Below are 67,391 nucleotides of genomic sequence, written 5' to 3'. Positions count from 1 at the left end.
GTTTGTTTGTTTGTTTTGTTTATACATGCACTGGGTACAGTCAGAAGCGCAGGAGTGAGAGAATTCACCAGAGCCAGAGTTGGGAGCAGAGCAGGCAGAAGGACCGAAGTACAATTCTGGGGGGAGCAGCGGGCGGCAGGAGAGGTCTGCGCGCCATGTGGGACCCTCCTCCGGTTGCCGGGGAGCAGCCGGGGATCGAACCGGCGCCGCAGAGGCCGCGTGCAGCTTCGCAACCCAGCGCTCAATCGCTGCGCCACCGGGGAGGCCCTATAGTCTAAACATTTAAATATCACTGTATGCTCCATGTTGAAAATAAAAATGCAGGCATTTAAGAAGCATTCTTATTCTTCTGAAACCAGGATCCCTAAGTTGGTGGTCAACAGAGTCATTACTTAGTTGCTGTGCATGCACAAATTCTATACCCAGTACAGGGCAGTCACGTGTTCTATCATCATGTTTCTGTGAAGATTTCTTTTGGCAATGATATCAAATAATATTCATCTCTCTATTACTACCATAAAGAAACATTACGATTTTAATAAACTCTGCATTTCCTCAAGGAGTCCTTCGTGATATGATTTGACATGTTTCTCTGTCTGACTTCAATGGCAACATTAAGGCCCAGAACTCTTCTTGGTGATTTATTTTTTTTATTTTATTTTATTTTTTTAAAGTGAAAGGTCAGACCTGATGTGGTTTATTTTATTTATTTGTTAGTTTGTTTTGTTTATACATGCACTGGGTACAGTCAGAAGCGCAGGAGGGTGAGAGAATTCACCAGAGCCAGAGCGGGGAGCAGAGCAGGCAGAAGGACCGAAGTACACTGCTGAGGGGAGCAGCGGGCAGCAGGAGAGGTCTGCGCGCCATGTGGGACCCTCCTCTGGTGGCCGGGGAGCAGCCGGGGATCGAACCGGCGCCACAGAGGCCGCGGGCAGCTTCACAACCCAGTGCTCAACCTCTGCACCACTGGGGAGGCCCACTTCATGGTGATTTAGATCAATGTTTTGAGTCAACCAGAAGCAGCATGTCCATTCATATTTTCCTGAGACATGGCGCATTACTGTTCTAAACTTACCCTGCAAGTTAGATATAAACAAATCCATCGACTAGGACGGTCTCTCAGACGTTTGAGGCAGCAAAAAAAAAATCAAACGTCTGACTGCACATACACAAGGGGACAAAGCCAGAGAATGAACTGATTTAGAGCTGAATTATATTCATCACCTGTTCACAATATCTCAAGTATGACTGACAAAAAGTACATGGAATTTAATTATACTGGTCCCCAATCCATCGTCTTGGACATTTAAATGATACTAATACATACTTAGTGCTTTAATGCTGGTTTATGCTCCATGAAAATATCTGATTTAAATATCAGTGAAGTTTTTGAATTATTAGTGTACTGCAATTTTGAAATGTATAGTTAGAGTTGATTATTATATGACAACTTACTTTTCCCTATCTTTACTTCTTCAAAGTATCGTGCTAGCATGAAAATGGGGGTTGCAAAATATCTACTCGTACAAACCACTCATCACTTTACATTGGCAGGTTTCTCCGCAGTGTGCATTCTCTGATGTGCAAAGTGATTTGACTTCCGGTGAAACAGATGGCCACATTCTTCACATTTTGAACATTTCACTCTTACATGAATTCTCTGATGTTGAGCCAGTTTTGATTTCTGCTTAAAGGCTTTGCTGAATTCTTCATATTTATAAGCTTTTTCTTTCACATTTGTATGAATTCAGTGACGATGAGTAAGACTTGACTGCTGGTTAAGGGCTTTCCCAAATTCTTCACATCTGTACGTTTTCTCAGCATTATGAACTCTCTGGTGTTCAGAAAGGTGACACAGGTAGAGAAAGGCTTCACCACAGTGTGGACAAGTGTAAGCCTTTTCTCCAGTGTGAATCCTTACATGTTTAGTGAGCTGTGGATGCCAACAAAAGGCTTCACCACACTCTTCACATTTGTGCCATTTCTCTCTCTGATGTTCAGTGAGTCTTGAGCACCATTTGTTAGCGTTGCCATATCCTTTACAGTTGCAGGGATTCTCCTGAAATGTGTGATGTTGGAGTAGTTTTGAGGACTCCTCAGTATGATCCCATGGAGATTTTTTTATCTTCCCATTCGAATCTCTGATGTTGAGTACTATTTTTTTTTTTTAATAGAGGCATGTTTATTTATTTATTTATTTGTTTGTTTGTTTTGTTTATACATGCACTGGGTACAGTCAGAAGCACGGGAGGGTGAGAGAATTCACCAGAGCCAGAGTGGGGAGCAGAGCAGGCAGAAGGACCGAAGTACACTGCTGAGGGGAGCAGCGGGCGGCAGGAGAGGTCTGCAAGCCATGTGGGACCCTCTCCGGTGGCCGGGGAGCAGCCAGGGATCGAACCGGTGCCGCAGAGGCCGCGGCCAGCTTCACAACCCAGCGCTTAACCGCTGCGCCACCGGGGAGGCCCTGAGTACTATTTGACTCAGAGTATACAACTGTCCCATATTCACAATGCACTGAATGATTATTACATGATGGACTATGGGACTGCCTATATGTTCTAACTTTGAAGTGCCCAGAGCCTTTGTAATGCAGGTTCCATCCCTGGCAGCAGACAATGGTCCTGCATGGTGCTCAGACCTCTCCTGCCTTGCCCCCTGTTCCCCTCAGCAGTGTATTTTGTCAGTCTGCCTGTTCTGTTCCCTGATCTGGCTCTGGTGAATTCTCTCAGCCTCCCGCGCTTCTGACTGTACCCAGTACTTGTATAAACATTAAAAAAAATACCTCAGTAAACATAAAAAATATGATGACATATTAGACGAAAATCACCAGACAAAAAAGGAGAAAGGAATAAAAGCATGTTACACAAAGCCGAAGAAACACAGAGATAAAATCGAGAGAAAATGAGGTATGAAAAGGCTGATCATAAAGGAAACTTTTTTTTTTTTAATAGAGGCATGTTTTTATTTATTTGTTTGTTTGTTCGTTCGTTTTTTTGTTTATACATGCATTGGGTCAGAATCGCAGGAGGGTGAGAGAATTCACCAGAGCCAGAGCGGGGAGCAGAGCAGGCAGAAGGACCGAAGTACACTGCTGAGAGGAGCAGCGGGCGGCAGGAGAGGTCTGCGCGCCATGTGGGACCCTCCTCTGGTGGCCCGGGAGCAGCCGGGGATCGAACCGGCGCCGCAGAGGTCGCTGGCAGCTTTGCAACCCAGTGCTCAACCACTGCACCACTGGGGAGGCCATAAAATTTTTTTTTTTTTTGTGGGACACTCACAGGTGGCCTGGGAATGAACAGGTGCTGCAGAGGCTGCAGGCAGCCTTGCAGCCCAGCAGCACAGCACTCAACCACTGTGCCACCAGGGGAGGCCCAAAGGAAACATTTTTAAATAACAATAGCTGGGCCTCCATTTCTGTCATTACATTGTTTACAAATGAAAAAAAAATCAACACCCCCCTACCCCCGCCAAAAAAAAAAAATCCCAGTGGAAGGGATCATGCTCAGGGAAATAAGCCAGAAAGAAAAAGAAAAATACCGGATGGTCTCACTCCTAGCAGGAATTTAGAAAACCTAAATAAGAGACCAGGAAAAAAACTAATCAATACAAAGTAAAAATCAAAATCAACAAGCAACTATAAACCAGAGACACACTACGGAGGAGGGAGGGACAGGGAAAGGAAGGACTAGAGTCAAAATAAGGGGAGTGGGGGTGCAATTGTATGTGGAATATAATCAAAATTAAAATGCATACATTGTGCAAAGATGAAAAAAGATGTAACAATTCTATAAAATAAAACATTAAAATAAAAAAAAAAGAAATGACAATGTGTCTGAATGAATAAAAAAACGACACCAATACAATCTTATCCACATCACACCCACCAACGATTTAAGTGCACCATGAGGAATGGAAGATGGAACTGTAAGCTGGGAAAAGTGATAATTAAATATGGAGCTGTGTGATCACACTGATATCAAAAGAATATAAATTGAGTCAAAACCATCACAGAATGCAAAGAAGATCACAACAATAGAAAAGGACATGTTTCGGGAAGTCATTAAAAATATTCCATATGCACTAACGTGAGGTCGCTGAATGTGTGCAGACCACACAGGCAGGACTGATTGCAGAAGAAGAAGACAATACAATTCTAGGAGAGGTTCCAGCCCCACTGCGATGAGAAGGAAAATAATAATGTAAGTTCAAGAAGTTGAGTTGACCAATAGGGCCAAATTTAAATCTGAAAGCAAGATGCAGTTCACATACATGATGGAGACAGCTAAGCTATACAAAAGGATGAACTCAGGCCATGTGCAACAACAGGATGGAACATAGCAGGAGGATTAAGCTAATGTAGTAAATCAGAAGGAGAAAGACATTTCCTGGATGTCCATTTCCTTCACTCCAATTTCAAATCTGGAGAAACAAAAGGAAGGAACCGACAAACCAGAACAAACTCTAGAAATACGACTGCAGAATTGTATTACAGAGGGATGGAGAGTGAGTTTGGGTACAGAGGTGGGAGGGCGTTCAAAGATCTATGGAGAAGGCCCACGAGTGCACTGGTGCTGAGTGTGGTGGTGACAGACCTCTGAGGAGATGAAACTCTGTTCCCTAAATCACATGTTACCTTGATTTAAAAAATTAAACAATATACTGAAAATATGGAGATGAAACAAATTTCCCAAAAACTGTGGACTCTGAAAACGATAAGATGTAAATTTCAAGCACTGACACACTAACAATTACACGGATCTCAGCTGCTTAAATTAACTCCACAACTCAAGAAACTAGAAAAGGAACAATCTAAGCGCTAAATGTCCATCAAGAAGGACATTTCAAAGTAAAGAAGAAATACATAAACACTACATCATGGCAAAAATGTTTGGGCTTCTCTATGAACACAAATCTGGAACTGGAAAAAAGCAATAAATTTAACAAAATGATAGTTCAGTTCACTAGAAAGGAAAGGCAGAAGACCAACAAAATCAGAAGTCAAACCCATAAAGTTTTTATGTCTCCTCGGCACTGGCTACAGGCATCTGTAGACATTTTCAAAGGCATGTACTTCCCTTCATGGCAGGAAGACACCTTTCTGTCAATTCTTATTTAAATGCTATATCACGGGCTGCTCAGAATGACAGCATATGCAGCAAACTCTGCCTCATCTTTTGTCCAACTTTCTCCTGCTCATCAAAGGCAAGAGAGTTCTGCATCCAGCCTGTGGCCGTCACTGTGAAAGGCTTTCTGCACATCCTTCTGACATCAACACTCCTTGGCTGCTACTGGAGTCGCTGCAATCCTTGGTCCCTATTTCTACGTAATTCATAGCAGCTCTAGTTTTCATCTAGTATGTTAGTTGTACTATATCATCCTTTCACTGATGCTTTTGCTTTCTTCCAGATGATTCCCACGAGAAGGTGGAATTGCACAGATCAAACTCCTCCCAAGGTATGAGCCCCAACCTGAAACTCTTGGTTCCACGGCTTTAGAAACCACAACCTTAGCTTTCCCCTCCCATGTCAGACCATCCCGCCCCTCGCTGAATGATTTCTGGGTTCTCGATAGCCTCACAATGAGTCATGTGGGTGGTCACAAGGCTTGCCTCTGAAACACGACTCATGTTCTAAATAACTCTCCAGTCAACCCCCTCTATCAGTTTTGAGTCAGTCACCTGGTAAATGACATCCCCAGTAGCTACACACAACCTCTAGCCCAGACTGCACAGAGAACTACACACACGACATGTCCGTGCAAACCATGCATCTCACCCGAGCGCTACAAAGACTTCACCTCCCTAATGATGCCTTTGGAGCACACACTCTAAAATAACATTCTCCACTTTTTCTCTCTCATCATGGTTAAACATTTTCTGTGGCTTGATCTACTTAATATATGTAATTGTTACATTTTCCTTTTTTTGAAGAAATTTATTTGTTTTATGCATACAAGAATTAGGGTACAGGCCAGTGGTGCAGGGGGTGAAAGGATTAGCCAGAGACAGAACGGGGAGTAGAACAGGCAGGCTGACTGAAATACACTGCTGAGGGGAGCAGCGGGCAAGACAGGAGAGGTCTGCCGCGCCATGTGGATAGCTCCCTGGAGGTGGGGGATGGAACTCGCTCTGCACAGGCCTCAGATAGCTTCACAGCACTGTGCTTAAACCCTTGCACCACCAGAGAGGCCCACATTTTCCTTTCTCGCAGCATATCACTTCAACAAAGCAAAGACCACTTCCATGATTACTATTCTTATCCCCACTCCTAGATAATTTATCACTGTCAAAAACTTCCCATGAACATACTAAGTGAAAAAACAAATGCCTGAGGCCTCCCTTGTGATGCAGCGGTTCAGCACTGGGCTGCAAAGCTGCCCGCAGCCTCTGCAGCACCAGTTCGATCCCCGGCTGCTCCCCAGACATTGGAGGAGGGTCCCACCCACATGGCGCACAAACCTCTCCTGCCGCCCGCTGCTCCCCTCAGCAGTATGCTTCGGTCTTTCTACCTGGTCTGCTCCCCGCTCTGGCTCTGGTGAATTCTCTCACCTTCCCGTGCTTCTGACTGTACCCAGTGCATGTATAAATAAATAAATTAATTTTAAAAAATTAATTAATTAAAAAAAATGCCTGAATAAGTACCTTAAAGAAAACAGTCGGTGAGAATAAACTAATAGAGAACACAGAAAATGTGACTACTGAAGAATAATTTCCTGCACTATCAGGGACTGCATACTGGTGAAGTCCAACATTGACAACCATTAAAAAAATAGTAGGAGGACATCTAGGAGAGAGCTTATGTGGAAACTGAATAAAGAATCACTTCAATAGGGCCTACCCGGTGGCGCAGAGGTTGAGCGCTGGGTTGCGATGCTGACCACAGCCTCTGCGGCACCGGTTCGATCCCCGGCTGCCCCCCGGCCACCAGAGGAGGGTCCCACATGGCGCGCAGACCTCTCCTGCCGCCCGCTGCTCCCCTCAGCAGTGTACTTCGGTCCTTCTGCCTGCTCTGCTCCCCGCTCTGGCTCTGGTGAATTCTCTCACCCTCCTGGCCTTCTGACTGTACCCAGTGCATGTATAAACAGAACAAACAAACAAATAAATAAAAAAATAAATGCCTCCATTTAAAAAAAAAAAAAAAGAATCACTTTGATAAATGCAGACAAACTGTCCAAGGTTTGGACACTGGAAAAGTAGCGCATGTGGCCAATATCACTGGCCACTCTCCAGCCTCCTACTAGCCTCCTGCCAGGCAAGCTCTGACTGACCTGAGAGGTCCTGGCTTGGGGCTTCCTCCGCAGCCCACGACTGTACTCCCTGCTCCGACCTGATGCTCTCCTCAGGATCGGTAACACCAAGCCCTGTGATGAGGAATAGTGTTTGTTCGGTCAACTTAAACTTCAGTTTTGAAGACTAACGAAAGCAGTGTTGAGAGCTGTGCAACGAAGGTCAACTGGAACTTTTCAGAAAAAGGGCGAACACCCACAATCTAGTCTGTTGGCCATGTTCAACCTCACCACCACCCAATTTCACAAGAAAAGGCACACTTAATCAGTGTAGAAAACAGCACTTGCACTCGTGTTACACGGCAGCTTCCTCACAGAGGGACAGCAGGTGACTGCAGGTCTCCAGCATCACATCCCGGTACAGGGTCCTCTGAGCATCATTCAGGTCCTCCCACTCCTGCCAGGGGAAGTTCACAGCCACGTCCTCCAATGACACCATCCCCTGTGAGGGAACATTTCTCCTCATTTCAGGGCCGTCAGTCTGGGTCACACAGCAACAGTGTACACGCTCCTCCTTGTGCGCTTGTACAGGAGGAACCATCTTCCTACTCTACACTGTGTTGTGAACGGTTCTCAGGAGAAATAGTCTTGCCTCTGGATTAACCCATTCGCTCCTAAAAGAACCACCATAGTTTACCATACAAATCTGGAAATGTCTTTGAGTCTATGAATACAAGGATGAATAAAATCTCCTTGAAGAGCTTATCACCTGGTTGGCAGGTAGAATAGACACATACGTGGAATAACGTGCTACGTAGCGGTGTGAAAACCCTCTGAATGCTGACACGGTACAAGAGAAGAAAAACCAGCACTTTGTAGGGTTGGGTTACACGTCACTGAGGACCCAAACGCTGAGCTCTTCCTTGTCAATCACACTGTCATGAGGATGAGACAACAGCAGATGTCGTAGAGTGAGAAAATGAAAAGCACTGGCCATGATAACTGACCTGCAGAGAGCAGGCTGCCAGGCAGAGTCCCCGGCAGTAAGGCAGGAGAGACAGTGAAAGTATTCTGGAACTGAAGTCAGTCAGCTTCTATGAACTGTGGGATATGTGAGCTGAATTCACCAGGGTAGAAGGATATGTGGGGTCTCCCTGGTGGCGCAAGGAGTGAAGCACCTCAGGACGAAGCAATCCGCAGCCTCTGCAGCAGGAGTTCGATCTCTGGCAGGCCAGGGCGCACCCACATGGTGCAGCAGACCTTTGTGACACGAGGATTACACTTACTGGGCGCTCCTGGGAGTCAGACGGAGGGGCTCCGACAGGCGAGGGGAGGATGCCCTTTTGTGAGACTCATTTCCACAAATAAGGGAACATCCCCGAGAGGAGGCGGCCAGGTTCTCACATTGGAAGGACTTGTCCAAATGTCTCCGTCCCTTATCAGAGGGGGTGGCGGCCCCTTAGGACCGCACCACCCGCACCCTTGTCGCTGGGCTCCCCACTGCCCCCCAGGGCTGACCCCCATCCTCTGTCCTTTCTCTGGGTTGAAGATGTCCTTGCAGAGGGGCAGAGGCCATGTTGGTGGGTCACTCAGTGTTCCTGGGTCTCCCCAGGTGAGCGAGGAGGCGTCCGTGTTTCCTCAAGTGCATTTTCTCCCAGGGATGCCCTGGAATCCGGGAAGGTCTCCATGGAGAGCCTGCAGGGTGGATGAGGTGACGTGTCCTCCTCCCAGGATCCCGGAGCAGACCCAGAGGAGTTTACAGACCGGGAGACAGGAGGTGCCTGAGGACCTACCTGAAGGGAAGGGTTGACTCAGGTGGGGGGTCCTCAGTGTGTGCTGGGGAATCCAGGGCGAGGCCCTCCAATGAGCAGAGAGAAAAGTGACCTTAAAGGATCACCCCAGGGCGAGAGGAGGGAAAGCCCAGAGAGAGGAGGAAAGGGAAGTCGCGCGGCAGCAGCAGGCAGCAGTGCCGGGGCAGTCCCAGAGTCACCCTGAGACCCTAGACCCTGTGCACCCTCCACCGGCGCTGCCATCTGCCGCGTGCGGGGCAAACACCCCCTCACGTAACAGCCCTGCCGTGGAAAACAACAGGGTTGGGGTGCAAGCTACAGAAGGACAGGGTTAGACAGTTTGCAAGGAACCAAAGCCTCCCGGGCCTGTGGGGTCAGTCCCGTTACCCACAGTGATGACCCGGCTTTGGGCAGCACCTGCCGCGTCCTCTCTGCAAGTGCCCCCTCTGTGGGCTGTGGGGGGAGAGGACACCCCTGACCTGCCCTCAGGCTCCTGAGTTTTAGGGGACTTGCTGTCGGGGTCTCCGCTGCCTCAGTTATCTGTTCTGAACAGACCTGCCCCAACAAGGGGCCTGAGCCACAAGGGGTCTCTGTCCTCCCCCCAACCCCCGCCTCTTTTGGTCCTGCCCAGGCTGCAGAGTGATGCCCAGACCCCTGCGGGGATATCCCCGGGGGCAAAAACCTGCCCAAGAGGGCGGCTTCTGCACAGGAGAATCCAGCTCGCCAGGGAGGTCCACGGGAATGTGGAAGGGGAGACCCCAGCAGGCGGCACCTCCGGGCAGCCACCTGCAAGGGAGCAGAATAGCCCCCCCACATGCCGCTGTGGCCCAAGATTCAGTGCAGGACAGGCCCTTGAGAAAAAGCTGGGTCAAGAAGACCGGCCCCCACCCCCCTGAAAGCAGGAGCTGAATCTCCCCTGCCCGGGGCTGCCCCAGGGAGAGGGGGGCTCACAGGGGTCTGCGGGTCCATCTCCCCTGCCTGGAGCCCCGACCTTCCCTGGCTGCTGTCCCCGCAGAGCCTGCCCTGCCCCAAGGGCGGTGCCCCCTGGGGTGCGAGGACCTGCCTGGAGTCTGCTCCTCTCCCTGGAGCAGAGATGTGTGTGGGGACGGAACACCTGACGCCCCCACTATTAGAAATGCCTTCCCGGTTCGTGGGCATCACAGGGCTGGGTGGAGGCTCCTCTGCACTTACCCAGCAATTTCTCTCCCACAAGGTTTTCCAAAAATGCCACAAAGAGCAGCACGTGGAGCCCCCGCGCATCTTCTGGCCAAGACAGAGAGAAGCTGTTTAAACAACGAGGGGAAGGATGGACATTTTCCCAGGTAACAGAAGTCACCGAACAGATCTGAAGACCCGCTGCTCCTCCCCACTGAACGAAGGTTGCCCCGGAGGCCTGGCTGCTGCCTGCGCGGTGGGTGAACTGCAGCGCGCCCTGGGCGAAGCGTCACCGGGCGGGTGGGGCTCAAAGGGCAGACTGAACTTTCAGGGCGCCCCGTCCTGCCCCCAGGGCTCTGATGGAAACTGTTTTTGGGCCACAGATCTTGGAAACAGCGAGAAGGATGGGACCAAGGCCAAACTCGGAAAATGTCTTTCAAAATATTTTAATGGGGCCTCCCTGGTGGCGCAGGCGGTTGAGGGCCGCACCGAGAAGCAATCCGCAGCCGCTGCAGCACGGGTTCAATCCCTGCAGGTCAGGGAGCAACCCACACGGAGAGGCAGACCTCTCCTGTCTCCCCTCAGCAGCGTATTTCAGCCAGTCTGCTGTTCTGTTCCCCACTCTCCGGTGGATCCTCTCACCCCCTGCATCTCTGGCCTGTATCCCAGCTCTTGCATGCATAAAAAAATATTAAAAAAAATCATTTTATGGGGCCTCCCTGGTGGGGCAAGGGGTTGGGATGCAGGCCATGGGGCTGTCCTCGGCCACTGCAGCGCAGGTTGGATCCCGGCCTGGGAGATATACAGGTGTACAGCAGACCTCTCCTGTCTCCCCGCTGCTACCCTCAGCAGTGGATTTCAGGCAGTCTGCCTGTTCTTCTCTCCGCTGTCTCCGGTGAATCCTCTCACCCTCCCACGCATCTGGCCTGTACCCCGGTTCTTATATTACAATAAATAAATCTTTAATAAATGAATGAATGAATGAATGAATGAATGAATAAATAAAAAGGTGGACTGCGGTCCTCACTCTAACTTGACTTCAAAGCTCACCCAACTTTCCTGAGTCTGACGAGCCTCCCAGTGATAAGGCGCACAACACTGTCCCTAACTAAACTAAGAAACCAGTAGTTTTCACTGGCCTTGGGACTCTGCACACAGCAAGCCAACCCTCCTGCTGAGTCCCTGGCTTTGTGCCTTACTCCAGCATTTCAGGGCTCCCCGGGTGGGTGTTGCTCTAACTAGGGACACAGGGGATTTAGAACAGCTCCTCTGCAAGGAACAAATATCCCACCGACATTCTTTCAGTCTAAGGGCACTCGAAAAATGGGCTGCGTCCCTGGTGCAATGTGCTCTCATGTCCCAACCCCAACACTTGCTATTCTACTACTGCTCGGCTTGTGACTAAGCCTACACTCAGTGCTGGCCCCAATGACTTTGCTCCAGGGCAGGGAGGGGGCAGCCCAGACCTGCAACCCTGCCTGCTCTAAACAGGTTCTGCCATCCTGCTTCCTTCCTTCTCAGTCTCCTCTGCAGCTTCTCCTCTCCCTGCTCAGCTCCACCCTCCCTTGGGTGGGGCAGGGAACCTGGAACCTCCCCTTTCCTGGGGACCCCCTGTTACAACTTCACCTGTGACCGAGGGCCCTTAGCCGCTGCTGTACTTCTCATTCTCCTCTTCAAATCTTAACATACACAATCTCCTACTCAAATTTGTTTCTTCTAAGCGAGGGGGAGCGCCTCAAGGTTAAACTCCTCCTCCCAACAAACAGCTCACCCCTCCAAGGGGAACGGCCTGTCCAGATGCCCCCCTCACCTCCTTCCAGAACCACCAACAGGCAGCTCAGGGACGAGTGTCAGGGAGACCCTCTCCCGGGCCCTTGGAGGCAGGGCCAGCTCTACATGCCACTCCAGCAGGGAGCAGCTCCTGAAAATGGACCTCCTCCCTTCAACTCCCCAAGAGATTTTGGGCTGGATAAGGTTGGGGGGGGGGGGATGACGGAGGACAAGAATGGAAAGACTGGAAAGGACGAGCCCCAAGGCCAAATCCTGACTCACACTAGGAGGTGGGGGTCGAGCACATGCACAGGACCCTTACCCAGCTGTGCAGGTCGGGGACCCTCAGGCGCCAGCGCCTTGTCAGGAGGCAGGAAGGGAGCAGGGTCCCTGCTCTAGGGAGTGGGGCACAGGCCTGAGGGGAAGGATGTGGAGACGGGCCCACCCCGGAATCTCTGGTCCCTTTCTAGCGCTGCCTGTTGCCCAACATCCGCAGCAAGCAGCCGCTCCCGGAGGAGCGCGCCTCCCAAGGAGAAAGGGGCTGTGGCAGGGCAGGCTCCGCACAGGCCCGGGGCAGCCGCCCCCCTGCCCGCCCGGGACCACGCAGGAGCCTCTTCTCACCAGCTCTCGCCTCTGCGGGCCGCAGTCTCCTGGCGGTGGCCGGTACCTGCCAGGACGTCTCCAGGGACCTCCCTCAGCGGAGGCCGCTCTCCTCAAGGCCGCCACCTGCACCCGCGCAGGCCTCGCTCAGCAAACCTGCCCCTGCCCTTCCCCTGAGAAACCTGCCCGGTAAACACAAGTAACGACTCCGTCTCGTGGAGGAGCGACCTGGGGAACTCCCGGGGGCTGCTGAAACAGGGTCTGGGGAAACATTTCCCAGAGTGAATCCCAGGATCTCAGGCTCCAAAAACCCCATCACCCCCACTCTATTCCCCGAGACCTACAGGGAAAAAAAGGCAGTTCTGGTAGGATACACGGAGATCTCTCTGGCGCCACCTTGTGCCCAGAACAAAATCACCACCTTTCTGATGGTGGGAAGCCAGGGATCCCCAAACCACCCTCAGATGGTGAGAGGGGCTGGGCCGCGCCTATGGGGTAAGAAGGGAAACCAGGCGTGCAGCAAGACCCCATCACGGAGCGGAGAGCCAGACACAGGACCCAGGGCGTGGACGCGCCATAGCAGCGGGCACTGCACAGGGCGACAGCCAGCGTTTTGGACCTGACAGCCCTGGAACTGAGACCTAGAGCGCAGCATTCAGGGGCGGGATCCACACAGCTGCGGGCACAGCGCCGGGTGAATGCGCTGCAGACACAACACCCAGCTTGAATGACAGCCCCTGTGTTGAGGTGCCCCCCCCCCCACCTTTTCTCAGAGAACCACTGGTGAAAAGGAAGGTCAGCAGTGCAGGTCTCTGGCGCCACCCGGTGACCAGAACAAAGCCACCGACGAGCTGATTCCCTGCTGGAACTGAGTAAAGCCAGAGGGCAGGAACCACCAGGGGCAGAGCCCAGCAACAGGACATCAGCCCCCTGGTGGTGTTTTGGCTCCTGATGCAGGACTCAGTCTGGTGAACAGATGTCAGCAGGTTGACTCTGTGCTGAGGACTCTCCAGGCCAACTATATGGACCTTCAGCATCTGTGCACTTCTGTGATCTGCTGGGGGTGTGGGGGTGTCATTCTAAATCCAATTCCCCCAGATACCAAGGAATGACTATAAAGTTTCTGGGGGCTTAAAAGTCATACATGGATTTTCCACCGCTCGGGATCAGCGCCCCAACCCCATGTTGTTTAAGGGTCAGTCAACTGTAAAAGCAAAACCAATCATGAGAGCTGAAAATACATGTGGTTCTGCTGGCAGGACAATCACAGACACTGCTGCTACAACTGTAATGTGATGCCACCATTAAATAAAAAGCTAAATTTTAGTTAGAATTAGGGAAAATCAAGATGCATTTTACCTCTTCCTGATTCCATACTCCTGTCTGATGGAAGGATCAAGGGCGGAGTTCAGTGAACAGGGAGTATTCAAGGTGGGGAATCCGAGCAGGTTGGAGACCAGCTCCAGCTAGATGTCCTGTCAGGGATCTCAGCAGGAGAGGACGGCCTTGGTGAAGTTTTTCTGAGGGCTGAGGGCAAGTGGAGCCAGGTAGGAGTGAGGAAGACACAGACACCTTCTCTCCAGCAAGTATCTCCTCCTGAGGGTCTCAGCAGGTCTTTCTTTATACCTTAAGGCCGGCGGTGAGATGACATCAGCATAAGCATCAAAGCAGAACAGAGACCATCATTACATATTTCCTCATGAACATACAAAGACCCTCTTGATCTCATACTACAAAAGGACACTCCCTTAATCTGATTAAGAAAATCTACAGGGACAATGACTCCCTTAGGTACAACTCTTTTTCTAACATAATCCATTGTCTAAGACAGTACAATGTTCAGTAACAATCAATCACCCTGTCAAGCCTTCCTAATTTCCGAGTGGACATGAAAGTCCATTGTTATGCTCTATGACTAAAATCAACCCATTCCCTAGTACTCAATTCCTCTAGCCCATTACCAATTACTTCAAAGTGATCAAAAGTAACTCATCAATACTGTTTAGTTCTACAGAAATCTAACCTTCAACTAGAAATACCGAACCGCACACAAGCTGCACACTGTTAACATTTCGCATACACCAGATGTACTGTTGCCAAAAACAGGTACCCCCAGGTTAGGCACAGCTGGTTCAGGGCAGCTTGTTCTCCATAGTTCTCAGGGCCAAAACATTTCTTTCCTAACTATATCTTTAACAATTTTTACTTCTTTTCTGACAGTTTGAGACACAGGGCAAGTTAAGGTTATTAGACAGTTTCGGGGACAGTGCAGGAGGGGACCTCTGAAGAATTCAGGAAGGCTTCAGAAATAAGGACAACTAAGAAAATGTAAATCAATTCCACTGGGAAAAACAAACATCCTAGCACCATTGTTAACACTAGGGGAAAAACAAACATCCTAGCACCACAGATAATCTTGTTAAGGATGGTCCTGGTTTTCTTCAGATGATAAGATGAAGTGTAAAGATGCTCACTGGGAGGGCTAGACCATAAAGTAAAAGCCATAAGCTTAACAGATGGGGAAAGAAAATACTGTTAGATGAGGAATGTAAAATTCCTTGCTTAGTACCCTCTGGGAGTTAACCAATCAGGGAGAGAAAGAGTAAAATTTAAACATAGTGAGGGAAAGTATATATTGCCAACATAATATCCCATACCGGCTCATCTTGGCCCCTCCCAGGACTTTATACCTGGGAGTCTTTCTTCTTTGTCTCTTTTCTTCCTAAATAAACTTTTCTTTGAAAGACAAGATTTGTCTCTCTCTGCTTACTTACTTCAAAAAGTCTGTGAATTCCTTTCTATGGTTTCCCAAGACAAGAACTCCTGGTAAAGTGGCAGCAGTTGTTACACAGGCCAGCATCAAGTTCATGCTTAAGAACAATAAGCCAATTGTCACCTGGGTCCCAATTAGGTTTTCACAGGCCAATGAAAACTAACTTACTTCAGCATTAACCAGGAACAAAGAGGAGACCTTTAGCAGGCTTAGCCATGGAGACTCCCTAGTTGAGATCTTCTTTGGCAAGTGCAAGAACTCCGGTCTCCAGGAAGTACAACTTTCCCTCTTCAGGGGAGCACAGGGACTCCCCACTTCTCGGGGTCTCCCCTAATGTCTGAGAGGCGCAGCCTGCCACAGAGCAGGCTGGGAAGGATGAGACCAAGCGATAGAATAAAGCAGGCTGCCCTCACTTCCTCATGCAAAGAGGAGGATACCAAGGTACAGAAATGCCCGGAAAAACAGGTCCGGAGGGCCATGTCCGAGGCCTCAGTTCCAATGAACTGAGGCAAGAAGTCATTGTAAACAGGTGGGGGACACACTTGGAGGTCACAGGCCAGCTGGTGAGAAGAAGACCTAGGAGAGGTCTGAGGACAGAGCAGGGAGGCTCAGGACAGCTGAGACCAAAGACTGACACAGCTGAGGCAGGTCCACTCCTGCTGGGCTCTTCCCAGGGCTGCTCTTCATAAATGCTCCGGTGCAGTGGCACATGATGAAATGTTACTCAGGCATCAAGAAAGACAAGCTCTTGCCATCTGCGGTAACAAGGGTGGAGCTGGAAGGGTACAGTAGCCCATGGAGTCACAAGGAAGAAGATAAATACCGGATGGTCTCACTGATATGTGGAATATAGAGAAAGCAAAAACAAAAAAAATCAAGAATAAGACAAAACTAGCAAACTGACCACAGAGCCGAGGTCCACAGCAAAGGAAGGAGAGTGAGGGGGGCGAGACAGGAGAGGAAAACACAGTCATGGTCCACGGGTGATGTGGCGGTGGGAGAGCTATGGGGCCTACAAAAAAAAAAAAAAAAAGAAACGCTCTGGTGCCGAGTGAGACCTGGAGGCAGGGCACCTGAGAGCTGAGAGGAGACAAGAGGCTGCCCACACAGAAGAGCCTTCATGACTGATGCCTGAGGGGAAAGTGTGTGCAGGGGCCTGGGTTAGGGGACTGACAGAAAGGATGATGTGGCAGGCGACGAATATTTGAAGACTTCAGTTTGGGAAAATCACAACAGGAAAGCACCATAAAGGGAGGATGTGATCCCAGGTCCACCGGGGGGTGTGGCACTCCATGTATGGTTGGTGTTAAAATTCTAACAAACGCCAACAGCTTGATAGCTGTGATCAGCTCTAGAAGTGAATCAGCCAGACTTTTGAAAGTTCCCGGAAGAATTCCTCCCTCATTCCTTCTCATGTGCCATCCCCCTCATACAAGCTGTTCTCAGAACACAGATAAAGGCCCGTCAGCCAGAGAGGAACCATATTCCAGACATCTCATGTAATGCTTACTTATATCCAGAACCTTCCATGGCTTAGATGTGCCTTTCATCTGTCTCCCCCTGATCCATTTACCCTTGGCATGGACTCCAGGTCAGCTCCTTCCCTCTAGCGCCCATGCTGCCTCCCATCACCTCCAGCGATCCTCTTTTCTCATCCCTTCCCTGCCACTTGCTTCCTCTCTAATGTATATAGTTCTAGCACTTTAGAGCCAGACTGATTCCCAGCTGGTCTTCCCAGATACTCTTTGGTGCCTGAGGAAACCTAAATGTCAAGTTCAGATTCCTTAGCCCAGCACACTGAAGACTGACTGACTTCTCCAGGCTCCCCTGTGAACTCCCATATTCCAGGTGAGCAGTCTCAGAAGACCTAGAAAGAGTGGGTCACAGGTCTTGTTCCCACCAATAATCTCATTAGCTACTGTTCCTGCTGGTCCTTGATGTTGGGGTCACGAGTGATTCACCAGGACCAAGGCAGTCTCAGATAGCCCTTGTCTGATTTCCACCCCTCAGTGTGCTCTGAAAGCATATGAGAACTTGGAGGAATTCTAGACTGAGGACTGCTAAGCGCTCACAGGCTTTGTGGACATAGTCCCTATCAGCTGCTGTTACTAAGGACCCCTTGGCGTTCTTGAAAATTGTCCAGTATGTCCTTCTTCCAAAGCATTGATTGCCAGTGTACACAGGTCAGAGACAATGGGACTTACATACATAGATGTTCTAGGATATAATTCTGGAGTTGAACCCCATCAAATTTGAGCACAAATATGGTTCAAGAAATGAATTAATCTGTAATTCCTTAAGAAGCACTTCTAACATTTTTTAGTGTTTCATTTACAATCATGGCCGAAACGAGAGTTTGGTTGGATCAAAAGAAGACAGAAGTTGAGTAAAATCAGGAAAGAAATGTGTTTCCAGAATTAGGACAATATTTAGAGGAAGTCCAAACACCCACTTCGATATGGTGATCTCAATTTGCACAGCCTTGGTGGGTCACATCCCTGTCGCAGAAGCAGTCACAGGTCAAGTCACCTCACAGGAATTCACCCAGCAGATGTAGACTCAGAGAGTGTTCAAGAGGAAGCCTGAACTTGAATGAATATGACAAAGGACTCTGAATGTTGCGCATCAGTATTTTTGTAGAATGTAGAAGTTTTGGTCACACACGCAGTACAACATCTACCTGGTTGTGACTTAGCCCAAACTCTGTGAAATGACATCTTTGTCATCTGTTGTCTGGAATTCTCGGACAGTCTTCTGGCAGGGGCCCTGGAGCTGCCAAATGTAGAGACGGCCCAGGTATATCTAGGCAGAGGGATCTTCTCTGCTTAGGTGAGATTAAGGTAAACATGGGTTAATAAAGTGGGAGCCTACTACTTGGAATGAGGTGAGTGATTTTTTCTTCATTTCCGTACAAAATTCGACATACTTCGTATATGTGTAATTCATTCTCATGCCAACTACTGCAGTCATGTCATTTTTCATATGGAACCACCCAGACATATCACAACAGGTGCTAAAAAGGCATAGGAGAAAAGCAGCAGGAAGTAAAACTGGAAATTGGTTGTGCCTGTCTCAGTGTGCAGCAGGAGAGGGTGGGGGATATATGGACATGGCAGGACACAGACTTCTCTTTGACCAGTAAACAAAAAAACCTGAATCACTTGTGGTATAATGATGTGTTCTTTTTTTTTTTTTTTTACAGAGGCATTTTTTTGTTTGTTTGTTTGTTTTGTTTTATACATGCACTGCGTATAGTCAGAAGCCAGGGAGGGTGAGAGAATTCACCAGAGCCAGAGCGGAGAGCAGAGCAGGCAGAAGGACCGAAGTACACTGCTGAGGGGAGCAGCAGGCAGCAGGAGAGGTCTGCGCGCCATGTGGGACCCTCCTCCGGTGGCTGGGGAGCAGCTGGGGATCGAACCGGCGCCGCAGAGGCTGCGGGCAGATTCGCAACCCGGCGCTCAACTGCTGCGCCACTGGGGAGGCCCTGCATGCGTTCTTATTAAGCAAGTGTCCCCAAACTATGGTAGCAACACTGATCTACTAGTGCTAGGGGCAAAAGGATGTCCTAAAGCTAATTCCATACAGGCTTTGTGGACCCCACCCCCACCCCAGGCCAAAGCCAAAGACACTGGGAACTCCAAATCCCATCCCCACCAAAGGGAAGGTGGCTGGGACCTGAGAGTGGGGTTAAGCAGCCAGGTTTTGTATAAAGCCAGACACGAAGGCTTTGGGGGGGTTTCCCCATTTTGACTCTCTGCCAGTTCGCAGTGTCCAGCCATTTCTGAGAGTGCCTTTGGGTTTCCAGGTCGGCGGATCGGGTAGGACGTATTAAAGACTTTATCTCCCTATTTTCTCCGAGTTGTACATTCTCCTTATTTCCTTTTACTTCTAAATAGACCTTTTATTAACCTTTTGTGTGTGCCTGTAGTGGAATATTCATAAGTCCCTTGTAAGCGTGTGGGTGAGGAACCACAGCCAGGCAACACATTCAGTATAGGGCCTGCCCTATAACACTAGGAGAAAAAATAATCCCTGGTCTACAAAACAAGAAATGGGCCTAATATGAGAAAAACCAAGATCACAAAGAAATTCCAGATTAGGGAAGGAACGACGAGCTCCTGCATTGGAACTAAAACTTGGGACAGTGGAGTCTTCTATCAAGGGCTGCCTGCCAGGCCACCCCGATGGAAAAAATACATCATCACATTTTACATTTGGGCAGATGGTACTTTGAGCTTTGACTAAGTGCTCACCCTTCCTCACTGCTCAGAACTGCTCTTAGGTGTGGCTACACGATTATAAGATGTGAGAATGTTATGTGTGTGCTGTGATGTTCCCCCTGGCAGCAAAGATTGGTTGCAACTTGATTGTCTAACTGGGTGGGCCAAATGCTGAATGCATGAACATCAGACCAGCTCAGAAAGGCCTGAATACAAAGATCATGGGGAACATGCTACTCATGTCGTCTGACAAGAGTCCCGGCATGGGGCAGATTTCTGAAAAATCAGGAATCTCATTAGCTGACTCCTGCCAGAGTCTCCTCATTTGTTTAGGGCTAGTTTCGACCATTGCTAAAATACGCATTTAAAAGCAAAACTGCAAATACTGATCAATCACTGAATAACCAGTTTGATGGCAAATGGCAGTGCGTGATACAAATATTACATTTTTCATAAGTAGTTTTCTGCCAATGGCAGCAAAATTCAACATTTGGCCTTACTTGAACAAGTGACAAAACTTCTGGGAACAAAAGGCTGTAAACATCCCTGGGCCAAGTCTGAGACAGGGCAAGCTAGGGTTATTAGGCAGTTTTAGGGACAGTGCAGGAGGGGACCTCTGAAGAATTTAGGGAGGCTTCAGAGATAAGGACAAGCAAGGAAATGAAACCAATTCCACTGGGAAAAACAAACATCCTAGCACCACAGATAATCTTGTTAAGGATGGTCCTGGTTTTCTTCAGATGATAAGATAAAGTGTAAAGATGCTCACCTGGAGGGCTACACCATAAAGATAGATGTAACAAATGGGGAAAGACAGACCTGTTAGATAAGGAATGTGAAGATCTCCCACTCAGTAGTAAATTAAGTGAGACAGCTGAGACCTGACAATCACAAAGAGACTGGTAGAGCTTTAGAATAATCAGGGAAAGAAAGTATATATTTCCTGAGACACACTTTGGCTTCCTTGCCCCTCCCAGGCCTGGTTCCCTGGCCTGGGAGTTCCACTTTATTTCTGCTCCTTTTCTCCTCAATAAACTTTTTCTTCTTCTAAACAAACCTGCCTTTACTAGCTTGCTTGCCTGAGCGTCTGCGAAGTTCCTGCTGCAGCTTTGTGAGACACCAACCCGTGGGGGGTCTAGCAGCTGGGGCTCAGCGCTGCCCTGCAGCCTGAAATCTGTTCCTGGCTGGGAGACTAGGCCTGACAATTCTGGTATCAAGTCTTTTCGTGTGGCTATGTGGCCATTTAAGGCAAGGTCTAACTGGAGGAAAGTCTTTTACTTTACAGTTAAAGATAACAATTGAATGTCAGAGGTGAGCCAAGCTCCAGGTAGAAGAAAACTCTTGGTAAGCCAGAAGGCACCATAGTCAACTCCTGCTAATTCATTCCTGTTTATTTGGAGCTAATTGGCATGGAAGCTGTCAGAGTACACATTCGAGAATAAATCGACAGCAGTTTTGTGACTGGCTGAGCTAGCTATAACCATCTTTGGCCATGACTCTGATAAAATGTTGGTAACTCCTTCCAACTGCAACCAACCATCAGTAATCTTACAGAGAAAGGAATTTTCCCTTAGTCTTAAAGTTTGACAGGGAAACTAGGCTGCCTAGATAAGTAGAAGAGTAATAGGCAGAAAACTCATTTACTGCAGGTTGCAGTGAGCCCTTATCACAGCTGCTCCACAGGGTAGGAGGGCAGCCCCCTACAGAGTCCGCAGTTAGTGCTTTTCTGCCCAGGAGAAGGACAGAGGCCCAAATCCTTCTAGGGAGGCAAACGGGTTTCATAGAGAGCAAAGGCTTTGGAGTCCATTTTGCTGAATATCTATGGACTTTCGGCAAGCTGCTCTTCCTTCAAGTCTCAATTTTCTCACGTATAAAATGGGACCAGCAATACCCACTGCTGAGCGTGGTTTACAGATGAATGAAATCACAGATCTACAACACTGCGCACAGTAGAAAAATCAAGAAATGTTGGCGCACAGGGGGTTCCTCAATGGCTCTCTGCAGATAAAGTGTTTGGGAGGAGCTGTCTTGAGTTAGAGAGGGCCAAGGCTGCCCCTGAAGTGTCCAGATACACCTGACACAGGTAATGAAGGCCAGGCAACTAAGGAATGTGGCTGGACTCTGCAATACCTCTCCCATCGTGGAGAGACTGACAGTGATTGCAGACTCTCCAGAAGAAAGCTCAGAGAATCCAAACTTCCCAAGTAAGCCCAGCGCATTTCCAAACACTGGACACCAGTGGATACCAGAACATCAGACTTACACCCTCTTTCAGGATTGGGAATTTGGGATCCCTGTGAAAGCAACCAGTGGCATCAGCCACATGTTCAGTACTAGAAGCAGCCCCACGTGGCAGAAAGTAAACCAGGGAACGGCAGAACTAGATGTGAAAACATGTAAGTGCTGCCTCTATCCCACAGGTTCCTTGCTACATCTTAAACAAAGCCGAAAGGCGCTGGATTATCACCAGGAGTTCTTCCCTGGTCAGTCAGTGCATGTGCCCAGACACCTAAGGGCGCTATTGACCATCTGGGCTGAAACAAAGCCTTCCGCAGAGTGCCGTCGAGGGCTTAAGATGACCGTTTCCTATTGTGTCTCCCAGTCGAGGCTTTGCAAGTGGTAAGACTGGGACCAACGGAGCACTAACGTGTATCCCAAGTGCACTTGCAGCGAGTTTTGTATTAAAAAGTCAACTATCTGGGGCTTTATTCCTCCCATTTCTTCATCTACCTACGACACGCGCTGCAGCAGATAAAACTGGAATAAACTCACTAAAATATTTTTCATGCTTCTCTAAAAGTCGATTTTCTTTCTATATACCCCAGCCTCAAATGAGAATTTTTGTTTCAGACATGGAGCTCAGAGGCCTCGTGGGAGAAACCTCCCAAGTATCATGGCTAAATGGAGAAACCTAAAATGAAAATCCCAGGAATATCCCAACTTACATTACCAACAATTTAGAAAAATGAAAAGCATAGAGTCACTGGTTTGCCTCCCTATTCAATCACAGCCTCGTAGGCCAGCTAGAAAAAAACTTGTTTCCACTCAGAAGGCAATTTAGGACAACCTGAACCAATACAGACCCTGGCATGGCCTCTGCTCAAATTACGGGGAGACTTTCATTCTATCAGATGTGGTTTTGAACTGACAGTTGCCAAAGCAACTAGCCAACGGGGAGCCAAGAGGGGAGCCAAGAGGGGAGCGCAGGTCATTGTGATCCCGCAGTCTGATTTCGGGGCCTCTCCTGGTGGCGCAGACTGTTGAGCATCGCGCTTGAGGCTGTCCGCAGCCTCTACAACGCCAGTTCGATCCCGGCCGGACTGCGAGGGTCTCACAAGGTGCGGCAGAACCCTCCTGTTGTGCCCGCTGCTCCCCTCAGCAATGTATTTCGTCAGTCTGCCAGTTTGATTCCCCGTCTGGCTCTGGGGGATCCTCTCACCCTCCCGCACATCTGGCCTGTACCCTGGTTCTTGAATAAATAAATCTTTGAAAAAAAAAATAAAGTGAAGATTTGCACCCAGGAAGCCGCCTGATCCACTTTCTTCCAAAAAACGTTTGAATTTACCCGAGTGGAAAAGAAGCGTGAACAGAGGGACTTTGCCTCCTGCCCTTCGTGACCTAATCATGTGGAGGGTTTATCTCCTCATTTTTTGTTTATACATACCAGAACTGGGGTACAGGCCAGAGGTGTGGGGGGTGAGAGGATTCACCAGAGAGAGTGGGGAGCAGCACAGGAGGATCTACTGAAACACTGCTGAGGGGAGCAGCGGGGAGACAGGAGGGGTCTGCTGCCCCCAGTGGCAGCTCCCTGGCTCGGACCGAACTCGCACTGCAGAGACTGCAGACAGCCTCACAGAGCAGCGTCTGACCCTTGCTCCCCAGGGAGGCCCTGTGGCCTCCTTCCTAAAGATCCTCTCTGGAGGTTAGTGGCTGGGGGCCCCGGGTTAGATCCTCATCACCTGCCCCCAGAGCATACGGTGGGGTAGAGAGACCGGCTCCCCTTCCTTTGGGGCCACCATTCAGGCCCGGTTGGGGGCAGGGTGCTCTCCTGCCAGCCAGACAGGGGCGGGGAGGGGGCGATGGCCGTGGACTATGTCACCCCGCGGTCCCCGGCGCATGAGACCCTGGGCAACCCCCGTGTCCAGTGGCGCGAGGGAACAACGCCCCGGGGTAGAAAAGGGAGGACCGCGAACCTGGGAGGAGGTGCCGCCAGCTTGGACAGGCGCGCGGGAAATAATCTTCTAAAAAAATTCCCTCATTTTATAAAACTGGGGTGTAGACCAGAGGTTCGGGGTGAGAGGATTTACCAGATACTGAGTGTGGCGACAAACAGGCAGAACCACTGAAATGCCTGGCTAACGGGAGCAGCGGGTGACACAGGAGAGGCCTGCTGCGGCCATATGTGGGGCGGCTCCCTAGCTGGGGTGAAACCCTCCCCAGAGCAGGCAATAGCGCTGAGACTTAACCCCGAGGACAACAGGGAGGCCCCGAAAAACCTTCATCATGAAAAGTAGGTAAAGACACCTGCAGACCTCAACCTACAGCCGATAGCACACAGTTCAACTTTTCCTTTTAGAGGACATTTTGGAGGTGAGCAATTCCAGCATCGGGCGGCACCACAAGGCTTAGGGTACTGGACAAAACCTGACGACTAAGTTAGATAACCCAGAGAGATCACTTACCCACGCAACATGCGGTATGCCCTGCAGAGAGACAGCTACCGTGGACATGAATGGCATTGCCAGGAACTGAAGAGGATACTAGAAGCAACAGGAACAGGAACAGCGACATCATCACTGCATGAACTTGGGAGAAGAGTGCACCAGGTAACGCCACGCAATTAGGAGTGAAAATGTATGTCAGTTCCCATTGCTCTCAGCTGAATGATGTGGTTGAGCTCACAAGTTTGAATATTTTTTAAAAGATTTTTATTTATTCAAGCATACAAGAACCGGGGTACAGGCCAGATGTGTGGGAGGGTGAGAGGATGCACCAGAGACAGACGGGGAACAGAACAGGCAGACTGACCGAAATACACTGTTGAAATACATGCAGCGGATGAGACAGGAGAGGTCTGCCGCACCATGGGGCTGCTCCTGGCCGGCCAGGGAATCAAACTCGCACCGCAAAGGCCACGGACAGCTTCACAGCGCTGCGCTCAACCACCTGCGCCACCAGAGGAGGGCTGCCTGTCCACTCTTGACATTCATAGCATTTCCATCCAGTGTGGATTCTGTCATGCCTAGTGAGGGCTGCCTTCCTGAAAAGTTTTCCCACATTCTTAACAATCACAGGGACTTTCTCCAGTGACTTCTCTGATGTCCAGTGAGAGAGTGCTTACTGGAAAAAGTTTTCCCACACTCTTGACACTCAAAAGGCTTCTCTCTCCAGTGTGACTTCTCTAATGTTTACTGAGGGATGATTGCTGGCGGAAAGTTTTCCCACACTCGACACTCAGGATTTCTCTCGAGTATAAATTCTCTGATGTGTAATGAGGTGTGGTTTACTAGAAAAAGCTTTCCCACACTCTTCACAATCACAGGGTTTCTCTCCAGTGTGACTTCTCTTATGACTAATGAGGTGTGACTTAACGGGAAAAAGCTTTCCCACGCCCTTCGCAATCAAAGCGTTTCTCACTAGTGTGACGTCTCTGATGTTCAGTGAGGGATGATTTCCGGTGGAAAGTCTTCCTGCACTCTTGACATTCATAAGGCTTCCCGCCAGTGTGACTTCTCTTATGTTTCCTGAGGGATGATTTCCACTGGAAAGTCTTCCTACACTCTTGACATTCATAAGGATTGTTCTCTCCAGTGTGAATTTTCTGATGCTCACTGAGGTAAGACTTACTGGAAAAAGCTTTCCCACACCCTTGACATACATAGGGTTTCTCTCCAGTGTGACTTCTCTGATGGTGACTGAGGGATGACTTTAGAGTAAAAGCTTTCCCACACTCTTCACAATCATAGGGTTTCTCTCCAGTGTGACTTCTCTGATGTCTAATGAGGTGTGCCTTAGTAGAAAAAGCTTTCCCACACTCTTCACAATCATAGCATTTCTCACCAGTGTGAAGTCTCCGATGTTCAGTGAGGAATGATTTCAAGTGGAAAGTCTTCCTGCACACTTGACACTCATAAGGCTTCTCTCCAGTGTGAATTCTCTGATGGTTACTGAGGGATGATTTCCACTGGAAAGTCATCCTACACTCTTGACATTCATAAGGCTTCTCTCCAGTGTGACTTCTCTGATGGATACTGAGGGATAATTTCCAGTGGAAAGTCTTCCTACACTCTTGACATTCATAAGGCTTCTCTCCACTGTGAATTTTCTGATGTTCACTGAGGTAAGACTTACTGGAAAAAGCTTTCCCACACCCTTCACATTTATAGGGTTTCTCTTGAGTGTGACTTTTCTGATGGTGAATGAGGGATGATTTCCAGGAGAAAGTCTTCCCGCACTCTTGACATTCAAAAGGCTTCTTTCCACTGTGAATTCTCTGATGCTCACTGAGGTAAGATTTACTGGAAAAAACTTTCCCACACACATCACATTCATAGCGTTTCTCTCCAATGTGAGTCCTCTCATGTAGAAGAAGAACCGACTCACTGGAGAACACTTTCCTGCACGCCGGACATTCATACAGTTTTTCCCTTGTATGAGTTTTCTGATGGACACTAAAAACAGATTTGTGCCTGAAAGTTTTCTTACATACCGGACACGGGTAGCGCTTCACTCCCGTTTGAGATTGTGGATGTACAGTGAGGGCAGTCTTCCATGAGAAAGTTTTCACATGATCGTTAGAGCCAAACAACTTCACTGCAGTGAGATTTCTCTGGTGTCCTCTCTGTGAGGAATTCTCAGAGGTGCCCCCACACTCATCAGGTTGATCGTCTCCTTGTGATTTCTGATGTTCAGTCAGAACAGAGGTTTTAGAGGTCGCTTCACCATATCTCTTATATCCAAAATTATTCTGTCCTAACTGGGTACTCTCATGCGGATAGGTGTGAAATGTGCTGCTGAGACTGGCCCCACTTTCATAACATTCCTGCTGCTCGTGTTCAACATACCTAGGAGGATTCAAATGCTCTGGACTCATCTCCGCAGCTCTCCCCTTTTCATTACAACTGCAGGGAGTATGTCCTCCTTGGGTTCTGTCTCGGACATCGAAAGGTGCCTCATCACGGGTGTCCCTGCACTCATTGCATTTACGGGCAGCCCCTTCCGGAAGGGCTCCTCTAGGTGAAAATATTGTTTCTTCGCTCAAGACTTTTCCTTGTTCACGAAATTCAAAAGGCTGTTCAAAGTTCTGAATCACCTGGTGACTAAGGTGCTCAGGATACTTAATGGGTTCCCTCATTCTACTAAAGACCTCCTCGTTCTCTCCAGCATGCTCTTCATGAGGCTCACCAGGGATCATCATGGTCCCATGTATAGTAAACTTCTCAGGCATCATTGCTGAATTGTTTCCATTTTTGATACTATGGTTCAAACAATGAATTGAGTCCAAATTGCTTTTTTCCATTAAGTCAGTTCTCTCGTTGGATGGTATTTTGCTGCTGGCGGTAAGAACTTGCCACACATGTCTGCCCTGATTTGCAGGGCTATCTTGAGTCAGGTGATCCCCAGTATGGACATCTAAAGTGAGAAAAAATTGACCATGTCTCTAAAAAGGAAGCATTTTGAGTGAATACTACTAACGGCACTAAAGCTCCTATATTACAACACAATTTACATGTATTGATTCTCCGATTCATGCTTTTTGCCCATAGCAACTTATGGGGAGAATAGATTTCTTGGTATTTTGTATTTTAGCATAGAAGTTCTGGGGTGTAGGCCAGAGGTGCACGATTGGCGGTGTTGTAGGGGAGCATGGAGACAGTGTGTGGAACAGAACAGGCGGACTGGCTGAAATAGATGGATGAAGGGAGCAGCGAGTGAGACAGGAGAGGTCTGCTGTGCCAAAGTGGGTGAGCTCCTTCACTGTGGATCAAACTTAGACCATAATAGTGAGAGACAAGAGACTTAATCCCTACGCCTCCAGGGAGGCCCCAATTAACAGATTTTCTAATGCCAAACCAGGATAACAAAGCAGTAAAACTAATTTCACCATGGTTTTATAAAATCATAAATATTTGGTAAAAACAGTCCTTTATCTAGAGTTGTCTGTTTCAACCAGAAGAATTTAACCCAACATAGATCCTACATACTTTCTTTCTTAGACTGACCCTGTGCAGCTTTTGCAGGAACTTTCTGAATAACCAAGCCCTGCAGAGGCCATGGCTTTTCCGGAAACCTGTGGACTGAGTGACCCAGTCATTGCCCAGGCACTTTAAGCAAGAGGCCTCCTGAGACACAAGGAATCTGCTTCTCCATTTCCGTAGTTTTTCTTTCCACCCCGGCCCTGGCCACGACACCTGCAGAGGTTCTCAGAGGCATGCGCTTCCCTCCACGGCAGAGACCTGTCAGTTCTTATTTAAATATCATATCACATAAGGCTCAGAATCCTAACACATGCAGCAAACTCTGCTCATCATTGAGTCCCACGTTCCCTGCTGAGTGACAGGAAAAAAGTTCTGTAACCAGCCTGTGGCTATCAGTGTTAAAGGCTTTTCCCACATGCTTCTGAGAGCAACAACCTGGTATTCTCACCGCACTGCTTGGAACCTACGTTCCTACTTTGTTCATAGTAACTCCAGTTTTTATGTCGTGTGTGACTCTCAGCTACATCACACTGTCGTTGATTCCTTTACTTTCCTCCCAACAATGCCACGAGAAGGTGGAATTGCACAGGTCACACTGCTCCCCAAGTTATGAGCTCCGAACCTCAAACTCTTGGTGCCATGGCTTTAGAAACCACCACCTCAGGTTCCCCTTCCCATGTCACAGAACATCCCTTCCAATGATGAACAATTTCTGGGTCCTCCTCAACCTCACAATGCCTATGTGGGCGGTCACAAGGCTTGCCCCTGAAACACTACTCATGTTCTAAATAACTCTCCAGTCAACACCCCGCTATCCCTTTTGAGTTGGTCACGTGCAAAGTGACATCTCCAATAGCAATACACAGCCTCTAGCCCAGACTGCAGAGGGAACTATAGATATGACATGTCAGTGCAAGCCATTCACCTCACCTGAGCTCTGAAAGAAAAGAATTAATCTCTATAATGATGCGTGTGGAGCACAAACACAAACACATCCTCCTCCACTTTGTTTCACTCATGCTGGTCAAACACCCTCTGTGGCATTACCTCTCTATCAATAAATGTATTTATTATATATTCTTTCCTCACACAGTGTATAACTTCAGAAAGCAAAGATCATTTCTGTGAGCACTGTTGCTCTCCCCTCTCATAGAAAATTTCCCACTGGCTAAACTTCCCATGAACACACAGAAATAAAAAAATTCCTGAACAGGTACCTAAAGAAAACAGTCTGTGAGAATACACTAAAAGAGAGAATACAGAAACGTGATTAATGCAGAATAATCCCCACAGTATCAGGGACTGCATAATGGTTTAAGAGCATAGACAACCACCATTAAAACAGCAGGAGAAAATCGATGAGAGCAATATTTAGGAACTGAATAAAGAATCAGTTTGAGGGCCTCCCCGGTGGCGCAGAGGTTGAGCACTGGGTTGCGAAGCTGCCCGCAGCCTCTGCAGCGCCGGTTCGATCCCCGGCTGCTCCCCGGCCACCGGAGGAGGGTCCCACGTGGCGCGCAGACCTCTCCTGCCGCCCGCTGCTCCCCTGAGCAGTGTACTTCGGTCCTTCTGCCTGCTCTGCTCCCCACTGCGGCTCTGGTGAGTTCTCTCGCCCTCCCGCGCTTTTGACTGACTGTACCCCATGCTTGTATAAATAAATAAATAAATCTTTAAAAAAAAAAAAGAAAGAAAGAAAAAAGAATCAGTTTGATATATGCAGACACACTGACCAAGGTTCGACAATGGAAAAGCACCTCAGTGTGGCCAATATCACTGGCCACACTGCCAGCCTCCTCAAAGCCTCCCGGCCTGGCAAGCACTAACTAACCTGAGAGGGCCTGGTTTGGGGGATCGTCCACAGTCCACGGCTGTACTCCCTGCCCCGACCTGATGCTCTCCTCAGGATCGGTAACACAATGCCCTGTGACGAGAAACAGTGTGGTCTTCGATCAACTTGAGTCTTTGAAAACTAACAAATGCAGTGTGAAGAGCTGTGCAAAAGAGGCCAATCTGAATCTTTCCTAATAAAAACAAAAAACAAAAACCGAAACACCCACAATGTACACTGCCTGCATGTTCAACCTCACCAGCACTCATTTTCATAAGGAAGTGCACACTTATCGGTGCAGAAGACAGCATTGCACTAGGGTGTTACACTGGCGCTTCCTCACCTAGGGACACCAGGTGACTGCAGGTCTCCAGCATCACATCCCAGTACAGGGTCCTCTGAGCTTCACTCAGGTAGCGCCACTCCTCCCATGTGAAGTTCACAGCCACGTCTTCAAATGACACCGTCCCTTCTGGGGAAATATTTCTCATCTCAGGGCCGGCAGCCTGGTTCAGACAGAGCAAGTGTAAACATCTTATTTTGTGGGTCTTTGGTCCTGTATAGGATGTACAGAATTCGCAGTTGAAAGAGCCTCGCATCTACATTCACCTGTTCGGTCCTTAAAGCAGAACTATAGCTTACCTTATCAATTTGAAAGTCTGTATGATTCTAAGAAAAAAAGGATCAATAAAATTTGCTTGTTGAGGAACTGATAAACTGGTTGGCAGGTGTAACAGACACACATCCGGAATCATGTGCTAAAGGAGCTTCAAAACAAATGAAAAGCATGTACAAGTTTGTGCCAATGTTTTACTCCTGTAACCTCAAAGCCTGGGATCTCCTACTCACAGTTAACAAAAACTGAACCCGAAACCAGAATGTTCAAACAATGAAGGGGGAAAAAGCACAGGTAAGAGATGTTCAACTACAAGCAACTATAAACTAGAGATGGGGTTTCTCAAACAGGGGGTTTTAGGGGGTGGAGGGAGGAGGGATTAGGGTTAAAATAAGGGGGGTAGGAATTGTCGGTGACTATAACCAAGATGAAAATGCATTCATTGTGCAAAATAAAAAATGATGCAAATTATATATAAAATAAAATTTTAAGAAAAGATGTTCAGCTGACAGAGTCAGAGAAGACACAACAGGTCATCACTTCTCAAACGGAAGGACAAAGGGGAGGAGAACTCGGCAATAACTCGGTGGCTGAGGTACGAGGAATGTTTTCCTAATATGCTGTCCGCATGACAGGCTGGTGGACACTGGAATTCCACACGCAACTAGACATGTGTGTGATGGATCAGGAACTCTAAGCTGAGAACAGAAATGTGGGAATCAGGGCCTCCCTGGTGGCACAAGAGTTTAAGTCTCAGCACTATGAAGCTGTCGGCAGCCATTGCAACAAGAATTAGAGTCCCAACAAGGGATCTACCCAGAAGGCGCAGCAGATCTCTCCTCTCTGCTGCTCCCCTCAGCAGTGTATTTCAGTCAGTCTGCCTGTTCTACTCTTGACTCTGACTCTGATGAATCCTCTCACCCCCTGCACATGTGGCCTACACCTGAGCACTATGTGCATAAATAAAATAAATAAATCTAAAAGAAAAAAAAAAAGAATTTGAGAATTCTCAGGATATTATTAATAATTGTCATCACCCTAGGGGGGAACACGGTGACCAGAACAAAAGACAAAAGGTATTGAAAGAAGTGGGAAAACAACTAGAAGAGACTAATATTTCTGTTGGAGAAAGAAAAAAAATAGACCATAGCAATGAAAGACTTTTGGAAAACATGACGCTAGGTATAAGAAAACAAACCTCTCAGGATATCTGTAAATTGATTCCATCATTTCATTTCCTGTGTAGAAAATCTTGCGTACCTCCACACACATATTGATTAGGACCCCATAAAAATAAATTTCTATTTGTAATAACTAAAAAACGGATTGAGAGTGTTTTTCCTCAACACAAAGCAAGTCCTTGACACAGCCACAGGCGACATCAACATTCCCAGTGAGAGAAGGACTAACAAAGATGCTCAGTGTCCCCTTATTCACAATGGGTTCGGGTGATGCTACACAACAGCAACAACAGAAAGACAACATGCATAAAAATGGTCACACCAAGTAATAATTCATTCTCTTTTTTTTTGGTGGGATCCTCGCCAGTGTCCGGGGATCGAACTAGCGCTGAAGAGGTTCTGTGCAGACTTGCAAACCAGCGCTCAACCACTGCACCACCAGGGGAGACCCTATAATTCATTCTTGGAAAACCAATGAAAGCCACAGTAAAGCGACTCTGGAAAGGAAAACCCAGTGAGCAGACTGTGAGTATAACACACACCCGTGTTCACACACACAGGAGCTCCTGTACGCTGCCAGGGAAATGACAACAGTAAGCAATGCATGTAGCAGAACCAAGGACAGAGACTCCCTGGGATAAACAAATCCAAAGGGTTAAACAATGAAGTAAACAAATGCAAAGACACAACAGCATCCAGTACACCATGAGCCTGCTGCACTGACAGCAACTCTCGCAAGGTAACCCGGCACACCCCAGTTCTAGGAAAACAAAAATGCATTCCTCTTATAGGCTCATTGATAAAAACGCTAATACGAGAAATGAAACAAGAGCAGAGAGAAGGTGGATGGCTCATTTCTGTGCACAGAAACTCACAGGACCTCCCAGCAGGAGTGGGCTCAGGATGCCATAAAAGCACCGTATGATGAAATGGGACAACACAATCCCCTCGCACTTTCGACCCTGTTCAAAATGGAAATGCGCAGCCACGAGGAAAGGACTGGAACACACAGCTCTGCAAATCACACACCCAAGCGGGTCCTAACACATGAACGTGCTCAATACGACCAGGCACGAAGGAAAAATGAATGAGAAGTACAAGAGACGAGATTTTACATCCGCTGGGATCGCAATGATTTAAAAAGAAAGAAAAGAACAAGTACTGTCAAAAATTGGGACCTGGCTCCCTTGCGCACTGCTGGGGCAAATAAATGATGCAGCCAAGAGGGAAGACAGGAAGGTGATTCTTGGGAAAAGGGAACTCACCATGACAGGAGGACACACCCCCACCCCGGGGTGTTCATCAATAGCAGGGACAGCAGTGACGGGCAGAGACCTCTGCTCACCTACAGTCACGGCACCACCAGTCATTACAGCCCAAAGCAAAAATCATCCCAAGCCCCAGTTGATGGATTAATGGATAAATAAGACTGGTAGATACACATAAGACAATATTAATGGGTCTCACAATGGAACTAAACAATGACACACACTACAATATGAAGGGACTCCTGTACGAGACCTATGAAATGACACAACAGTTAACAAGGCAATAAAATAAGAGATTCACCAAGAACACAAGGTGTAACAAGACTCCAATTAATACAGGTCTGAGTTGTCAAACTCTTGAAAACAGAAAGTAAATGGTGGACACAAGGGTTGAGGAACAGGACAGTTGGGAGTGAGAGTTTCATGAGTGCAGTATTTTATTACTGGGAAATGAAAAAATCTGGAAGGTGGTGACGGCTGAATAACACTGTCAGATACAAAATGCCAAAGAACACCACATGCAATAACAGCGAAAGGAGACTTTTTATTTTAAATTTAAATGAAGGGTCAGGGGCTTTCCTGGTGGCTAAAGGTTAAGACACAACCAATGGAGCTGTCCGCAGCCACTTCAGCACGAGTTCAATCCCCGTCCAGAGATCCACCCACATGGTACGGCAGACCTCCCCTGACTCGCCCACTATCTCTCGTCAATGTATTTCAGTCAGTCTGCCTGTTCTGTTCCCCACTCTGTCTCCGGTGGTGAATCCTGCCCCCCACCCCGCACACCTCTGGCCCGTAACCCAGTTTTTGTATGAAACAATAAGTATATCTTTTAAAAAATGAATGAATGAATAAATGAATGAATGAATAAATAGAGGGACAGGTTTAGTAGGAAGAGGAGAAAAAGAAAGCAAGAGTCACGATGGGCAGAAGAGCAGCCACTGCTGCTCCCCACAGTGCAAAGGTTTATAAAATGAAATACTTCCATGGTCACAAGTGACAGGAGAGCTGCAAAAATTAGGTTGTAAAATATATTCATTCTAACAATATTCTATAAGCATTCTATCGAAATTAATGGGCCTCCCAGGAGGCACAGCGGTATAGCGCTAGGTTGCGAAGCTGCCCACAGCCTCTGACATGCCAGTTCGATCCCTGGCTGCTCCCCGGCCACTAGAGGAGGGTCCCACATGGCGCGCAGATCTCTCCTGCCACCCGCTGCTCCCCTCAGCAGTGTACTTTGGTCCTTCTATCTGTTCTGCTCCCCCTCTGGCTCTCGTGAATTCTCTCACCCTCCGGCGCTTCTGACTGTACCCAGTGCTTGTATAAATAAATAAATAAATCTTTAATAAAAAACTAAAAAGAAAATACCCATTAACGATAACTTCAGCAAGAATCGTATGTATGACTAATGCACACACCTACTGTATTCCAGACTCAATGACAAATTCGTGAAGCTCATTATTAAAAACTACATTTACTGACCCCCTGAGTACTTTCTCACCCTGAACTCTGAGGTGTCACCACACACTGGCCAGTGGGAGGCAGAAAAGGGAGCAACCTCATCACTGAGAAATTGCATCCATCAGGTTTGGCCAAGAATGAGAACTGTAATGTGAACTGAAACACACACACACACACACACATACATACATACACACAGTGGTGCTGTTGTTAGCAACCATTAACATATCAGGTAATACTGAAGAGAAACTTATATTGGGTGAGACTAAACTCTGGAATAAAGAAATCCCTTTCTGCTGGAGGGAGACCTGGGCTGAGAAGGATCTAATTCCACACGGGAGGACACAACACAGGACGAGGTTTGCAAGTTGCATGAGTGGCAGCTGCCATCGGGACGGCTACAGGCGCAGTCAGGTGGGAGCCGAGCATGTGGTAGAAGGACTGGGCAGAGGCCCACGCTCAAGAGTAACTGGCAGAAATGGCAAAACACAGGTGACTGACTCACTCAGGAGAAGTGCAGACTGAAGACGGGAGACCAGATCGGAACACAGGGATTAGCTACATTCAGGAGCACAAGATACTCAAGCACTCAGGGACACGGAAAAGAAATCATCAGAGAGACCATGACAGAAGCAAACACAAAGAAATTTCATCTTCCAAAACACTGAAGACGGAGGAAAACTCACTAACACATACGACGAGGTCAACATTGTCCTATCCCCCCCAAAAAAAGACAGCATAAAAGGGAAAAATAGACTAACAGCACCAAAGAACAGAGAAGCGAAAATCCCCAACAAATTCTACCCGACTAAATACAGCAACATGGGGCCTCCCTGGTGAAGCAAGGAGTCAAGACAAAGAACTATGAAGCTATCCACAGCCCTTGCAGCATGAGTTCGATCCCCAGTCAGGGAACTGACCAACATGGCACACCTGACCTCTCCTGTCTCCCTGCTGCCCCCCTTAGTAGTGTATTTCACCAGATCTGCCTGTTCTGCTCCCCACTCTGTCTCTGCTGAATCCTCTCACCCACCACATGTCTGGCCTGTACCCCAGCTCTTATATGGATAAATAAATCAATCTATAAAATTCTAAATGGATTAAATATTGGGTGACGTAGTTGACAGAAAATATAGGAACACACTAAGGGCAGTTGCCACAAAGTGCACTAGGGAACACAACCCCAACACCAAAGGAAAAAAAGGCAAAAATCAACAAGCAGGACACCACCAAACCTAAAAGCTTTCATACCTCAAAAGAAACCAACCCAAAAACTGAAATGCAGTCTACAGAACAGAAAAAAAGAATCTGCATGCCAACACGAGACAAGGGGTTCATTCCAAAAATTTATAACATCCCCAAGCAATGCAAGAAACCACCTGATGACTCAATTAAAACTGGACAAAGGGGGGCCTCCCTGGTGACACAAGGGGTTGGGACGCAGCCTATGAAGCTTTCCGTAGCCTCTACAGCTAGTTCAATCCCTGGCCGGCACGGAGCAACCCACATGGCACTGCAGACCTCTCCTGACTAGTCCGCTGCTCCCCAATGCAGTGTGTTTCAGTCAGTCGGCCTGTTCTGTTCCCCACTTTCTCTGGTGAATCCTCTCACCCCCTGTACCTCTCGCCTGCACCCCAGTTCTGACATGCATAAATAAATAAATCTTACAAAAAAAATGGACAAAGGAACTACATAAACTCTTTTAGAGAGGGAATTCTGAATTTCTACAGATAATAAGAATGTTCACCTTAACTTATTGTAAGAGAAATGTAAATCGAAAACACACTTAGATGCCACCTCACCCCTTGAGAAGTCCCAAATAAAAACGAATGCATTTATACAAAATGGGGGATGGGAGGTGAAAATTTTATGGGGACTATAACGAAGATGAAAATGATTCCGCTCTGCAAAAATGAAAATGATGTGAAAGTACGTAAAATAGTGTTTAAAAAAGACAAAGACTGAAAAAAAAAAAAAAAATATGGAATGAAGAACGCTGGAGAGGGCGCAGAGAAAATGGAGCACTCACCCGCGGCTGGTGGCCATGACAGTCGGAACAGACCCTGTGGATGAGGGTGCGGAGGTTTCTTAAGGAAATAAAAACGGAAATTCCATGTCATCTGCAATACTTCTACACGTTATCCTCACGGGAAAACTCAAACACAAAAAGATTTATCCCACCCGGGAGCAGAGCAACTCTGTTCCGAACAGCACAGTCATGGCCCAACCTGCATCCCTTCGCCAGAGGCGGAGCAAAAAGGGTGGAGCACATGCAGGGGAGCACTGCAGGGTCATGAGGAAGGAGCAAAGGTCACACTGAGGATAAAATGGGTGGACAAGGAGGTGATAGTCTATTTTCTTTTAAAAAGATTTATTTATTCATGCATACAGGAGCTGGGGTACAGGCCAGAAGTGTGGGGAGGGGGGTGAGAGGATTCAGCAGACAGAGCAGGGAAAAGAACAGGCAGATTGACTGAAATACACTGCTGAGGGACCCAGCAGGCCACTCAGGTCTGCTGCGCCACGTGGGTTGCCTCCTGGCTGGCCGGGGGACGGAACTTATGCTAAGGAGACTGCAGACAGCCCCATCGGTTGCATCTCAACCCCTTGCGCCACCAGGGAGGCCACGGGAGGTGCTATTCTTCAATGAAACAAACCAAAAACTAGAGACACATATGAGATGGCTTCACTAATCTGTGGAAAATAAATATCCAAAAAATATTTACAGGCAAAATACTTGAATAAAACTTGAACAGGGTCATGTGAAGGTAAAGATGACCACCAGAGGGAACAGGGGAAAGGGTGGAGAAGTCACGGAGGGAGGCAGATGGGGGATGGGCCAGGGGGTTTGGTAGAGGGGAAACAAGGGGTAGGGCAAGACCCATTAGGATTGTAGGAAAAAACTGGCAACTCTTTCAGCAGAAGGCTTTTAGTGCTCCACATGTCAATGACAGATCGAGGAGGGAAAATAAGTAAAAGAAATACAAAAAAGTGTAAGAAACTTTGAAATTATTACAAAAAACGGAATTTCCCCAAGGTCACACACGGTGTTCTCAAACATGGCAGGAACTTTGGGGAAGGCAAAGGCTGGAGAGTGTCACTGGACTGGGGAACAACTTAGGGTGCTGGGAAGCATCACTAGAAATGCATTCAGACAACAACAAGGAGAAATGCACAGGAGCAGCGCAAACAATGCCCAGATAAAAGGACTCTGAACAGCCTGCTGGGTATCTGGGGTTTGCAGACCCCCTGAGAGAGGAGCAGGGGCAGGGATGGAAGGACGCCCCAGTGGACTCAACGTCACACGTGCCAAGGCTGACGCCTGCATGAAAGTCTCCGAGAGTGACCTGGGACACAGTATAGGATTTCAGCAACTGCACAGAAGCCTTAAAAATTCAGCTGTCCTTTTCAAATGACACGTGGCTCCTTCACCCCCACCTGCACTCGGGGCCTCAGGCCCATCCTCCTCCTCCTCCTCCTCCTCCTCCTGCACCCTGCACCTGACCAGCGCAGAGCTGGGAAGTGTTTCTGTCCAGCGGGGTGAAGAGCCACAGGCCACACCTTCAGCGACATCAACGGAGACCCAGGTACAGACTCTGCGCTGCGGGAGCACCAGGGCAGAGCCCCATCTTCACGCACGCTGGACATGGGAAGGGCCTGGACCTACACCACACCTTTCCCTGGTGAGGAATGTGTCCCTGCAGAAAACTATGTTTCTCATGTGCATGTCCAGGGATGAACTCGCATAAAGTCAATGCACCGCGAGCTGAAGCCAACACGCCACTCACCAGAGATTCGTCCACGGTCGCTGCTCTCACAGACGCGCCAGGGCTCGGGAGCGGCGCTTGGGGGCGCTGGGGTCCAGCACAGAGGACAGAGGCGGCTGCCGGGTCCCGGGAGTCTCCTGGCCAGAGCCCGCCACACGCTGCCTGGAGACACCAAAGAGTCACCGCGTGTGGCAGCGGGTGGCACTTCTAGCAGGGCAGGAACGGCCCCGAGTCCACGCGCGGCAGAGCCTGGGCGGACGGTTCACCACAACTTAGTAAAAGGTGACACTGCCCACTGCCTGCGCCACAGTCACGCAGGAGCAACCGTCTCAGAGCTGAGGAGTCGCTGCAGAGTGTGGACTCGACTTCCAAGGAGACGACCTTCCCGCCCTCCGCTCCAGGACACCAACAGCGCCGCGTCCCCTGGGTGCTCTCGTGCAGGCTGGAGGCGGGAATGCAGCGGCCAGCAGGACGCCGCCTGGGGGGGAACGCGCAGCGCCCTGGATATTCAGTCCACAAGCCTCTAACGCCCCACGAGCTCCCCCACGCCCTGCAAACCAGTTTCCCGGGACTTCCCCGCACCCACAGGGCCGCCTCCCGCTGGCAACCCGCGCGTCGTCACACGCCCCCACTGGGCCCGTGAATCTCGTGCGGGCGCAATAACCCCCCCCAAGAAATGCTGTCTGGCTCCCCTCTCTCTCACCGCCCGACTTTTGGGGGCCCCCCCAGGAGTCAGCGCGTATGCGCACAGGCGGAACCGCTCATCCCCAGGCCCTCGCCTTAGGGACCCCGTGCCCCACCCTGGGAAGACCCCGGAAGCGTCCGGGAACACCCCGAATGGCCGGGACGGTTTCCCCAACGGCCTCCGCCCCCGGCACCCTGTGCGCTCCGCGGGGATGCGGCTCCAAAGCGCCGGACTCCACGGGGCCGGAGCCAAGCTCGCCCTCGCCCCCCGCTCCCCAACCCACCCGGTGCCTCCGCTCCCCCAGCCCGGCCTCCAGGGACAAACCCAGCCCTCACCTCGGGGCGCCACAGGTCTCCCGGAGACTGGGGATGTTATGGAGGGGCGTGGGCGGGGCGCGCCTGTGCAGACCGCGGTTGCTCCACCCAGAAACCTCAGCGGGAACGACAGGGCTCGAGACTACATTTCCCACAAACCCTTGCGTAGCCCATCAGGCCATGGTTGGGGCGGGGTTGCGGCCGGGAAGTGGGAGGAGTGGAGGTTGAGGAGAGAGGGCGGGAGGGCGAGGCCCGGGAAAACTGCAGGGCCCATAAAGGGTTCAGGGCTCTGAGGGAAGAGAGCTCAACAGGGCCGCCCGGGGGCTGAAGGGGTTAAGCACCGCGCTGACTCAGAAGGTATCCGCCCCTCCACAGCAGGGAGTGACCCACAGGGGGGGGCTGACCTCTCCTGTCCTGCCTGCTGCTCCCCTCAGCAGTGATTCCTCTCTGCCTGCCTGTTCTGCGCCCCACTCTGTCTCTGGTGAATCCTCCCCATCTCTCTCTCTCTCTCTCACACACACACACCCCTTTGGCCTGCACCCCAGCTCTTGCATGAATTTAAAAAATATACATAAGAAGTTCACATATAGTCTAAATAAGACATTCAGATACCAAGACACATTTCATCAAAATCAAGATTCAGGTATTTAAGAAGCATCTTGACCTTTTGATATTTGGATCAGAGTCGGTGTTCAACAGAAAGATGCTGTGCTTAGCTAATGTGAATGCACAAGAATTCCACGCTGTTATGAAAAGCTCACCTGCTCTTTCATCACATGCTTGTGAAGATTTCTTTTGGCAACAACGTCCAGTAATATTCATAGCTCCATAACTACCATGAAGACACATGAGGATATTAATAAACTGTTAGTGTATTCCCTGAAGGAGAAAATGATGAAATGAGTTGAACTTCAGCACATTTCTCTAACTTTTATGCCCACAATGAAGTCCACGGCTCCTCTGGGTGATTGACATCAATCTTTTCAGTCACCCACAAACAGCATATCCATTTAGATTTTCTTCATTCAAGATACATGACACCATCGTCAATGTACCCAAGCAATTAAGATGTAAAGAAACTCATCACCTGGAGGAGGGTCCCTTAGATGTTTGACACACAAAAGTCAAATACATGACTCCATGTACATACCAGGAGAAAGCCACAGAGTGAAGTGATTTAGGGCTCAATTATATTCATCAGGTCTCTTCACAACATCTCAAGTATGGTTGATAAAAAAGGACATAGAAAATAACTATACAGCTCCCCACACCATCGTCTTGAACTCTTACTTTTGTTTTAAGACTGATTTTATTCATTTATGCATACAAGAGCAGAGGGGTAAGCCAGAAGTGTAGGGGGTGAGAGGATTTGCCAGAGTCACAGTGGGGAGTAGAACACACAGGATGACTAAAATACACTGCTGAGGGGAGCAGCAGACCAGACAGGAGAGGTCTGCCACACCATGTGGCTAGCTCCCTGGCTGGATGGAGATCAAACTCATGCTGCAGAGGCCACAGATAGCTTCACCGTGCTGTACTTTTAACCCCTTGCACCACCAGGGAGGCCCACATTTTCCTTTCTCACAGGATATCACTTCAACAAAGCAAAGGCCACTTCCGTGATTACTGTTCTTACCACCACTCAGAGAAAATTTACCACTGTCAAAAACTTCCCATGAACATACTGACAGAATAAAAATCTGCAAAGAGCTGATGAGACCCAGCAACAACAAAGAAAATAATCCAGTCAAAAAATGGGCAGAAGAGCTAAAAAGAAACTTCTCTGAAGAGGAAATGCAAATGGCCAACAAACATATGAAAAAATGTTCAACATCACTTGTAATCAGGGAAATGCAAACCAAAACTACCATGAGATACCATCTCACACCAGTGAGAATGGCACATATTAAAAAAACTAGCAACAACAAATGTTGGCGAGGGTGTGGAGAAAAAGGAACTCTCCTGCACTGCTGGTGGGAGTGCAAACTGGTCCAACCACTGTGGAGAGCTGTGTGGAGATTTCTGGACCTACTAAACATAGAGCTTCCATAGGATCCAGCAATTCCACTCCTAGGTATTTACCCAAAGGACACAGAAACATCCATTCCAAAGAGCACCTGCACCCCTATGTTTATAGCAGCACTGTTTACAATAGCTAAGCTTTGGAAACAGCCCAAATGCCCAAAAAATAGATGACTGGATCAAGAAGATGTGGGACATAGACACCATGGAATATTACTCAGCATTCAAAAAAGATAAACACATGCAATTTGCAGGAACATGGATGGCGTTGGAAGAGATCATGCTCAGCGAAATAAGCCAAAAAGAAAAAGAAAAATACCGGATGGTCTCACTCATAGTAGGAATCTAGAAAACTTAAATAAGGGACCAGGAAAATGAATATAAGAAAGTGAAAATCAAAATCAACAAAAAACTATGAAGCAGAGACACTTTTTGGGGGGTGGGAGGGGAGGGACTGGGGTCAGAATGGGGCGTTTGCAATTGTATGGGGGAATATAAAAATAAAATTTATTTTTTAAATTAAAAAAAAATAATCACTTCAATAAATGCAGATAAACTGTCCAAGGTTTGGACACTGGAAAAGTAGCACAGTGTGGCCAACGGGGGTAAGAAGGGAAACCAGGCGGGGAGCAAGACCCCATCCGGGGACTGAGAACCAGGCACAGGATCCTGTGTGGGGGTCACGCCCTAGCAGCGGGCACTGCACAGGATGACAGCCAGTGTTTTGGACCTGACAGCCCTGGAACTGAGACCTAGAGTGCAGCATTCGGGGGCGGGATCCACACAGCTGCAGGCACAGAGCTGGGTGAACGCGCGGCAGACACTGCACCTGGCTTGAAGGACAGCCCCTGTGTTGAGGTGCCCCCCCCCCAACTTTTTCTCAGAGAACCACTGCGGAGAAGCACAGGACAGCAAGTGCAGGTCTCCGGCACTACCCAGTCACCAGAACAAAGGCACCGACGAGCTGATCCCCGCTGGAACTGAGTAAAGCCAGAGGGCAGGAACTGCAAGGGGCAGAGCCCAGCAACATGACATCAGGGCCCTGGTGGTGTTTTGGCTCCCGGTGCTGGACTCAGCCGCTGAACAGATGTCAGCAGGTTGACTCTGTGTTGAGGACTCTCCAGGCCAACTATACGGAACTTAGGCATCCGTGGACTTCTGCTATCTGCTGGGGGTGTGGGGGAGATATTCCTAAATCCAATTCTCCCAGATACTAAGGGATGACTATAAAGTTTCTGGGGGCTTAAAAGTCATACATGGATTTTCCACCGCCTGGGATCAGCGCCCCAACCCCATGTTGCTTAAGGGTCAGTCAACTGTAAAAGCAAAACCAATCATGAGAGCAGAAAATACATGTGGTTCTGCTGGCAGGACAATCACAGACACTGCTGCTACAACTGCAATTGGATGCCACCATTAAATAAAATGCTACATTTCAATTAGAATTAGGGAAAATCAAGATGCATTTTACCTCTTCCTGATTCCATACTCCTGTCTGATGGAAGGATAAAGGGCAGAGTTCAGTGAACAGGGAGTGTTCAAGGTGGGGAATCTGAGCAGGCTGGAGACCAGCTCCAGCTAGATGTCCTGTCAGGGATCTCAGCAGGAGAGGACGGCCTTGGTGAAGTTTTTGGGAGGGCTGAGGGGAAGTGGAGCCAGGTAGGAGTGAGGAAGACACAGACACCTTCTCTCCTGCAAGTATCTCCTCCTAAGGGTCTCAGCAGGTCTTCCTTTATACCTTAAGGCCAGCAGTGAGATGACATCAGCATAAGCATCAAAGCAGAACAGAGGCCATCATTACATGTTTCCTCATGAACATACAAAGACCCTCTTGATCTCATACTACAAAAGGACACTTCCTTCATTTGATTAAGAAAATCTACAGGGACAATGACTCCCCTAGGTACAGCTCTTTTTGTAATGTAATCGATTGTCTAAGACAGTACAATGTTCAGTAACAATCAATCACCCTGTGAAGCCTTCCTAATTTCCTAGTGGACATGAAAGTCCATTGTTATGCTCTATGACTAAAATCAACCCATTCCCTAGTACTCAATTCCTCCAGCCCATTACCAATTACTTCAAAGTGATCAAAAGTAACTCATCAATAGTGTTTAGTTCTACAGAAATCTAACCTTCAACTAGAAATACCGAACCTCCACAAAGCTGCACACTGTTAACATTTCGCATACACCAGGAGATGTACTGTTGCCGCAAACAGGTACCCCCAGGTTAGGCACAGCGAGTTCAGGGCAGCTTGTTCTCCATAGTTCTCAGGGCCAAAACATTTCTTTCCTAACTATATCTTTAACAATTTTTACTTCTTTTGTGACAGTTCATGCGTAATAACAAGAAGCCAATTGTCACCTGGGTCCCAATTAGGTTTTCACAGGCCAATGAATAACTAACTTACTTCAGCATTAACCAGGAACAAAGAGGAGAGCTTTAGAAGGCTTTGCCTTGGAGACTCCCTAGTTCCAATCTTCTTTGGGAATTGCAAGAACTACCATCTCCGGGAAGTACAACTTTCCCTCCTCAGAGGAGCACAGGGACTCCCCACTTCTCAGAGTCTCTCCTAATGCCCCCACGATGTCAAGAGACAGCATGGGAGGCGCAGCCTCCCGCAGAGCAGGCTGGGAAGGGTGAGAACAAGCAATAGAATAAAGTGGGCTGCCCTTACTTCCTCATGCAAAGAGGAGGATACCAATGTACAGAAATGTCCAGAAAAACAGGTCCGGAGGCCCATGTCCGAGGCTTCCGTTCCAATGAACGAAAGCAAGAAGTCATTGTAAACAGGTGGGGGACACACTTGGAGGTCACAGGCCAGCTGGTGAGAGAGAAGACCCAGCAGAGGTCTGAGGACAGAGCAGGGAGGCTCAGGACAGCTGAGACCAAAGACTGACACAGCTGAGGCAGGTCTACTCTTGCTGGGCTCTTCCCAGGGATGTTCTTCATAAATGCTCCGGTGCAGTGGCGCGCGATGAAATGTTACTCAGGGATCAAGAAAGACAAACTCTCGCCATCTGCGGTAACAAGGGTGGAGCTGGAAGGGTACACTAGCCCATGGAGTCAGAAGGAAGAAGACAAATACCGGATGGTCTCACTGATACGTGGAATATAGAGAAAGCAAAAAAAAGAAATCAAGAAAAAGACAAAACTAGCGAACTGACCACAGAGCTGAGGTGCACAGCAAAGGATGGAGAGTGAGGGGGGCGAGACAGGAGAGGAAACACAGTGATGGTCCACGTCTGTGCCACAGTGGGAGGCCCAAAAGTTTGTTTTTTTTTTAAAAAAAAAAGATTTATTTAGGGCCTCCCCAGTGGCGGTGGGAGAGCTATGGGGACTACTGAAAGAAAAAAGAAATGCTCTGGTGCGGAGTGAGGCCTGGAGGCAGGGCACCTGAGAGCTGAGAGGAGACAAGAGGCTGCCCACACAGAAGAGCCTTCATGACTGATGCCTGAGGGGAAAGTGTGTGCAGGGGCCTGGGTTAGGGGGCTGACAGAAAGGGTGGCGTGGCAGGCGACGAATACTTGAAGACCACAGGTTTGGGAAAATCACAACTGGAAAGCACCATAAAGGGAGGATGTGATCCCAGGTCCACCCGGGGGGTGTGGCACTCCATGTATGGTTGGTGTTAAAATTCTCCTAGCAAACGCCAACAGCTTGATAGCTGTGATCAGCTCTAGAAGGGAATCAGCCAGACTTTTGAAAGTTCCCGGAAGAATTCCTCCCTCATTCCTTCTCATGTGCCATCCCCCTCATGTAATGCTCACTTATCTCCAGAACCTTCCATGTCTTAGATGTGCCTTTCATCTGTCTCCCCCTCATCCATATTCCAGGTGAGCAGCCTCAGAAGACCTAGAAAGACTGGGTCACAGGTCTTGTTCCCACCAATAATCTCATTAGCTACTGTTCCTGCTGGTCCTTGATGTTGGGGTCACAAGTGATTCACCAGGACCAAGGCAGTCTCAGATAGCCCTTGTCTGATTTCCACCCCTCAGTGTGCTCTGAAAGCATATGAGAACTTGGAGGAATTCTAGACTGAGGACTGCTAAGCGCTCACAGGCTTTGTGGACATAGTCCCTATCAGCTGCTGTTACTAAGGACCCCTTGGCGTTCTTGAAAATTGTCCAGTATGTCCTTCTTCCAAAGCATTGATTGCCAGTGTACACAGGTCAGAGACAATGGGACTTACATACATAGATGTTCTAGGACATAATTCTGGAGTTGAACCCCATCAAATTTGAGCACAAATATGGTTCAAGAAATGAATTAATCTGTAATTCCTTAAGAAGCACTTCTAACATTTTTTAGTGTTTCATTTACAATCATGGCCGAAGCGAGAGTTTGGTTGGATCAAAAGAAGACAGAAGTTGAGTAAAATCAGGAAAGAAATGTGTTTCCAGAATTAGGACAATATTTAGAGGAAGTCCAAACACCCACTTCGATATGGTGATCTCAATTTGCACTGCAGAGTGTGGACTCCACTTCCAGCGAGACGACGCCCCGAACGCACTGTTCTGCCAGGACACCCCGGCCGAGGCTCCGCGCCCTTCCCTTCCTCCACTCCGGTGAACGCCCCACAGCGCCGAGTCCCCTGGGTGTGCACGTGCAGATGGGAGGCGGGAATGCAGCGGCCAGCAGGACGCCGCCTGGGGGGGAACGCGCAGCGCGCCCAGAAATTCAGTCCACAAACCTCTAACGCCCCAGGAACTCTCCCCACCCCCCGCCCCGCAAACCCAGTTTCCCGACACAGGGCCGCCTCCCCGGGCAACCCGCGGGCCTCTCCCGCCCCACCTGGGGTGCGCGAATCTCGCCCAGGCCCCCCCCAACCCGAGAAACGCCGCCGGGCTCTCCCCTCCCTCACCGCCCGACTTTCGGGGGGCCAGAGGAGTCACCGCGCATGCGCACAGGCGGACCCGCGCTTCTCCAAGCCCCCGCCTCGGGGACCCCGTCCCCCGCCCCGGGAAGACCCCGGGCAGCGTCTGGGGACAGGGCCGGGCGGCCGCGCCGGGGAAACCCGGAATGGCCGGGACGTTCTCCCCAACGGCCTCCGCCCCCGGCCCCCGCGCGCCCCGGCGGGAATCGGCTCCAAAGCGTCCGACTCCACGGGCCGGGGCCCCGCTCGCCCGCGCCCCCAACCCCCCGACGCCTCCGCTCCCCCGAGCCCGGCCTCCCGGGACAAACCCCGCGCTCACCTCAGGGGGCCGCAGCGCTCCGGACGCGCCGAAACTTCCGGACGCGCAGATCGCGGAAGCCCCGCCCAGAAACCTCCGCGGGAACCACGGGGGCTCAGACTACATTTCCCACGATGCCCTGCGCAGGCCGTGGGGCCGTCGTTGGGGTGGGGTTGCGGCCGAGCAGTGGGAGGAGTGGAGGTTGAGGAGAACCGGCGGGTGGGCGAGGCCCATGAAAACTGAGGGGCCCAGAACCGGCTCAGGGCTCTGAGGGAAGAGAGCTCAACAGGGCCGCCCGGGGGCTGAAGGGGTTAAGCACCGCGCTGACTCAGAAGCTGTCCGCCCCTCCACAGCAGGGAGCGACCCACTGGGCAAGGCTGACCTCTCCTGTCCTGCCTGCTGCTCCCCTCAGCAGTGTATTCCTCTCTGTCTGCCTGTTCTGCGCCCCACTCTGTCTCTGGTGAATCCTCCCCATCTCTCTCTCTCTCACACACACACACACTCCCCCCTTTGGCCTGCACCCCAGCTCTTGTATGAATTAATTTAAAAAATATACATAAGAAGTTCACATATAGTCTAAATAAGACACTCAGATACCAAGACACATTTCATCAAATCAAGATTCAGGTATTTAAGAAGCATCTTGACCTCCTGATATCTGGATCACAGAGTCGGTGTTCAACAGAAAGATGCTGTGCTTAGCTAATGTGAATGCACAAGAATTCCACGCTGTTATGAAAAGCTCACCTGCTCTTTCATCACATGCCTGTGAAAATTTCTTTTGGCAACAACGTCCAATAATATTCATGGCTCCATTATTACCATGAAGACACATGAGGATATTAATAAACTATTAGTGTATTTCCTGAAGGAGATAATGAAATGAGTTGAACTTCAGCACGTTTCTCTGCCTAACTTTTATACCCACAATGAAGTCCACGACTCCTCTGGGTGATTGAGATCAATCTTTTCAGTCAGCCACAACCAGTATATCCATTTAGATTTTCTTCATCCATGATACATGACACCATCATAAATGTACTGAAGCAATTAAGATGTAAAGAAACTCATCATCTGGAAAGGGTCTCTTAGATGTTTGAAGCACGAAAGTCAAATACATGACTCCAAGTACATACCAGGAGAAAGCCATAGAGTGAAGTGATTTAGGGCTGAATTAAATTCATCAGGTCTCTTCAAAATATCTCAAGTATGGTTGATAGAAAAAGGACAAAGAAAATAACTATACAGGTCCCCAAATCATTGTCTTGAACTCATATATTTTTTTAAAGATTGATTTTATTTATTTATGCATGCAAGAACCAAGGGGTAGGCCAAGAAGTGTAGGTGGTGAGAGGATTCCCCAAAGACAGAGTGCAGAGCAGAACAAGCAGATTGAATGAAACACACTGCTGAGGGGAGCAGCAGGTAAGTCAGGAGAGGTCTGCTGTTCCATGTGGTTAGCTCCCTGGCCAGGGACCAAATCATGCTGCAGTGGCTGCTGACAGCTTCATAGAGCTGTGACTTAACTCTCTGCACCACCAGGAAGGCCCTCAGACTTTTCAATTATGCTAATATTTAGTGTTTTCATGTTGGCTTATGCTCCATAACAATTTTCTGACTTAAGGAATGTAAAGTGTTTCTCACTTCCTACGGTCTTGCAATATCTTAATATGAATCTAAATTGCATGATAAATTATTTAATCATATTTTCACTTCTTTCAAGTTTCCAGTATGAAAATCTGGTGGTTTCAAAAATCATATTTGGACAAACCACTCATCACTTTCCATTTACAGTTATTCCAGCTTTACACTTTCTGATGTTTACTATGATCTGACTTCTGGTTAATCATTTTGACACTTATGGTTAAACTTCTGGTTAAAGACACCAAAGTTGGGACCTCACTGGTGGCACAAGGGGTTAAGACACAACCTATGAAGCTATACGCAGCCACTGCAGTACAAGCTGGATTCCCGGTCAGGGAGCTACCCACATGGTGCAGCAGACCCCTCCTGTCTCGCCTGCTGCTCCCCTCAGCAGTGTATTTCAGTCAATCGCCTGTTCTGTTCCCCACTCTGTCTCTGATGAATCCTCTCACACACCCCCACCTCTGGAAGATACCCCAGTTCTTGCATGCATAATAAAATAAATCTTGAATAAAAGACACTAAAGTGAAAAAAATTGACTTCGCAATTTTAACATTTCTCTCTGATGAGAATTCTCTAGTGTAGAGTAATACTTGACTTGCGGTGAAAAGCTTTGCCACATTCTTCACATTTGTAAAGTTTCTCCCCAGTATGAATTCTGTGATGTTGACTTAAAAGTGATGGATGGTAGAAGGCTTTGCCTATATTCTTCACATCTCCAAGGTTTCTCCCCAGTATGAATTCTATGATGCCGAGTAAGACATGACTTATTGTGAAAGGCTTTGCCACAATCTTCACAATTGTAAGGTTTCTCCTCAGTATGAATTCTGTGATGCTGACTAAGATCGTTAAAGGCTGACAGTTGGTTAAAGACTTTTCCACATTCCTCACATCTGTAAGGTTTCTCCCCAGTATGAACTCTCCAATCAGGAAAGGTGACACAGCACAGGAAGGTGTTACTACAGTCAGGATGCCTGTAGGCTTTTCTCCAGCATGAATCCTTAGATGGTTAGTCAGCTGTGGATGCCAATACAAGGCTTTACCATGCTCTTCATACTTCTGAGGTTTCCCTCTCTGATGCTCAGTAAGTCTTGGGCACCATTTAGTAGCTTTGCCATATCCTTTACAATTGTAGAGTTTCTCATGAAGTACATGATGCTAGAAAAGTATTGAGGGCTCCTCGATAGGATCCTGTGTAGATTTTTTTCATCTTCCATTCTAATTCTCTGATGTTGACAATGACATGACTGAAAGTTTAAATCTATCCCACATTGACAATGTTTTGAATAATCATTTGGATTATGGACTAGGGGACTTCCCATATGTTCCCACATTCTCTCAGAGATTGTGTCTTATTAAAAATGTCACATGGATCTTTGCTAACAGAAACATATTTATCTCTACCTGCAACAGACATAAAATGGAGTTTGACCCAACATGGTTTACACGCAGGATCACTTTGTACAGGAGGAAGTGTGTTATGGATAATTGTCCCTTATTGGGAATCTTCATTGCAACAACTGTTGTGCCCTTCACATGTATCTTCACATGTCTGGTCTTTCAATAATTCTAAATTCTCAAAGGTGCCGATTACATCTCTTCCCGGTCCCACAGTTAGCAACAAATCTTCTGTACCTGACTGTGGCATGGAGACCTGGTGGTCTTGAGAAGACAGAGCAGGAAGACAATGAGGAATAACTAGCCCACGCACAGCACTCAAGACAAAATACTTTAAATATTTCAGACATAAAATGAATACCATATAAAGACCCCCGACATGATGTTTGGATAGGTAACATCAGCCCGAGACAGCAACACACAGGCTTATGCATAGGTAACATCCTTAGGGAAAGGTAAATACACAGCAAATACAGATATAACCCTATAGTCAAAATATTGTTTCTGCTTCAGAATTTGGAAATATGACACCAAAAAAAAATCATAGATTCATGTTAGAGAATACAAATATCATGAAATATAATTTGTGATGTCAGTAGGGGTCGAAATGTTAAAGAGTGGAGTTTTGGTATGCAGCTGAATTTACATGGTTTTCACTTTAGGAAAGACTGTCATAACTTTTCAACATGCTATGGAATCCCCAGGAGAAAAAAGATACCGTAAAATACATGGAAAAGAAATGAAAACAGAGACTGATGTGATGTGTACATAGGTTGGATGACAATGCTTTACAATGTTTGTAAATAATATTACAAACCAATATACCTCCATTAACATCCAAATGTGTGAAAGTGGAGGGAAATCACCAACAAGAAAGGAGAGAGGAATTAAAGCATATAAGAAAAGGTCAAAAAAAATACTGTATAAAATGGCTGAGAATACTGCATCTGCAGTGGCGCAGCGGTTGAGCGCTGGGCTGCGAAGCTGCCTGCACCCTCTGCAGTACCAGTTAGATCTCTGGCTGCCGGCAAGGGTCCCACATGGTGCGCAGACCTCTGATGCCGTCCACTGCTCCCGTCAGCAGTGTACTTTGTCAGTCTGCCTGTTCTGTTCTCCACTCTGGTTCTGGTGAAGTCTCTCACCCTCCGGTGCTTCTGACTGTACCCTGTGCTTGAATAAATAATAAATAAATCTTTAAAAAATTTAAAAATATAAAACGACTGAGAATAGAGGAATCATTATTTTTTTTTTTAAATAGAGGCATGTTTTTATTTATTTATTTGTTTGTTTGTTTGTTTTGTTTATACATGCACTGGGTACAGTCAGAAGCGTGGGAGGGTGAGAGAATTCACCAGAGCCAGAGCGGGGAGCAGAGCAGGCAGAAGGACCGAAGTACACTGCTGAGGGGAGCAGCGGGCGGCAGGAGAGGTCTGCGCGCCATGTGGGACCCTCCTCTGGTGGCCAGGGAGCAGCCGGGCATCGAACCGGCGCTGCAGAGGCCGCGGGCAGCTTCGCAACCCAGCGCTCAAACGCTGTGCCACCGGGAGGCCCAGGAATCATTCTTTAATAGTTAACACCTCCCTTTCAGTAATACTTTGAAGTAAATAAAAGTCCACAACACAATGACAAATGTGTCTGAATGAATTAAAAATAACACCAATTCAATCTTAACTATATGACACTCAACATAGGTTTCAGCGCACCATGTGGAATGTAAGGATGGAACTACATTCTGAGAAGACTAATCATGAAAATGGAGCCATGTGGATCACTCTAATGATATGATCTGAGTCTAAAGCATCACAGAATGAAAAGAATGACCCCAGAAAATAACAGAAAATTACCTGTATTGAGAAGTCATTGTAATATTACCTATACACTAAGATGTGGTCCTGAAAGTGTGCCGCAAACAAAGACAGAACTCAATGCAAAAGATGAAAGCAATAAAATCAAGGGGAGGTTCAAGGCCCAATTGCAATGGGAAGGAAAATAATGTTATAAATTCAGGAATCAGAGTTGACAAACAGGGGTGAAAAAGAATTCGAAATGAAAGGTGTGGTATATAGACAGGATGAAATACTACTGAGCTATGAAAAAGGATACATCTGGCCATGTGCAACAACAACAATGGAATGCTGGGGAGGATTATGCTCAGTGAAAAGAATCAGAAGGAAAAAGACTTACTGGATGAATTCACTCCTATTTGGACTTTGGAAAAACAAGGTAAAGAATCTGACAATACAAACCAAAATAAACTCTAGAAATAGGACTGCAGAATGTGGGTACAAAGAGGGAAGGACAGTGGGTGTGGGTACAAAAGTGGCAGGGGATTCAAAGATTTATGTAGAAGCCCACAATGCACTGGTGCTGGGTATGGTGGTGACAGACATTTGAGGATATGAGAATCTTTTCCCTGAATCACGAAGAGTGAGGTACACCCATGGTTCCTTGATTCCAAAAAACTAAGCAATACTGAGAAAACATTGCAACAAAGAAAACTCCCCAAAACATGTGATTGAGAAAACAGTACTAAGAGGTAAATTTAAAGCATTAAACAATTACACTAGCAATAAGAGAGAATCTCAGTTGAGCAACATAACTTCACACCTCTAGGAATTAGAAAAAGAACAATTTTAGCTCCGTATTGGCAGAAAGGAAGACATTAAAAAAAATAAGAAAAAAATAAATAGAACATGATGGCCAAAAAGCAGGTGCTTCTCTATGAAAGGAAGTCTGGAGTATGAAAGATGAACAAAATGGATAAAACCTACGTTCAATTCAGTAAGAAGGAAAGGCAGAGGCCTCAAGTGTCAGAGAGGAGACACCCCCAGGGAGAGCAAGACTAAGACTCCAAGACAAAACAGGAGCATGTCTGCAACCCCTGAAACAGAGCTCCCCAGACATTTAGGATGGATGGATGCGTTCCTGTGGACCAGCTGTGTCCTCTGCCGTATTCATTCCACCTACCTGGGAGGAGGACGGAATCTACACTTCTCTTCACATCCCAGGGCTCCATTTTTTTGCTCCAACAAGATGACCAGCTCGGGCGTAGACACAGCAAGACCTGTTTATTAGGACAGGTGATATGAGATGGCCTGAAGAGTCTCAAATTCCTAATACAATATTGTATTCAGTAGAGGGGACAGTATAGAAGGTTCTGGAAAAGGATCACTGCAAATACATTTTCTGACAGCACCTTTACCAGAAATCATTGAAATTTTCACATCCTAAGAACCATTTCTACACCTCTGAGTCCTAGCAATGTGATAGAGAAGCTGGGATTTTGCTTGTAGCAATAACGCTTAAGTCACATATTTTCTTGAATGAGCACTCATACAGAGAGCAGGCTGCAGATCATCCTAAAACAGGAGAAATCTAAGCCATGATGAAACATCATGAGACTTTGTTTCCAACAAACCCACACTGTTGTTCTTTAAAATAGGGACCTAAATGTATCCGACAATTCTGGGCATCCCTGGAGCACATCCACAAGCGGTACAGGAAACACTGAGGGCAGATGACGAAATCTGGAGGGATATTCTCCTCACCCAAGGACACCACATTTCTGTAGGCCTCTAGCATCACATCCCTGTACAATTTCCACTGCAGCTGGTCCAGGCCCTCCTGCTCCTTGCGTGAGAATTCAATGGGCACATCTCTGCAGGACAAGGGTTCCTGAAATCAAAATATACAGTTACTACATGGCCACCAGCAGAACTCTACGTAGGACACAAGGTGAAAAGAGAGTTGTGAGGAGCCCCATGGTGGCACAAGGGGTTCAGTCTCAGCACTATGAAGCTATGACAACCATTGAAGGATAAGTTTGATCCCTGGCCGGGGAACTGACTCACATGGCGCAGCAGACCTCTCCTGTCTCTCCCGCTGCTCCCCTCAGCAGCGTATTTCAGTCAGTCTGCTGTTCTGTTTCCCACTCTCTGGTGGATCCTCTCACACCCTGCATCTCTGGCCTGTACCCCAGCTTTTGTATGCATAAATAAATAAATATTTTTAAAAATCATTTTATGGCGCCTCCCTGGTGGGGCAAGGGGTTGGGATGCAGGCCATGGGACTCTCCTCGGCCACTGCAGCATAGGTTGGATTCCCGGACAGAGAGATACCCATGTTCACAGCAGACCTCTCCTGCCTCCCTGATGCTCCTCTCAGCTGTGTATTTCAGTCAGTCTGCCTGTTCTGTTCCCTACTCTGTCTCTGGTGAATCCTCTCACCCTCTCAAGCATCTGGCCTGTACCCCGATTCTTGTATTATAAGAAATATTCCTTAAAAAATAAATAAATAAAAAGGTGGACTGCGGTCCTCACTCTAACTTGACTTTAAAGCTCACCCAACTTTCCTGATAGTCTGACTAGCCTCCCAGTGATAAGTCGCACAACACTGTCCCTAACTAAACTAAGAAACTAGTATTTTTCCCTGGCCTTGGGACTCTGCACACACAGCAAGCCAACCCTCCTGCTGAGTGCCTGGCTTTGTGCCTTACTCCAGCATTTCAGGGCTCCCAGGCTGGGTGTTGCTCTAACAAGGGACACAGGGGGTTTACAACAGCTCCTCTGCAAGGAACAAATATCCCACCGACATTCTTTCAGTCTAAGGGCACTCGAAAAATGGGCTGCATCCCTGTTGCAATGTGCTCTCATGTCCCAACCCCAACACTTGCTATTCTACTACTGCTCAGCTTGTGACTAAGCCTACACTCAGCGGCTGGCCCCAATGACTTTGCTCCAGGGCAGGGAGGGGGCAGCCCAGACCAGCAACCCTACCTGCTCTAAACAGGTTCTGCCATCCTGCTTCCTTCCTTCTCAGTCTCCTCTGCAGCTTCTCCTCTCCCTGCTCAGCTCCACCCTCCCTTAGGTGGGGCAGGGAACCTGGAACCTCCCCTTTCCTGGGGACCCCCTGTTACAACTTCACCTGTGACCGAGGGCCCTTAGCCGCTGCTGTACTTCTCATTCTCCTCTTCAAATCTTAACATACACAATCTCCTACTCAAATTTGTTTCTTCTAAGCGAGGGGGAGCGCCTCAAGATTAAACTCCTCCTCCCAACAAACAGCTCACCCCTACAAGGGGAACAGCCTGTCCAGATGCGCCCCCCTCGCCTCCTTCCAGAACCACCAACAGGCAGCTCAGGGACGAGTGTCAGGGAGACCCTCTCCCGGGCCCCTGGAGGCAGGGCCAGCTCTACATGCCACTCCAGCAGGGAGCAGCTCCTGAAAATGGACCTCCGCCCTTCAACTCCCCAAGAGATTTTGGGCTGGATAAGGTCAGGGGGGGATGACGGAGGACAAGAATGGAAAGACTGGAAAGGACGAGCCCCAAGGCCAAATCCTGACTCACACTAGGAGGTGGGGGTCAAGCACATGCACAGGACCCTTACCCAGCTGTGCAGGTCGGGGACCCTCAGGCGCCAGCGCCTTGTCAGGAGGCAGGAAGGGAGCAGGGTCCCTGCTCTAGGGAGTGGGGCACAGGCCTGAGGGGAAGGATGTGGAGACGGGCCCACCCCGGAATCTCTGGTCCCTTTCTAGCGCTGCCTGTTGCCCAACATCCGCAGCAAGGAGCCGCTCCCGGAGGAGCGCGCCTCCCAAGGAGAAAGGGGCTGTGGCAGGGCAGGCTCCGCACAGGCCCGGGGCAGCCGCCCCCCTGCCCGCCCGGGACCACGCAGGAGCCTCTTCTCACCAGCTCTCGCCTCTGCGGGGCGCAGCCTCCTGGCGGGTGGCCGGTACCTGCCAGGACGTCTCCAGGGACCTCCCTCAGCGGAGGCCGCTCTCCTCAAGGCCGCCGCCTGCAACCACGCAGGCCTCGCTCAGCAAACCTGCCCCTTCCCTTCCCCTGAGAAACCTGCCCGGTAAACACAAGTAACGACTCCGTCTCGTGGAGGAGCGACCTGGGGAACTCCCGGGGGCTGCTGAAACACGGTCTGGGGAAACATTTCCCAGAGTGAACCCCAGATCTCGCACTCCAAAAACCCCATCACCCCCACCTGATTCCCCAAGACCCACGGGAAAATCCCGCAGTTCTGGAAGGACACTAGGGAAGATCTCTGGCGCCACCTAGTGCCCAGAACAAAATCACCACATTCTGAGAGGGGCTGGGCCGCGCCTACGGGGTAAGAAGGGAAACCAGGCGTGGAGCAGGACCCCATCCTGGAGCGGAGAGCCAGACGCAGGACCCGGGGCTGGACGCGCCCTAGCAGCGGGCACTGCACAGGGCGACAGCCAGCGTTTTGGACCTGACAGCCTGGAACTGAGCCTAGAGCGCAGCATTCGGGGGCGGGATCCACACAGCTGCGGGCACAGCTGGGAAAAGCAAGGTCTGCAAGTGCAGGTCTCTGGCGCCACCCGGTGACCAGAACAAAGCCACCGAGGAGCTGATTCCCTGCTGGAACTGAGTAAACCCAGAGGGCGGGAACCACCAGGGGCAGAGCCCAGCAACATGACATCAGGGCCCTGGTGGTGTTTTGGCTCCCGGTGCAAGACTCGGTCTGGTGAACAGATGTCAGCAGGTTGACTCTGTGCTGAGGACTCTCCAGGCCAACTCTATGGACCGTCAGCATCTGTGCACTTCTGCGATCTGCTGGGGGTGTGGGGGTGTCATACTAAATCCAATTCCCCCAGATACCAAGGGATGACTATAAAGTTTCTGGGGGCTTAAAAGTCATACATGGATTTTCCACCGCTCGGGATCAGCGCCCCAACCCCATGTTGCTTAAGGGTCAGTCAACTGTAAAAGCCAAACCAATCATGAGAGCAGAAAATACATGTGGTTTTGCTGGCAGGACAATCACAGACACTGCTGCTACAACTGTAATGTGATACCACCATTAAATTAAATGCTAAATTTCAGTTAGAATTAGGGAAAATCAAGATGCATTTTACCTCTTCCCTGATTCCATACTCCAGTCTAATTGAAGGATAAAGGGCTGAGTTCAGTGAACAGGGAGTGTTCAAGGTGGGGAATCTGAGCAGGTCGGAGACCAGCTCCAGCTAGATGTCCTGTCAGGGATCTCAGCAGGAGAGGATGGCCTTGGTGGAGTTTTTGGGAGGGCTGAGGGCAAGTGGAGCCAGGTAGGAGTGAGGAAGACACAGACACCTTCTCTCCTGCAAGTATCTCCTCCTGAGGGTCTCAGCAGGTCTTTCTTTACACCTTAAGGCCAGCGGTGAGATGACATCAGCATAAGCATCAAAGCAGAACAGAGACCATCATTACATATTTCCTCATGAACATACAAAGACCCTCTTGATCTCATACTACAAAAGGACACTTCCTTAATCTGATTAAGAAAATCTACAGGGACTGTCGGGGCCCAAACTTGAGGCCCAGACCTGAACATCTGGGTTCTTGCCTGAAGCAGGTACTGAATGTTAGCTCCAGGGAAGGTTTCAAGTTTCCTCTTGTGAGGACTGAACCTTTCCCCCTGCTTGCTACTGTGGCTTGTTTGCATTGGTGGTCTCTCCTTGCTAGAGATAACGAGAGACCTCCTCCTCTGAACCCTATATAACATTGTACACATTCCTGAATAAATGAGACTGGCGATGATCCTGGCTTTGTCTCCACTCCTCGCGTACCCCTGTCCCATACCAAGCCCCTGCTTCCTCCCCCGGGTACCCCGTTGATCTGCCCGGCTGGCCCGGACATTTGGCGCCCAGCGTGGGGCCCGGGTACGAGGAAGAACTTACAGAGGGAGAAGACGCCCGAAAAGGAAGCTAGCTAGCTCAGGAGGAAGCCTTATCGACGTGGGACCCTGCCGCGTCGTGGATAAGGTAAGCTCAGGTACAGCGTCTGAATCATGGGACAGGAAATAAGCCAGCATGAGATATATGTGAAGCAATTAAAAGTGGCACTTAGGACGCGAGGAGTCAGGGTCACAAAAAAGGATCTACTCCACTTTTTTGATTTTGTTCAAGACCTGTGTCCTTGGTTCCCTCAAGAGGGCACAATAAATCAAAAAAGATGGAAAAGGGTGGGGGGAACCAAACAACTGCTTAGAAGTGCTTCTCCCAGCACTGCAGGGGCCCCATCCCCCAATGATCGCTGTGAGGACTTAATTCCGTTTCACAGTGATGCGGAGGATGATCCATCCAAAGAAGAACAAAAAGAACCTTTAGAGAAAAATGAAAGGGCCTCTCCCGACCGGCCCAAAATAGAAAAGAAAAACAGAATTTATCCCTCTTTGAGCAAGTTTACTTTTGTAGCTACAAACCCTCCTTGCTCATCTGAAGAAGAGGGCGGAGTTTTCCCACTGCTTAACTCCAAAAGCGAAATCAAAGTTGCTTCGCAACCTCCCCCACTATCGCAAAAGGGGAGGATCCTGAGGCAGGCGAAGTAGATTGGAGCAACCTGGAAGAGGAGGCTGCAAGTTACAATCCCCATTCTCCTCCTTATTACACGGCCGCTGTTGCCTCTGCGCCCTCACAACTCGCTGACCCTAATCTCGACCTTAAAACCAAAATCGCCCACCTTGAGGAGCGCATGCGCCTACAGGCCCGTTATCATAAACTTTCCCTTCAACTTCGACAGATTCAGTTAACTTCTTCATCCAACTCAGATCCCGCTCCGCCATTATGGGGGAGGGGTGATGCCGAGGCCACTTCAAAGCCGCCCTTAAGGGGCGGGCTTGAAGCTGACGTCACCTTAAAGCCGCCATTATGGGGCGGGGTTAGCGCCGAAGCCACTTTAACTCCTCCCCTGGCTCCCGCGGCTTTGTCTGCTTTCCCGCCTCCCAAGAAGCCCTTTTCCGCGGCTTCTGTCTTTCCTGTTATTAAAGCTCTAGATGCTCAAGGCCACCTCCGCCGTTATCACCAGCCACATAATTTTCAACATTTAAAGGAATTAAAAACCGCTGTTACCCAATATGGTGCTAGTGCCCTTTTCACTCTCACAATTCTTGATTCTATTGCAGAAGTGTGGCTCACTCCCCTAGATTGGCAAACTTTAGTAAAGGCTGCCCTTGACGGCGGAGATCATTTACTTTGGAGAACTGAATTTCGGGATCTCTGTAGGGACCTGGCCCGAGAAAATAAACGGGCTGGAAACCCATGGACTTTTGAAATGCTCACAGGCTCATGAGCTTCATCATCTCAACTCTCGCTCATTACGGCTTTTATTTAAAATTACTCGTGACCAAGCCAGACAAATTGTAAAAGCCTGCTCCACCTGCGCGACAGGCCTTCCTGTGCCTCATCTTGGTGTTAATCCCAGGGGCCTCGTCCCCAACGCCCTCTGGCAAATGGATGTAACCCATAATTCTCAATTCGGTAATTTTAAGTATATTCACGTTACTGTGGATACCTTTAGTGGGTTTCTCCTTGCCACCCTTCAAACAGGTGAAACCTCTAGACATGTTATTGCACACCTGCTCCACTGTTTCTCCATTTTGGGGATCCCAAAACGTATTAAAACTGATAATGGCCCATGCTATACTGCAAAGGCCTTCAAAATTTTTTGCTCTACCCTGTCCATTCACCACACCACGGGCATCCCTTATAATCCTCAAGGACAAGGCATAGTTGAGCGTGCCCATCTTTCGTTAAAAACCACCATCCAAAAGATTTTACATGGTTCCTGGTACCCCTCTAAAGGTAACCCCCGCAATACGCTAAACCATGCTCTGTTCATCCTCAATTTCTTAAGGCTTGACGCTCAGGCGAAAAGTGCGGCCGATCGTTTCTGGCATACGGAAACGCAAAATCAATTAGCAATGGTAAAATGAAAGGACCCTTTGGACAATACTTGGTATGGCCTAACCCAGTTCTGATCTGGGGAAGGGGATCAGTATGTTTCTCTTCACAGACTCATGATGCGGCCGGATGGTTGCCTGAAGGGCTTGTCAGATTTGTTACAGATTTGTTACAGCATGGTGACCGCTTCCTGACTCATCCTCTATGCTGAGATGTTACTTTTCTCTTCGGCCTTTGCCGGCTTCAAGGATCCAGGCAAGATTGTGCCTTTGACTCAACATCTTCATGGTAAACCTTGTGAGTACAGGTGGGGCTATTTCTCTACCGCTCCTAATGGGTATGTCTCTTACATTACTTGCCCTGGCCACATCACATATTTGATCACTGTTGCAGGCTCCAGCCGTAAGTCCTGCTATAAATGCCTCCGGACAGCTATAGGTGGCCCCTCACATGGAGGGCAGTGTACCTGCACTTCCTTTGCTGAGTCAGTACACTCCTCGTGTTACTGTTATAGAGCAACCCTGGGGTGGGGGTGGAGTCCACAAAGCCTATATAAAATTAGCTTTGGGACATCCTTTTCCCCCTAACATTACAAGACCTTTTCTGAATGCATGGCCAATAATAATAAGACTTATTATACTGCTGTTCTTATCAGGACATCCCCTGCGAGTCAGCTATAGGCCTCTACCTTGCTAACCACCTGTGGTGCCAACAAAAAGGTGGGTGACACAGTGTGCTGGGCAACTACTGCCCCAGTACATGTCACCAATGGAGGAGGTCCTCAAGACAAAGCCAGAGATCACTTTGTCAGTACAGTCTTAAAACAGCTTGCACCACGCCTTCCCCCTGCGCTTAGCTATCATCCACTTGCCCTTCCTGCTGAAAGACAAAAGTTGGGCATTGACTACAATACTTTTAATATCCTCCACTCCTCTTTCAATCTACTTAATTTAACAAATTCCTCACTGGCCAATAATTGTTGGTAATGCTTACAAATGGGTTTCCCTGTGCCTTTGGCCTTTCCAACAACCAATTCCTCACTTGCACCATACCGTAATTGCTCCTTCACGGTTCCCATTTTGGTTCAGCCTATCCAGTTTTTTGACACGCCGGGCGCAGTGGCGCGCGCCTGTAATCCCAGGCTACATGGGAGGCTGAAGCAGGAGGATCGCTTGATCGGCAGTTCTGGGCCACAGTACGTACGCTGCACCCACGTGTGTCCGTACGTTCACCTCCTCAGACGTGGTGACCCCTCCGGGGTCGGGGGTACCACACCAGGCAGCCTGCGTAAAGCGGCCGGCCCAGGTCGGTACCGTTGGGAGCACAGAGAAAGGCTCCTCTGGCGTTCTGGAAATAAATCACATCCATTGCCGGCTAACAGGACTGGTCAATGCGTGTTGGGTTTCCTTCTACCCAACATAAACGTGGTTCCTGGAAGTGAGCCCATGCCCATTCCAACGGTTGACCAATTTTTTCAGTAGAAGTAAGAGAGCAGTACACCTGATTCCCTTATTTGCAGGCCTGGGTATAACTGCCGCTGTGGCCTCAGGGACAGCTGGATTAGGCATATCTCTCTCACAATATACTAAACTGTCTCAACAACTTATTAATGATGTTCATGCTCTTTCTAGTACTATTCAGGATCTTCAGGATCAGGTTGACTCCTTAGCTGAGGTAGTCCTTCAAAATCGACGGGGCCTTGATTTGCTAACTGCGGAAAAGGGGGGTATTTGCTTGGTCCTGCAGGAGAAATGCTGTTTCTACGCCAACAAATCAGGAATTGTCCGCAATAAAATCCGACAGTTACAAGATGACCTGGAAAGAAGACGCCAGGAACTAGCTGAAAATCCACTCTGGACTGGTCTCAATGGACTCTTACCTTACCTTCTTCCCCTCATGGGTCCCCTATTAACCCTTTTGATATTGGTTGTCGTGGGTCCTTACATTTTTAACAGAATAATCTCCTTTGTAAGACAACAGATTCAGGCCCTTCAGGCAAAACCCATTCAGGTACATTACCATAAGTTAGAGATGCGAGATAAGGGAGGCTCTTACTCAGACTTACACTCAGTCTGAAGAAATAAGACTCCCTTCCCCTGTGCGATGGACTGGTCAGCCAATGACGGGTAAGATCGGGGGCAGACTCAAAATGGATTGAGGTGCTAAATCGCCACACGTCTGTGACTCCTGACGACCTAAGACAGGCGCAGTCCCCGAGGGTTTTTGTCTTTTCGCTCTCTCATTAGAAATAATAGAAAAGGAGGATATGTCGGGGCCCAAACTTGAGGCCCAGACCTGAACATCCGGGTTCTTGCCTGAAGCAGGTACTGAATGTTAGCTCCAGGGAAGGTTTCAAGTTTCCTCTTGTGACGACTGAACCTTTCCCCCTGCTTGCTACTGTGGCTTGTTTGCATTGGTGGTCTCTCCTTGCTAGAGATAACGAGAGACCTCCTCCTCTGAACCCTATATAACATTGTACACGTTCCTGAATAAATGAGACTGGCGATGATCCTGGCTTTGTCTCCACTCCTCGCGTACCCCTGTCCCATACCAAGCCCCTGCTTCCTCCCCCGGGTACCCCGTTGATCTGCCCGGCTGGCCCGGACAAGGGACAATGATTCCCCTAGATACAACTCTTTTTCTAATGTAATCCATTGTCTAAGACAGTACAATGTTCAGTAACAATCAATCACCCTGTGAAGCCTTCCTAATTTCCGAGTGGACATGAAAGTCCATTGTTATGCTGTATTACTAAAATCAACCCATTCCCTAGTACTCAATTCCTCTAGCCCATTATCAATTACTTCAAAGTGATCTAAAGTAACTCATCAATACTGTTTAGTTCTACAGAAATCTAACCTTCAACTAGAAATACCGAACCTTCACACAAGCTGCACACTGTTCACTTTTCGCATACACCAGGAGATGTACTGTTGCCGCAAACAGGTACCCCCCAGCTTAGGCTAAGGTTTCCAAGCACAGCTGGTTCAGGGCAGCTTGTTCTCCATAGTTCTCAGGGCCAAAACATTTCTTTCCTAACTATATCTTTAACAATTTTTACTTCTTTTGTGACAGTTCATGCATAAGAACAATAAGCCAATTGTCCCCTGGGTCCCAATTAGGTTTTTACAGGCCAATGAATAACTAACTTACTTCAGCATTAACCAGGAACAAAGAGCAGAGCTTTAGCAGGCTTTGCCATGGAGACTCCCTAGTTCAGATCTTCTTTGGGAAGCGCAAGAACTCCGGTCTCCGGGAAGTACAACTTTCCCTCTTCAGGGGAGCACAGGGACTCCCCACTTCTCCGAGTCTCCCCTAATGTCAGAGGCGCAGCCTGCCTCAGAGCAGGCTGGGAAGGATGAGACCAAGCGATAGAATAAAGTGGGCTGCCCTCACTTCCTCATGCAAAGAGGGGGATACCAAGGTACAGAAATGCCCGGAAAAACAGGTCCGGAGGCCCATGTCCAAGGCCTCAGTTCCAATGAACGAAAGCAAGAAGTCACTATAAACAAGTGGGGGACACACTTGGAGGTCACAGGCCAGCTGGTGAGAGGGAAGACCCAGGAGAGGCCTGAGGACAGAGCAGGGAGGCTCAGGACAGCTGAGACCAAAGACTGACACAGCTGAGGCAGGTCCACTCCTGCTGGGCTCTTCCCAGGGATGCTCTTCATAAATGCTCCGGTGCAGTGGCACATGATGAAATGTTACTCAGGCATCAAGAAAGACAAACTCTCGCCATCTGCGGTAACAAGGATGGAGCTGGAAGGGTACACTAGCCCATGGAGTCAGAAGGAAGAAGATAAATACCAGACGGTCTCACTGATATGTGGAATATAGAGAAAGAAAAAAAAAAAAATCAAGAATACGACAAAGCTAGCAAACTGACCACAGAACTGAGTTCCACAGCAAAGGAAGGAGAGTGAGGGGGGCAAGACAGGAGAGGAAAACACAGTGATGGTTCACGGGTAATGTGGCGGTGGGAGAGCTATGGGGCCTACAAAAAAAAAAAAAAAGAAATGCTCTGGTGCCCAGTGAGGCCTGGAGGGAGGGCACCTGAGAGCTGAGAGGAGACAAGAGGCTGCCCACACCGAAGAGCCTTCATGACTGATGCCTGAGGGGAAAGTGTGTGCAGGGGCCTGGGTTAAGGGACTGACAGAAAGAGTGAAGTGGCAGGCGACGAATATTTGAAGACTTCAGTTTGGGAAAATCACAACTGGAAAGCACCATAAAGGGAGGATGTGATCCCAGGTCCACCCAGGGGGTGTGGCACTCCATGTATGGTTGGTGTTAAAATTCTTCTAGCAAACGGCAACAGCTTGACAGCTGTGATCAGCTCTAGAAGTGAATCAGCCAGACTTTTGAAAGTTCCTGTAAGAATTTCTCCCTCATTCCTTCTCATGTGCCATCCCCCTCATACAAGCTGTTCTCAGAACACAGATAAAGGCCCGTCAGCCAGAGAGGAACCATACTCCAGGCATCTCATGTAATGCTTATTTATCGCCAGAACCTTCCATGTCTTAGATGTGCCTTTCATCTGTCTCCCCCTGATCCATTTACCCTTGGCATGGACTCCAGGTCAGCTCCTTCCCTCTAGCGCCCATGCTGCCTCCCATCACCTCCAGCGATCCTCTTTTCTCATCCCTTCCCTGCCACTTGCTTCCTCTCTAATGCATATAGTTCTAGCACTTCAGAGCCAGACTGATTCACAGCTGGTCTTCCCAGATACTCTTTGGTGCCTGAGGAAACATAAATGTCAAGTCCAGATTCCTTAGCCCGGCACACTGAAGACTGAGTGACTTCTCCAGGCTCCCCTGTGAACTTCCATATTCCAGGTGAGCAGTCTCAGACCTAGAAAGACTGGGTCACAGGTCTTGTTCCCACCAATAATCTCATTAGCTACTGTTCCTGCTGGTCCTTGGTATTGGGGTCACGAGCGATTCACCATGACCAAGGCAGTCTCAGATAGCCCTTGTCTGATTTCCACCCCTCAGTGTGCTCTGAAAGCATATTAGAACTTGGGGGAATTCAAGACTGAGGACTGCTAAGCGCCCGCAGGCTTTGTGGACATAGTCCCTATCAGCTGCTGTTACTAAGGACCCCTGGGCGTTCTTGAAAATTGTCCAGTATGTCCTTCTTCCAAAGCATTGATTGCCAGTGTGCACAGGTCAGAGACAATGGGACTGACATACATAGATGTTCTAGAACATAATTCTGGAGTGAAACCCCCATCAAATTTGAGCACAAATATGGATCAAGAAATGAATTAATCTGTAATTCCTTAAGAAGCACTTCTAACATTTTTTAGTGTTTCATTTTCAATCATGGCCAAAGGGAGAGTTTGGTTGGATCAAAAGAAGACAGGACTTGAGTAAAATCAGGAAAGAAATTGTGAGACTTAGCCACTATTCCACCATCTTGTGTATACCCGCCATCTTAGTATTTCAAGTTTTGCTTACTCAAGACTAATTAGCCTGCATTCCAAAGAGGGTTTATGACCCCCACCCCACTCTGGTCTTATCTCTGATGGCCAGCCACAGTGGAGCCGAGTAATGGGTCTAATTGGCCAAAAAATAGAACCGAGCAATGCAGGCCACTGATGGGGTCAAACTAGCCATAAAATAACTGTGTACCCACCGTTGTTAACAAATGCACCTGTGTAATCAATGAATGACGCACCTATGTAACTAATGAATGATTGCCAACATGATTTAATTTTTAGAAATCTACTTGTATCCCTATATAAGATCCCTGTCTCCTTTGTTCAGGGCTCCCGACCTCCACCGTTACATCAGTGCGTGTCGAGGGCCCGGCCTCGAGCCCACAATAAACTCCTTTGTGTTCTTACAGCGGTTGTCTGTGTGTCCTTGGGGGCTGCACTGGTCGACGCTGGGCACAACAGAAATGTGTTTCCAGAATTAGGACAGCATTTAGAGGAAGTCCAAGCACCAACTTCTATATGCTGATCTCAATTTGCACAGCCTTGGTGGGCCACATTCCTGCTGCAGAAGCAATCACAGGTCAAGTCATCTCACAGGAATTCACCCAGCAGATGTAGACTCAGAGATCGTTCAAGAGGAAGCCTGAACTTGAAGAATGAACATGACAAAGGACTCTGAATGTTGTGCATCAGCATTTCTGTAGAATGTAGAATGTAGAATGTTGGTCACACACGCCATACCACATCTACCTGGTTGTGACTTAGCTCAAACTCTGCGAAATGACATCTTTGTCATCTGTTGTCTAGAATTCTCGGACAGTCTTCTGGCAGGGGCCACTGCACCTGCCTAATGTAGAGACGGCCCAGGTATATCTAGGCAGAGGGATCTTCTCTGCTTAGGTGAGATGAAGGTAAACATGGGTTAATAAAGTGGGAGCCTACGACTTGGAATGAGGTGAGTGATTTTTTCTTCATTTCCATACAAAATTCGACATACTTCGTATATGTGTAATTCATTCTCATGACAATTACTGCAGTCACTTCATTTTTCATATGGAACCACCCACACTTGTCACAACAGGTGCTAAAAAGGCATAGGAGAAAAGCAGCAGGAAGTAAAACTGGAAATTGGTTGTTCCTGTCTCTGTGTGCAGCAGGAGAGGGTGGGGGATACATGAACATGGCAGGACACAGACTTCTCTTTGACCAGTAAACAAAATCCTGAATCACTTGTAGTATAATGCATGCGTTCTTTTTTTTTTTTTTTTACAGAGGCATGTTTTTTTTTTTCTTTGTTTGTTTGTTTTGTTTTATACATGAGCTGGGTATAGTCAGAAGCCCGGGAGGGTGAGAGAATTCACCAGAGCCAGAGCGGGGAGCAGAGCAGGCAGAAGGACAGAAGTACACTGCTGAGGGGAGCAGCGGGGGGCAGGAGAGGTCTGCGCGCCATGTGGGAGCCTCCTCCGGTGGCTGGGGAGCAGCCGGGGATCGAACTGGCGCCGCAGAGGCTGCGGGCAGCTTCGCAACCCGGCGCTCAACTGCTGCGCCACAGGGGAGGCCCTACATGCGTTCTTATTAAGCAAGTGTCCCCAAACTATGGAAGCAACACTGATCTACTAGTGCTAGGGGCAAAAGGCTGTCCTAAAGCTAATACCATACAGGCTTTGTGGACTCCACCCCCACCCCACGCCAAAGCCACTGGGAAGTCCAAATCCCATCCCCACCAAAGGGAAGGTGGCTGGGACCTGAGGGTGGGGTTCAGCAGCCAGGTTGGTATAAAGCCAGACCCGTGGGCTTTGGAGGGGTCCCCCATTTTGGCTCTAGGCCAGCTCGCAGTGTCTGGCTGTTACCGAACGCCGGCCTCAGTTTCCCTCAGCCAATAAAAGGAAACTGAGTTTGAGGAAAAGGAAAGCGGTTTTATTTGTCGACAAATGAGGAGGGCAGCAGACTCATGTCCGAAAAACCACCGTCCTGCTCTTTGGCAGTGGGCAGGGGTATTTATACAGCGGGAGATGGGTAGGGGTCCGCGAAGGGGCGGGGGAAGGGGTCCGCACAGAGACAAGTGGGCGCCAGCTCAACAGGGAGATGGATGGGTGTCAGCTCCTTCATCTTAAGGGAAGGGGAAGGTGTCAAGGCACAGAGAGGGGTGATCGCCAACTTGTTTTTCTTAGGGCGAGGGGGAAGGGTCTGCAGGGAAACCAGTGGTGCCAGCTTGTTTTTCTTCCCAAGGGGAGGGGAAGCTGCAACAAATGGGAAAGACAAGCCATCAATCCTGCCAATGCTAGATAAGGGGAATTGCAAGAAATGGGGAAAGACAAACTTGTTAACTGTATCATAATCCCCACTCTCAGTTATAACCTTCCATTTCTATGGGAAAAGGGGCGTCGTGTCATCTGGCTGCTTCCTGCTGAACAGGGTCGTCGTCCTGTTGGGGGTTTACTATGGAAGGCCTGCACTTACTGGTGCCATAGTTCCCGACATGATGTTAAGGTCTTGGTGCTGGTGTGGCAGCGACAAGATATACAACATAGCGTAGTCCGAAATGTAAGAGGGATTACTTTTTCTCTTCCTCAAGATGATGACATTAAGGCTATAGCCCTCACTGGAGAGGACCAGAGAATAATATAAATAGTTACTGAGACATAATTTTCTCTACCCTCATCCCAATTCTGTAAAATAGTAAACCAAATCTCGCTGGGTTGCGAAGCTGCCCACAGCCTCTGCGGCGCCGGTTTGATCCCCGGCTGCTCCCCGGCCACCAAAGGAGGGTCCCACATGGCGCGCAGACCTCTCCTGCCCCCCGCTGCTCCCCTCAGCAGTGTACTTCAGTCCCTCTGCCTGCTCTGCTCCCCGCTCTGGCTCTGGTGAATTCTCTCACCCTCCGGCGCTTCTGACTGTACCCAGTGCATGTATAAAAAAAAACCAAAACAAACAAACAAATAAATAAATAAAACATGTCTCTATTAAAAAAAATTTTTTTTAATTTTTTCCAGGGTTTTCCTCAGTCCTGTCCATGGAGGCAGCTTCCTCACCTTTCATGGAGGTCTCTGGAACCCAGTAAGCAAGGTGACAGGCTCTTCTTGGCTCGCTCTTGTCAGCTCAGCACAGTTTATTATTCCCAGAAGAATTTCAATCAAAGCCTTGTAACAAAACATGTTTAATTTACCAGCTTAAGGAGA

At 48.6% G+C, this 67,391-nt stretch overlaps 1 protein-coding gene across 1 annotated transcript; it reads right to left on the bottom strand.

The window, feature by feature from the left end:
- Positions 1 to 9,903: 9,903 nt before the first annotated feature.
- On the bottom strand, positions 9,904 to 45,777 carry LOC119251620 (zinc finger protein 28 homolog). Its single transcript, XM_054698299.1, has 7 exons — positions 45,737 to 45,777; positions 45,313 to 45,521; positions 37,870 to 38,010; positions 29,899 to 30,027; positions 29,556 to 29,648; positions 24,212 to 24,289; positions 9,904 to 14,162 (listed from the first exon to the last, which is right to left on the bottom strand). The coding sequence occupies exons 1-7, from the start codon at positions 45,772 to 45,774 to the stop codon at positions 13,963 to 13,965; spliced, it is 888 nt and encodes a 295-aa protein (XP_054554274.1). The 5' UTR covers positions 45,775 to 45,777; the 3' UTR covers positions 9,904 to 13,962.
- Between the last annotated feature and the right edge of the window lie 21,614 nt (positions 45,778 to 67,391).

The sequence above is a fragment of the Talpa occidentalis genome, unplaced genomic scaffold (assembly GCF_014898055.3).
Source record: "Talpa occidentalis isolate TD23 unplaced genomic scaffold, MPIMG_talOcc4v2.1 talOcc4.2, whole genome shotgun sequence".
Taxonomy (NCBI): Eukaryota; Metazoa; Chordata; class Mammalia; order Eulipotyphla; family Talpidae; genus Talpa; species Talpa occidentalis.
This window is presented reverse-complemented; position numbering and strand designations above follow the sequence as displayed.

Excerpts from the sequence above, each read along its gene's own strand:
- LOC119251620 (XM_054698299.1), bottom strand. The coding sequence starts at position 45,774 with ATGCGCGGTGACTCCTCTGGCCCCCCGAAAGTCGGGCG. Across the intron at positions 30,028-37,869 it reads CGACCGTGGACGAATCTCTG|AAGGGACGGTGTCATTTGAA; the intron begins GTGAGTGGCGTG and ends ATATTTCCCCAG. Across the intron at positions 29,649-29,898 it reads CAGTCACCTGGTGTCCCTAG|GGCATTGTGTTACCGATCCT; the intron begins GTGAGGAAGCGC and ends TTCTCGTCACAG.